Genomic DNA, 72,089 nt, shown 5'->3' on the forward strand with positions numbered 1-72,089 from the left:
ACAATCTCGGAGAGAAACTCTCTTGAAAGTGCACGCTCGTGGCTTTGACCTCTCAGCTGATATTGAAAAGGCAAAAACTTTGGAGGACGAGGCTGCCACTTTACTCTCTGATGATGAAGATTCTGCTAGTGGTTTCGAGAGCAGAGGAGATGAGGATGAAGTCCCTGAGGAGGAGGTTCCCGAAGATGCGGATGCGGCTCCCAAAGTAGATTAGGCTCTTAGGATTTTGTTCTTTTTTTTTTGTAAGGCCCCTTGTGGGCGATGTAAATACCCTTTATGAATATAAGAAATTCCTTTTCTTTCCGCCCCATCTCTGATTTGTTTCGAATTCTGCTTCGTCTCCGTTTTGTGAAAAATTTTGATGTTATAACTTCAATGATGGAGTGAGTCGTGGCTCGGACTCAGAGTAGAACAAACCCTTAGGTTTTTTAGTAATCAATGGGCGATCTTTGAACTAATAATGGACTACCTTTTAAGTTTTTTTGATGAATCCTTGAGCTGCGCTTAAGCCGATTTGATGCGAGCTCAAGATGATGGGACCCTTAGATCCGAGTTGAGTGAGAATAAGGTCTCGAACCCTAAGTGTATCGGCCCTTAGGCTCTTTAGGTCGGGCCATTATGGCCTCTAAGAGATGGCTCTTATTTCCCATTTTCGTCTTAGAAGACTTAGTAATAAATTTATTTATGCCTTGGCATGCATTTTTTACCCATCGATCAGAACCCTTTTATTTTTAGTGCCTTAGCAAAAGTTTGTATTTGAATAATTAGTTACCTCGTGAGGCTTTTTGAGGGCTGACTTTATCGAAGCCCTTTGATTATTTTGCCGAGGGTAGCCTTTATTTAATCGGTTTTCTGAGAATTCGAAGGCCTATTTTTATTGCGGAATTCGGACGTCTCCGAGCCGCGTTATTTTGGTCGTAGCCTTTAATATGGCCGTAGCCTTTGGGTGTGTCTCTTGGACTTGTTTCCCGATAACCTTTTGAACTTGTCCGAAAGGTTAGTCCCCGAGTATGATAGCCTTGGCCTTTGCGTCGGGGGATGCCTCTTTGAGGTCTTATAAATTTGAGTTCAGATACTCGAATGTGTTAACTATCGATGGTAGTCCCCGAGTATTCGAGGTGTATTTTCGTTTTGGCCCTTGAGCCGTTTTTTTCCGAATCATAAGTATGGAGCTCGTATAGTAGCAAATTTCTTTGGGACACAAAGTGTTTGATATAGAAAGAATGCTTCTTTGAATAATTCATACATGCGTACATGTTTTGCCATAGAGAAGAGAGATTTTAAGGTCGGCGTTGCAATTTTATCAAACCCCCATTGTAAGGCCCCGTGGAAATTTTTGCTCAAAAACCCGAACCCTCTTAGTGCCAAGTTAGGAATATGTGTTAGAAATCTATAAAAAATTTCGCGGCGCCTTTTTGATGATCTGTGCATTAAAAGTTAAGGAATAATATTTTTCCAGAAAAGCGCATTTCTGCGGTCCATTATGCGGTCGCATAATAGCTATGTGGACCACATAGTCGCCGCAGAGTGAATCAGTATGCTGGTTAGTTTTGAAGTCAATTATGCGATCGCATAATCAATATGCGGGCCGCATAGTTATCGCATAATCTCCTAGGAATTTCGCGAGGGGCAGTTCTGCGGTGCATTATGCGACCGCAGAACAAGTATGTGGACCGCATTCTTGTCGCATACTCAGGCGGTGTGCTCCAGTTTTGGGGGCCATTCTGCGGTCCCTTTTGCGGGCTACATGTCAACTATATGCGATCGCAGATTGTGTCGGGCTCCTATTTTCTAACTTTTAAAACCCGACCCCATCCCATTAAAAATACCCCATTAGACCCTTTTATGCTATTTTCTACTGCATTTAGAGTGAGAGCAAGAGTTCTAGAGGGAGAAAGTGATCCCCACCAAGCTTCTACTCAATCCTTGCCCCAAATTCTTGAAGATTATTAAGTGAAATTACTAGGTTTTCATCCTAATAGGTGCCCTAATCTATGATTTCAAAATTTCTATTAAAATAAGTGATTAATAAGTGGGTTCGTGGGTATAAGGATTGATAATCTTGCATGCATGAGTGACAATAGTGTATGGGGAGGTTGTAAGTTAAAAAGATAGCAATTGGGGTGTAAAATGATAAAAATCTCTCACAAAAGGGTCCTAAAATCACAATACACACTTAGTGCTTGGTAATATATTCAAATGAGCTAGATTCTTAATCATGTCCCTAATTCTGGGTTCAATTTGTAATCCTCATGAAATAGATCGAAGTGCTAGAAAATTCCGAAATTATTGTAAGGATTTAAGGAAAGCTCTGTTGAGGTATGTATGGCTAAAACCCCCCTCTTTTTAGAAATTAAGCTCCGTTGGTGTTTGTGTAAATGCAGTAAGATTAAAGTTGGATTGATGTATTGATTGTTATTTCACATGAATTGGTGTTGCAACTTTATATACGTGAAAGGTGTGTCTCAATATGATCAATGTGCTATTCTTGATAATTTAAAGATGTGCAAAGAATATGAATCATGTATTGAAATGCCTAGACCTCAAATCAAGATTGAAACTGCGATTGTTGTGCAATCTATGTGAAATATTATCTATGCTTACAACTTAGATTGCTCTTGTGTGTACCTATTATCCTAAAATTGCAAAGTTAACATTGAAATTGGAAATGATGTGAAATGTGGCCTAGTGCCAAGTATGATGTAAAAATTGTGGCCCCAAGTTCCTTCGAATTGTTATATGTGGACTAAAGATTGAAATGAGATGATTAATGAAAAAGGGACAACGTCTTGGTATGACGGCCTAGCCGATCGGGCCGTGATCGGACGCCATTCCGCACACATGGTGGTATTGTGCTGAAATTAAATCTGGAAAGTGAGTATGGGATTGTGATGGAGGTATATGTCTCAAATGAGGCAACCTAGCCGATCGGGTCGTGATCGGACTCCGCACAAGAAAGCGGTGGTATTATGAATGGTGATGAATAGTACTAAATGTCCCAACCTAAAGCTATGGAAATTATGTGACAGTTATATGATTCTGTTATTTGATGTTGTGGTGATTGTTTAAGCTTTTGATTTTGTGATTCTCTTGTACTTGTATGATAGTTCTTTCTAACAAGATGGTGTTTAGTTATACATACTAGTACTATTCCATGGTACTAACGTCCCTTTTGCCGGGGCGCTACATTTTTGAATGAATGTAGGTGGTTCTATAGCGGGCAATGCTGACCACAGCTAGCGGAGTATCCTCTTCTCAGAAGTCTTGGTGAGCCCCTTTCCTTCAGGGGTTATGTTGTACACCTTTTGTTATAAAATTTCCACTTTTGAGGTATAGCCGGGGCCTTGTTGCCGGCATTATCATAACTGGCTTTTGTATCCTTAGAGGCTCCGTAGACGTTTTTGTGGGTTATGTCCAGGTATTGGATGGGTCACTAGATTATGTTGTAATTCTAAACTTTTGTTTCCCCTAAACTGTAACTGCATGATGTTTTGGGAATATAACTATGGTTTAAGGATGGTAACATAAAATGAACTTGTAATGTTTCATGTACGATCTTTCCTATGATCTAACTAAACGAAAGCATGGTTTTCTTAGTCGTATTGAGTTGGGTAGAAAGTGTTCAAAAGGCTTGCTCAGTTGGGTTCACTTGATTGAGCGCCGGTCGCGCCTCCAGAGGTTGGGGCGTGACACCCACGATAAAGTCGGGGACTGTACAGTCTGATCAGATGATCGAGGGTAAAAGACATCCCCTCAACTTGGCTCGGAAAGAACCTGATTAAGTAAACGATTTGCCAGAAGGAGGGGTAGATCTGGCCAAGCGTCACTCGGTATCGTTGGCAAAAGTCAAGAATAACTGGATCTATGGGACCATGAGCCGGAATTGCAGGACCCAAGGTAAATGGGTAGGTATATACGCTCAAGTACCCCGCTTTGTATGTAGTGATTTCCTCCTCGGAGGAAGGAGTCACTATTTCTTTATTATCCCACTTGCAATCCTCATTTACTTGCCCGAGCTCGACCTTGGTCACCAAACAAACATATCGAGACATGGGCTCGCATCGGCCTGGTGTCGATGTAGGTTTCTCGATTTTGAAATCGGATGTTATTTCACATGGCGGGGGGATGCACTCCTCAATACGAGGGGGCACTGCCGGTTTACTCTTGGTCGATCGAGAAGATGAAGAAGCTTTTTCTTTTTGGGAAACCGGTTTAGAGGTTTTAGCCATCGCAATGCGGAGGATCTAGGAAAATGAAGAGTGTTGATAACGAAGAGAAGAGAGAGTTCAAGGAAGTTGAAAAATGCTAATGAGACTTTGAGAACAATATGAGAATAAAGTTTTTAAGGTTGTGAAATTTGTCTATTTATAGAGGTCACATAAGCGTGCTGGGGAAGCCAAAGGCCGACCTTCAGCCACCTCCAATTAATGATTTTGGGAATCGCACAAAAAGCAACTTTTCAGTCGCTTCAACCGCTGATGTCACGATATTGGCATCAGGACCAAGGCATCAAGGATTAATTCGTCAAAAATCATAAAGTGCAGCCTATAAGTCGAGTTCGAGCAGAGTATCCATTTGATTACTAAGCCCAAGGGCTATCCGAGTTTGAGGAGTTTTTTGCTCGAGAACTGTGAGAAGGCCTGACGGCTATCCTTATTACAAGTTCGAGCAAATGCCCGCTCGACTGCAAAGCCCAAGGGCTACCCGAGTTGGAGAAATCTCTCACTTAGGGACTACAAAAAGATCTAAGTATTAACTTCATTTCGAGATCTCGCTCTCACCTAACTCGGGCTCGGGATTCACGATGTTCCGAGTTCACATTTAAGCTCAGCTCGGGGATTAACGAGAACCTCGAGGGGTATTATATTGATCAATTAAAAACCTAATGGTTTATTATGTCCTGGGCTCGATATTTGGGCTAGCCATTGAAACCATATAATCGAGTCTTTTACGAATAAAGGTAGAATAAAATTCAGCATGGACCGAAAGTTATACAAGGATCCTTTTATACTTCCAAGAAATATTTACAAAGTATAGCTACGGCACCCACGAAGGATACTTACACAGGAACAAAGAAGCAAAAAACAAAAGCCAAAGAATCCAATCCACTTCTAAGACCACGTCCTCGAGAGCATCGTCTTCAGAAATCCTCTTCTCAGAGGCACCATTTCAGATCTTTAGGAACGTCTATATAGGGCAGAAGGCCCTCGATAGATTTAATTATATCTCCAGCAGCCGAGATTGAGCATTCTATTGAAGTTTTGGGCCACAATACATTAAAAAAGAACAAGCAAAAGGAAAAAACCAAAAGGGGTTGCAAGATGCACGAGCAACAATCCGAGAGTGTTCATCCTTGGAACTCTGTTTCGGTGTGGGATGCAAAAGTTAGTAGATAATAGTTCCACCTCATTCCATAGAAAGCAAAAGGAATGAAGCACCACACCAGGTTGAAGTTAAAAGAGATGAGCAGCAGTGTAAAGTTCGCATATCTTCTGATACGGGAGGGATTCGGTGCCTTTCTCTCGTTGTCTCGAGCCGAAGCTTTGAAAAAGGAAGCCTTGGCGTAACTGATAAAGTCGCTGCCATGTGACCTTATTGCCACAGATTTGAACCACAGAAATAGGTGATTAGAGGAAGAGGTAGAGAAGGGAAAGGACTAAAAGTAGATGAAGAAGGAATAAGTATAATTTTTGTTCAGCCAAGTAACCTCTTATTTATAGAAAGCCGACGACGGGACCGGCGGCGCAAGTGGCCGACAAAGGCTGAAACGCATTTGAAGATTTGGGGAAGCACACTGACATGACATTTCCGATCACTTCAAGCGCCTACGTCATGGGCATGACATCATCACGAGTGGTTCGGGAAAATCGAGGTTCAAATCATTTCTTATCATCTTATTCTAAGAAACGCGAGGACTATCTATATACGGTCAAAATTGGAGAGCTCGATTTTGAAGACTTAATCATGCTCCAAGTCCGAGTTCTGGAAGCTCGAAGCCAGGCCCGTATGAGCGCACCTCAAGAAGCAAATCGGGGACCCATCATGATCTGCCTCGAGGGTAGTACAATTTCGAGGGCACTCAAGAAAGAGCGGGAATTTCTCAAGGACACGTGGGTCAGGGCATAAATTATAGGATAAGATTTGTACAAAATAGTACGAGCCTGCACTAGGTTATTGTACAGCTGTACCAATAGAATTCTTTATCATAATTGGAAATGTACCATATTAGAGTTTCCCCTCCTATATAAAGGGGACCCCAATCATTTGCAAGGATTATCTCATTCACTACAATAAAACATTCTATTCTGCTTTTCTTGTTTACCGTGCTCAACGATTATTCTTCAGCTTTATTGTCTTTACTTTATTGTTCATGCTTTATTGCTCTTAGCTCACCTCGAGGCCCTTAAGATAATCGAGCTCGAGGTCCTTATTGCTCTAACAATGCTGATTTGGTACATCAATTCTTCTTACTTAAACCTAATATTACTTGTATATCCACTAGTATTAGAATATATCACATATCTTTGAAACCATAAATTATATTTAATTGTTACTCACATCTTTCGAGGTAAACAAATATAAAACAAGTAGATAAGTAGAATAAGAGAAGAAAAGATAACTTTCTTATTACATCAAGTGTTCAAGTGTGTTCCATCTCACATTTCATGCCTCTATTTATACTATTACATATGAAGGTTATAAAATGATTGTCTTAAACATGACATTAACAATTGAGATCACGGGGGAAGATCATGGGGAGAGGTTATGGAGGTGTGGGAGTTACAATCATAATAGTGATGAGTAGTGGGTGGTTATTTACATCATGGGTGAAAATAGTGGGAGTAGTGGACATCCATATTAACTATAAGTTTTACAACACTCTCTCTTGGATGTCCAAAAATAGATAATATGCCTCGTTAAAACCTTACTAAGAAAAATAACCCTGTGGAAAAAAATCTTAGCGAAGGAAAAAAGAGTACACATATCTGTATACGCTTTATTTGCTGCCTCGTTAAAAACCTTACCAGGAAACCCATGGGACAAAACCTAGGCTAAGGGAACAAGAGTACAACGCGTATCTTACTCCCCCTCATGAAAATATCACTTTATTTCTCGAAGACGCCGCATTACAATCTTCTGTCTCAACTTCTCAAATGTTGATGTTGGTAATGCCTTAGTGAACAGATCAGCCAAATTTTCACATGAACGAATGTTTTTAACATTAATTTCACCATTTTGTTGAAGATCATGCGTGAAAAAGAACTTTGGTGAAATGAGCTTTGTTCTGTCTCCTTTGATGTATCCTCCTTTCAGTTGAGCGATGCAAGCAGCATTGTCTTCATATAGTGTAGTTGGATTATCTTTTTTCATAAGAAAACCATACATTTCCTGAATATGTTGAGTCATTGATCTCAACCAAATACATTCCCGACTAGTTTCATGAATGGCTATTATCTTAGCATGATTTGAAGATGTGGCAGCTATTGTTTGTTTCATTGAACGCCATGATATAGCTGTACCTCCATATGTAAACAAATAGCCTGTTTGAGATCGGACGTTATGTGGATCAGACAAATAACCTGCATCGGCATAGCCAATCAATTCTGACTTGAATTCATTAGAATAAAACAATCCCATATCTATATTTCCCCGAAGATATCTAAATATATGCTTAACACTATTCCAATGTCTTCTTGTTGGGGAGGAGCTGAATCTTGCTAATAAGATTACTGCAAAAGCAATATCTGGTCGGGTATTGTTGGCAAGATACATCATTGCCCCAATTGCACTAAGATATGGAGTTTCATCACCAACGAGCACTTCATCATTTTCTTGAGGCCGAAATGGATATTTATTTATATCAAGCGATCTCACAACAATTGGGGTACTCAATGGATGTGCATTATCCATGTAAAATCGCTTTAAAACCTTTTCATTGTATGTTGATTGATAGACAAAAATTCCATTTGGTACATGATCAATTTGTAGGCCAAGATAAAATTTTGTCTTACCAAGATCTTTCATTTCAAATTCTTTCTTCAAACACTCTACAGCCTTTGGAAGCTCTTTAGAAGTGCCAATGATATTCAAGTCATCAACATACAGAGCTATGATGACAAATTCAGATCCAGACCTCTTAATAAAGACACAATGGCAAATAGGGTCATTTTTGTACCCTTCCTTTAGCAAATACTCGCTAAGACAATTGTACCACATCCTCCCTGATTGCTTCAATCCATATAAGGATTTCTGAAGCTTTATTGAACAAGTTTCTCTTGAACTTTTATGTGCTTTAGAAACTTTAAATCCTTCAGGGATTTTCATAAAATTTTATTGTCCAGTGAGCCATATAAGTAGGATGTGACAACATCCATCAATCGCATATCAAGCTTTTCATGGACTGCCAGATTTATTAAATACCTGAAGGTAATTGCATCTACCACAGGAGAATATGTCTCCATATAATCAATGCCCGACCTTTGCGAAAACCCTTGTGCCACAAGTCGTGCTTTATATCTTACGACTTCACCTTTTTTATTTCGTTTTCGCACAAAAATCCATTTGTACCCCACTGGCTTGACACCTTCAGGCATTCGGACTATTGGACCGAAAACTTCACATTTTTTGAGTGAAGACATTTCCGCTTGAATTGCCTTTTTCCATTTTGGCCGATCATTTCTCTGTCTACATTCATCGACAGATTTTGGCTCAAGATCCTCATCTTGTTGCATTAACTGCAGCATTATATGCAAAATTATTGTTAACAACAACGTTATTTCGGTTCCACCTTTTTCCCGTAGAGACATAACTTATTGAGATCTCTTCATTTTCATCATTTCCAGGTACTAGAACCTAATGTGAGGTCTTATCAATTAATATGTATTTATGCTCCTCTTGAGCAATTGCCTCCATGTTATGATCAACTTGATCATTTGCTCCTTTCCTTTTTTGGGGATTCTTATCCTTGGAACCAATTGGTCTACCACGTTTAAGGTGTGGCCTAGACTCATTTGCATTATCATACCGTCCAACTGGGACATCAACTCGAATTGGAGCATTTACAGCTGAAATATGCGATTTAGTAACCCGTGGAAGATTAGTAAATGCATCTGGCAATTGATTTGCAACATTTTGCATATAAATGATCTTTTGAACTTCTTGTTCACATTGATTTGTACGAGGATCCAAATGAGATAGAGATAATATGTTCCAATCTATCTCTTTTTCCAGCTGTTTATTTTCTCCCCCGAATGTTGGAAAAATTGATTCATCAAAATGACAATCAGCAAATCTAGCTGTAAACAAATCTCCTATCATAGGCTCTAGATATTTAATAATAGAAGGAGATTCATAACCAACATATACTCTCAACCTTCTTTGGGGACCCATCTTTGTGTGTTGTGGTGCAGCAATTGGAGCATATACCGCACATCCAAAAATTCTTAGATGGGAAATATTTGGCTCCTGACCAAAAGCCAACTGTAATGGGGAGACTTCATGATAACCGGTTGGCCGTATGCGCACAAGTGTTGTTGCATGCAAAATAGCATGTCCCCACACTGAAAGGGAAAGATTTGTCCTCATTAGCAATGGTCTAGCTATTAATTGGAGGAGTTTAATCGATGATTCTGCTAGACCATTTTGAGTATGAACATGAGCAACCGGATGCTCAACTTTTATTTCAGTGGCCATACAATAATCAATAAAGGCTTGAGATGTAAATTCACCGGCATTATCAAGACGAATTATCTTAATTGCATAATCTGGAAATTGTGCTCTTAACCTTATTACGCAAATGCCATATTACGAGTTGACAATAAGCACACATGTGACCATCTTGTAGATGCGTCTATCAAGACCATAAAATACTTGAATGGTCCACATGGAGGGTATATAGGCCCACATATATCACCCTGTATACGTTCCAGAAATGCAGGGGATTCAATCCCAACTTTAGCTATTGATGGTTTAATAATCAATTTTCCTTGAGACGAAGCAGCACAAGAGAATTCCTTAAATTGAAGAATCTTCTTGTTCTTCAATGTGTGCCCATTTAAATTCTCTATTATTATGTGCATCATGTTAGAACCGGGATGGCCCAACCGGTAACGCCAAATGATAAAATCATTAGGAGTAGTAACTGTTTACTATGGCATGTGATTCAACCACACCAATGTTTGTGTGGTACAACCCAGAAGAAAATACGGGTAATTTTTCGTGCACATATTTTTTCCCCACTTTTATTGTAGTAATATAAAGGTATTCAACCTTTCCTTCGTTTGATGTCTCAACATGGTCTCCATTTTGGCGAATAGCTTTGAAACTCAAAAAGTTTCTTTGAGACTTACTACAATACAATGCATTATCAATAGTTAATATCGTTCCTTCGGGTAGTAATAAGGCCGCTCTTCCAGATCCCTCAATCAACTTTGTACTACCAGATAATGTATTAACATAGGCCTTTTTCATAACCAAATAAGAAAAAAAATTCTTTTCTCTTAATATTGTGTGAGTTGTAGCACTATCCAAAAGACATAAATCTTCATTACTCATCTTGGATCCAATTGAAGACTAGGGAATTTTAATTTCTTCATAAAAAAAAGTACATCATGAGAAATACGGAAAAACTAACATAACTGACGACAACATAAGACAACTTAAGTACTACTTGAAAATAAAAACAACTTTAGACGAGACAAAAACACTGAAAATAAAAATAACAACATAATTGCATTCCTCAGTAAAATGATCAAACTTTAGTTTTGATCTCCAAAGAAATCTTCAACTTCCAAATGAGTAAGATCATCGAGGCCTTGAAAATCATCATCATTCAAAGCAAGATTTGCATCGGCATTGTCATCATTTTTGTTTGAGGCCCTGCCTCAAAATCATTTTTAAAGGTCGAGTGAGACTCCACTGGGGCATCAGCAGAAGATGCTCCAACATTATTTGTCTTTCTTTTGATGGATTTTAGATAAAGCTTGACAAAATGTTCAGGTGCATGGCATTCAATTTTCCAATGACCTTTCATGCCACAGCGGTGGCAGTTACCGCTTTTGCCTCTTGAAGGATTATTTTGAGAACCCATATTGTTCTCTCGTTTGCCATGACCACCACGATAACGACTATTATATCGTCTCTTACCATTGCCATGCCCACGTACATTCAGATGGCCATGATTATTATTCTACCTTTTTTCAAACTTATCACGTCTAGCAGCCATATTCGCTTCAGGAAGCGGAGCTGACCCTGTGCGACGGGCTTCATGATTTTTCAGCAAAAGGGTATTATGTTGCTCAGCCACCAGAAGGCATGAGATCAGTTCAGAATACTTTTTAAAACCCCTTTCACGGTATCGCTGCTGTAATACCATATTTGAGGCATGAAAAGTCGAAAGAGTCTTTTCCAACAAATCCTCATCATTCATAACATCCCCACATAATTTCAATTGGGAAGTTATTCGAAATACAGCAGAGTTATACTCACTTACGGTCTTAAAATCTTGCAACCATAGGTGCATCCACTCATATCGAGCCCTTGGCAATATGGTAGCCTTAAGGTTATCATACCTTTCCTTCAGGCCAGTCCACAATTCAAGTGGATTCTTTCACTGTCAAATATTCAACCTTCAAACCTTCATCCAAATGATGACGAAGGAAAATCATGGCCTTCGCTTTGTCTTGGCTTGATGCCTCATTACCCTGAGTAATGGTTTTACCAAGGCCTTTAGCGGCTAAGTGAATCTCAGCATCGAGAACCCATGATAGGTAATTCTTTCCAGAAATGTCAAGTGCCACAAACTCAAGCTTTGACAAAATCGACATAAAACTATCAAAGATGATAAATAATTAGAAATCATTAGGATAATAGCGTAAAGAATCTTAAAAATTGACATAATATCAAATTTGTGATCTATATACACTAAAGTAATAATTACATAGAAAAGAATACTATTTGTTTCTTCAAATTATTAGTATATCTATGACGTTAACTAGAACCAAAATGTCTTCTAACTTTAACATAATTTCAAATATTGAACAACATAAATAAGTATTCTTCTCTCAATTAATTCTATTAACATGAAAATTAGCAACTTTCACATGACAATCATACAAATAACTTTAAATAAGGTAACATAGAATTCTTTATTTTTACACATATCTAGAGATGTAAGAAATTATAAAACTGCATATTAAAGATACTAATCATGAAATCAAAATATACAACGAAGAAAACAAAATGAACAAATATACCTGGACAACGAAAAGAGCTCAACTACGTGTTGATAACGTGTTAATGAAATGTAGCTCAAAGTAACAATATAAAACAAGTAGATAAGTAGAATAAGAGAAGAAGAGATAACTTTCTTATTACATCAAGTGTTCAAGTGTGTTCCATCTCACATTTCATGCCTCTATTTATACTATTACATATGAAGGTTACAAAATGATTGTCTTAAACATGACATTAACAATTGAGATCATGGGGGAAGATCATGGGAGAGGTTATGGAGGTGTGGGAGTTACAATCATAATAGTGATGAGTAGTGGTAGGTTATTTACATCATAGGTGAAAATAATGGAAGTAGTGGACATCCATATTAACTATAGGTTTTACAACAATACTAGCTAAAAAGACTGCAACGCACGTGTAGCCGGAAAAGTCGATTGGGCCCCAACGTTGCAATTCTATTAATGACGGATTTTATGGATATTTTGTCCAAATAAAGAAGCGCACAATACACAAGGCAATCTAATACTAGAAGATTAAAGCACAGTTGTGCGCGAAATGCCAAAATTGCCCTTGATCGGCAAGCTGACATAACGACCTCTAGTTGTTTCTACCGCTCTTCTATATAGTAGAAAAGAAATACTATAATCACTCATTAAGTTGACATGCATCTTCGAAAAATTTTATTTTGTGCCTCGCAACTGACGCTAGTTGTGTGAGGCCTCTTTTTTGTTTCAGAACTGTGTAGTCCCAGAATTTTGTGGACCCAAATGTGTAAGATATGGGTCCACAAATGTATGAGATAAAAAGAGGTCTCACACAACTAATGTCAATTATGTGAGGCAGACCATAAAATCTCTTTGCATCTTCTATGTGAGTTTTCCTTCATTTACAGGCTGCTATACTACGTAAATATTTCGCTCAATTGACAATTGCCGATACATAAATTTGATATCTTTGCAATTTGCTTCCCTCTACGTAAAGCTATTGAGTAGGATTAGGATCTACAGTTAATGCGTTTTATTTGCCAAAATTTCACGGTATAGCCAGTTTTCGGACTGGTCAATCAAAAATAGCCAGCGTTTACCAAGTCAATGAAAAATAGCCACCGTTTTGCTGCAATAGAGACCGGTCCAGCATAATATACTGGAGTTTCGGTGCAATTGTGTATGAACTCCAGCATATTATGCTGGACCGGTATACTTTGCTGGCTCCAGTATAATATACTGGAGACTTGAGCACTGGTGCTCCAAACTCCAGTATATTATACTGGACCATTATACTTGCTGGAACTCCAGTATATTATGCTGGAGTTCTAGTGTATTTATGCTGGAACTCCATCATATTATGCTGGAGTTCCAGCATACTATCCTGGAACTTCAGTATAATATGCTGGAGTTCAAGTATACTTATGCTGGAACTCCAGCATAATATACTGGAGTATTTTCCGGGTTTTGAACAGCGTTTTTGCTCAGATTTATCTTTACATAAAAAGTGGCTAAATTTCGATTACTTTTGAATTTGGGCTATTTTTGAACGATCAGTTGTAAATCTGGCTATTTTTAAAAATCACCCGTTTTATTTTCATCAATATGTTCAGGCCTAGCATTTCTTCTTCTTATTTTTCTTTCATCCATTTTTATTGTAAAAGTCACTTTCTTCATAAAAACAAAAAGTCGCTTCTTATTATTATATAGTGCTGCTCCATATATTTCAATTTATTTTTGAAAAAGACACAAACAGAAAATCAGACTTCCATCCAATTTTAGTCTGATGGAATACATAATTTCCCACGCCGCGCTTGCATTTTTCTTAATAAACATTCAGAACAAATATGCTAGTAACTGAATTTCTATGCTTAGAGCCCGTTTGGATGGGCTTGTTTTAAGTGGCTTTTAAGCCAGAATAGCTTTTAAGCCATAAGTTAGGAATTCTAACTTTTGGCTTTTGGCTTGTTTTTGTCATTTTAGCTTAAAAACAAGTGCTTAAAAACACTTTTTTACTTTATCCAAACACTACAAAATGGCTTAAAAGCTATTTTAGCTTAAAAGCACTTAAAACAAGTCAATCCAAACGGGCCCGTTTGGATTGGCTTATTTTATGTGCTTTTAAGTCAAAATAACTTTTAAGCCATTTTGTAGTGTTTGGATAGAGTAAAAAAGTGCTTGTTAAGCACTTATTTTTAAGCTAAAAGTGACAAAAACAAGCCAAAAGCTAAAAGCTAGAATTCCTAACTTATGGCTTAAAAACTATTTTGGCTTAAAAGCAACTTAAATTAAGCCCATCCAAACGGGCTCACAGAATCCTCGTATGGTAGGAAATAAGATAATCAAACAAATAATTTAGAATGGAGTCGTCATTCATCTATTATATTTCATGCCGGGGCGGATCCACATGGAGGAGCATGAGGCACGTGAAGCCATGCTCCGCCCATTAAACTGCGTATTAGAGTATTTTTTTGTTGATAAATTACTTATAAACGATGTGGGAACCCATGCTCAGAAGAGCACTTGGTCTCGTGGTGGCTTTGTGAAATTTTGTCCCCTAGGTCTTGTGTTCGATTACTAATCCCTCTCTTCCATGCAGTATTTTTCTTTTCTGTTTCTTTTTTCCCGCATGTGTTCCTTCTGTTTTTTGGTATTACTCTTTGACATATCTTTTAATTAGTAAATTATCGTGGATTATTCTCTTTAAAAAAAATCTTCTTTTGTGTTTTCTTCATTTTCTTTTTTGGTTAATCATTGAGTTTCGAAAACTCTAAGAAATGAAATTTAAATTAATTTGAATCTTTCCAATGTCAGATTCCCTCTTTTTTCATTTACCACTCTCTTTTTGAATAGTTATATAATTTTAATATATCGAACTCAGTATTTGTAACTTTAAATAATAATGCCCGTCATTGAGGTAGAAAAACCATTCATAGACATTTGTCTATGGAATGATAAGGTTTTGTAATAACAATATTGATTCTAGTTTACTTGTCAAGTTGTTGTCATGGCAAAATTTTAGAGGACCAAATCAAACGTTGATTGGATAGTGGTGCAACCCTCCTCCTAAAATCCTAAATCCGTCTCTGTTTTCATGCAAAAACGGGGCGAGAAGGCTTTGTAGAAAGATGGCACTTTAATTCGATGTTGTTTAAGAAAAAGTTCAAACGCAAATGTGAACTAAATAAATAAATGAACAGTCTTGGTCTTATTAAAATGTTCTAAACGAATTCAATCTTATCTAAAATACATTTTAGTTTTCTGTTATGATCTCCATAAGAGTAGAACAATTTTTCAGACAATACAAGGAGTTATTATATCAACAGAAATAGATAAAATCAAGGACTGGATGATGCACCAAGTAAGCAGAAATATAACTCGCCATACAGCAAAATCAGAAGTTTTAAAAGACAACTCTCCCATAATGTACAGGATATAATGGACAACATTTAGGCCACTAACAACTTGGACAATTATCATAATCCATTCTTACAAATTCCGCAACATATTTGAGATATCGAAAACGGAAATAGATGTAAAAGGGAAATAGGGTAGAGCAGAATATGGTAGGGATTCAAAATCATCCGGAGAATAGAGTTACACGGTTACCTTCATATAAATAGTGGCGCTTTCACCAATTGAAGTTGTGGCAAAAATTTTTGGAGACATGAATAAGGAGATAGAACATAGGATCTAGCGGTGACAGCCTGAAATAAACTCGCTCCTGGATCAGAATGTCCAGCTTGTTCAACAGAACTAGCTAGATATGCTGCTTCAAAGCACAGAAGACATCTCAGGCATGGTTTTCCTGCATGTGCCTTTTGTGGTCCCTCTCAGAATAATCAAGCCTCCCAGCCCCGTTTCTATCATCTGGAAAATCTTGGTAAGTTTGATTGTGGGTCCCTGTTACATACTCATCCCGCTTTCCCTCCACCAGTTTTTCTGAGGGGCTACTTGCCTTTCTCTTCCTACTGTTCAACTTTGGAGACCGATATACCTTGTCAGCATCATCATATGGTTCCAGTTCCCCTTCTTCAACATAGTCGTAATCCTCCCCACGTGAAGACTGCCGTTTTGACCCTTGGTGATGCCCATCCCCAGCTTCATCTTGATGCTTTTCGTGATATGTGTTCTCATGCTCCGGCCTGTTTGAAGGCTTGGTCCAGCTTTCTTTTCTTTCCCGTTTGATTTTCTCATACCCAGCTGCCAGTTCTATTCCATCCTCCAATTCCCTCTCAATGAGATCATCGTCATCCATAACATCAGTTTTCCTGGTTACATCCCCTTGGGATTTTCGGCGTTTCTCCAATGCTGCCTTGACCTTGTTCTCAACAGCTGCTTTGACCTTGTCTTTATCTATCTTTTTAACTCCTTGCGGTGACTGGCCAAGTCTGCCATCCTTGTTCTCCAGGGCTCGACCATGGTACTTCTCCTTTGGTTCCCCTTTACGCCTTGTTTCAGCTTTCCCAGTGTTCTCTTCCTGATCATCTTCATCATGGCTTTCAGAACCATACTTTGATCTACTTTGTACCTCTGCTGCATTACCCTGATAAGCCAACTGCTCACTTTCAAGCTTCTGCCTATCACTAATCTCATCATCTCCAATACGATCCGAAGCATTATTTTCAGCACTTCCACAGTTATTAGTGCTAGTTTGAGCAGCTTCGGAGGGCCCACTGTGATTATCAGCATATGGTTGATCAGGAATTGCCCTAGAAGATGCACGATTGGAGGTTCCTGCATTTGAATTTGCAGCTCCACCCAGAGAATTACTGTTGTTTGCAGCATGCTCTTCATTTGCAGCTGAAGCTTTTCCTGCAGGCCTTTGATTTCCACCAGCACTTCCTTCTGCTTCACTAGCCTGAGAAGGTTGTACTCTATTTTGTTCATACAATTCTAGCATTTGGTTGCTCACCTCTGCAAGGGTAAAGAATGCAAAGTAAGATAGCGAAGAGCTATTGCTTTGATTGTTTGCACGCTACACTAACCCACCCACCCCCCACCCCACCACCACCCACCCAACTCCCTTACAAAGCCAAATTGAAAATTAGTCCTTCATTAGAAAAAAACAGAAAGTTCATTTCAGAACGTTTCCATGTACTGATGTGGTCACAGAATCCGTGAAAGTAAGCCAGACTGGGTTCATCCAATACCACAAATTTCACATAGTATACATATCCAAGGCAAGACACCAACCCTCCAGTTGGCGTGGGGTGACATCAAACTCCTGCCACCAAACCTTCTCGCCATCAGATGGGAGCTTTACTCTGAGAAACTTGGCTGCAAGGAAAATGGCACCTGCTGCAATGTGATGGGGCTTAAATTGCAAGCATAAGGACGTCCGAAGCCTGCACGCGGCTCTCCCACGTCAACAAGAGATAGGAGTGACCATCAATTGGTACATACAAATATTATATAGAAGAGAAACATATCATACCCATCATTCACAAAGTTCCATGCAACTTGAGCTAGGGCATTCTGAGCAACCTTGAATTTCTTTATCGCCTCAACAAGGGGTTTATATGGATGATGTACATTAAGATCAAAACCAAGAGTTGCAAGAACAACCCTCTCTCCCTGCAGAAGTAGTTCTTTTTGGTGTTCGTATACTTCCTGCATGACAGCACAAAATTTTTAAATTACTTTAGTATGTAATAATAAGACACTAAAACTGATTAAAGGTACCAGAGAAACAGATTAACAGAAACTGAACGGCCAGTAACTATCCATACAAATTAGCGAAAGGCAAAATCTTCCACATATAAGCAGTAGGAAGCAAGTTTTAAGGTCAAATCTAGAAGAGGACCTAAAAGTAGAAAATGGAATTAATAGATACGTACAGAGCACAACCACCAGGCCAATTGGCAATACCTTTTGCTTAATCCTCTGCGCTGCTGCAGCATCCTTCTTATGAATGATCTCATAAGAAACAAGTATAACATCTTTCAGGGGACGAGGAGTTTCTTCTACCTTTCCTGCGAGGAACATGCATACCGTGGCAATGCTCTGCAGAAGGTATGGAAGTTGGGTAGAATAGTAGTTAGTTCTATCTACCACAAACTTTAGCCAATTAGTACAATTGCTCGTAAAGATGTTCACTTACCTTAGCAAAAAAAAAATGCTCGTAAAGGTGTCCTTTTTTCTTTTGATAAGTGGACGACCATTAGTATTTACCAGTAATACAAAATTCGTTCACTAGCTAGTACGAAAATTAGCTAACTGAATTGTTGCCCATCATTCTAGAATCTCCCCTCAATTAAGGTATGATTATTACTCCCTCCGTTCCAATTTATGTGAACCGGTTTGACTGGGCACGGAGTTTAAGAAAAAGTAAAGACTTTTGGAATTTGTGGTCCTAAACAAGTCAAAAAGGGCCCCAGAGTATTTGTGTGGTTATAAAAGCTTCTCATTAAGGGTAAAATTGTAAGTTTAAGCTAAATTGTTACCAAATTTAGAAATGGGTCATTCTTTTTGGAACGAACCAAAAAGAAAATAGGTTCACATAAACTGGAACAGAGAGAGTATAGCTTTTAGTACCATAAAGGAAGAAGATATCTAACTGAATTCCTCCTTAAACCTTTTCTTACATTCATTGTTCTTCACAAACTTCACAATTTGAAAAAGTAATGCATCATTTTGAACTGTTTCTCCAAATGATGTTAACCGGAAACCTGTGCATAATACTCATGAGAAAATGCTTACAGGTCTGATGATTTTGGGTCCACATACTTTTTTCGGAAAAGGGTCAAAAATACCCTTTTACTATTGAATATTGTTTATAGTTATCCTCCGTTATACTATTTGGTTAATTTAGCCCCTACCGTCTTACTATTGGTCATAAATATTACTATTGGTCATAAATACCCCTCGGTTAACGGAGGACACGTTGCAAGCTTATAAGCCATTTTAATGCCCAATCCATATTTTAACTTTAATCCGACCCTTTCCTCGTATCCAACCCCTTATCCCTCGAATCAAATGTGTTCACTTTGATTTTTTTGTTTTTATATTTTTATTCACTCTATATTTCCTTTTGCCCTTTCCTATGCTCCCTTTTTACGGATAAGTCTGTGTATCCAACAATTTAAGAAACGCAGCTTAAATTAGACTGCCATGGTATGTTTTGGACGGCTGCAGAATTGAGGCCATAGTATGCTCTGTTCAAGTGGGGTTCCGGCAAAATTGACGGAAAATCGAGATTTAAATCTTGCCTGATGATTCAATAGTTTTTGTCTCTGATTCAGGTATAAGGGCTTGGGTATGGGTGGGTTAAAGTTAAAACATGGGTTGGGCATTAAAATGGCTTATAAGCCTACCACGTGTTCTCTCAGTTAACTGAGGGATATATATGACCAATAGTTAGACGGTAGGGACTAAATTAACCAAATAGTATGACGGAGGACAACTATAAACAATATCCAATAGTAGAGGGATATTTTTGACCCTTTTCCGTACTTATTTTTAATAAGTAAATACTATTAAGGCAAGTACCAAGTACTGCAAAATACAAGATTACAGTAGTACAGAGGTCACCATATAACGATTAAGCACACTCATCTCAACGTATCTAAAAAGTTTAAAACATCTGATAACTCTTCTACCCGAATACAGTTTTAGTAGGTATTGGAGATTCAATCTAGTCACATAAAAGGAACCGGTCTTCGGTGTCAAAAGTTGGTGGCCCTCTATTGGACCACTACATGCTAAAAGCTTGATGGTTGCCCTATTGCTGGGTGATATAAAAATACATCTAATGCCCCCTTGTGTCTTTTTCTTTTTCTTTTCTTAATTGAACCTTTGTTTCTCTTGAATTTTATTAAAAATGCAAGGTAGCATAGCTGATAAGAACATATACCAACACTTGAATTACAAGGTATGAACTAAATGCAAGGTATGATAAAATATAAATTTCAATGTATGGGTTAGGCACGCTTCAGGGGTTCGAACCCTTCCGCGGACAAAAGCTTGGTATTTATGTGTAGAAGGGTAGAAGGGCGGGCCCATTAACCACTGAATTGCCACTGGCACTCGGCAATTTTCTCCGTTATCAGAAAATAGTAATAGAATACATAATCCTACTTACAAACCAATCAGAGGCTATGCAAGTTCCATTTTCCATGTAACTTAATCAACCAAGCTCAACTAATGGCACCAATGCCTTTTAGCCAATAGATGCCAAAACCAACTATATGGCATATCCTGTAACTTGGTAAGTTAGGCACCAAAAGATCTTCTGCTCATCCACACGCTTACACGATATTCAAGGAAATATGTTATGCAACCACTGGTTTCATTTAACAAATATATACAAAAGGTCAAGCAGCCATAGATGCAATAGATGGTAAAACGGAAACGGAAAGTAACTTACCCTCCTATCATTCCTGGTATGAGATTGCCGAAGAAAGAACCGATGACAAAATATTATTGCAGTGGCAATTGTTACCTGAGGCCTGCAAGCACCCAACAATTGAACCACGAATGATAATGGTGCATTTCATACAGTGAAATAAGGTGTGATGCTGCATTTATGACAAGCCTGAGAAAGCACATATGAGAGTTCTTAAAAGAAAAAACTGCTAATGCTGTAAGCCACTGTAACATCAAGAGAGCTCCAATCATCGTATCTAATATGATAATGCATATCAACAAAGGAACATGACGCAGACTAGTCCTCTAAATTATGTTTATATATTTACACATGCATAAATATGCATTGGCATTTATCAGCAAGAAATGACACTAGAAAATCTTAGTGCAGATATTCCTCCTTTTTTTTTTGAAATGGATATTCCTCCTTTTTATCTAGTTTGAACTTATATCCGCAGTCAAAAGAAGAAAGGGAAGAGGAGAAATACTTAAAAAATCATATCTCTCTAGAGTTTTTGAAACATTTAGGGGACACAAGAGGTCATTTACCTGTTTCGCCAAATTATTATTTTTTTGGGGAGTGGGGGTGGGGGGTGTTTGGAGAATAAGCAAGAAAACATTGTGTTATTAAGGGCACCACGGGATACAACTACTAAATATAGTGTTGAGTGTAAAAACTGAACCTACAACCCTTAAATCATCTTAACATGTGCTTATTAGTATGACGTCTTAGGCAAAACATACTTCAAGCTAGGTGATTGAAGGAAAGATTAGCTTTTGGAATGACTCTTGGTTGGGGTTGAAGTGGACAATGCCAAGAGACACTGGAATTTCTGCAAGGTTGGCAGAAAGGAGGCTTGAGGGGTAAGCATCAAAGAATTTGGAGCGCGATAACAGCGGCAATATGGTGGATTATATGGTAAGAGAGAAACTTGAGAAATTTTCAAGTCAAAAAAGAGAATGTTTCTAGTCTTAAGTTTAATTGTATTTCTTTAATTTCTTATTGGATCGACATGGTAGATATACATGAATGTTACAATGTAGAGGCCATGGTTGATTTTATTAGTTCTCTTCACAACCTGTGAGACACACTTTTGATGTGCTCAGATGTTCATACCAGCACACTCTTGTTGCTGATACAGTTATAAAATTTTACCTTACTTATAAAAAATATGTGCAATAGAAGTAACTCACAAGCATGAAAAAGGTGAGTGTTTCTTCTAAACCTCTAAAATATATCGTGGGCTGCATGGTGTGTAGCTTAGGATTCAAACAATCAAAGAAGACACCAAATGATAGATTGTGTCCAGCATTGTAATCTACCTCATGACCCTCTAGAATGTACTAAATCGTGTCACAATTCCCCTACAGTTAAAAGGGTAATAAAGATGCAGCAAAGCCTGGAACACCCAAGAATAAATGTTTAAGAGAACCCAGTTGCGTTTTGTTCTTTACAAAACACAAACTACAACTCAGGTTGAACCTATTTCTCAGTAGCACCTCTTTTGCCTAAGGGATTCCTGTATGAAGGGTTCGAGCATAATCCTCACGACTGAATTGTTAAAAGCTATATGAATAGTCACTTGAGATAGTACCCACTCTTTTGGCTACTTTGCTATACTTCAAATTTTTCTAACAAGAGATGGTTGGAGAGATCTCCACTATCGCACAGCAATATGTTTTATCTTTCTTTTATACAACAACAACAACAACAGCGACCCAGTAAAATCCCACAAGAGGGGTCTGGGGAGGGTAATATGTACGCATACCTTACCTCTACCCCGAGGGAGTAGGGAGGATGTTTCCGATAGACCCTCGGCTCAAAAAGACGAAAAGAGACAATATATCAGTACCATCAACAAAAATCATAGAAATTATAACATCAAAAGAACCTGTAAATAAGGCCCGACACTATGAAAATGGAAGAGTTGTGTGAACACAACACTAACCACTGGCAATCTAAGACAAAATCCTATCAGACTAGCCTCACATTGTACGAATTAGAAATATGCTCAGCTACCTCCTTACCTACAACCTTGCTCGACCTCCACAACTTCCTAATTTCAAGGGCTGTGTCCTCGGAGATCTGAAGCCTCGCCATATCCCGCCCGATCATCTCTCTCCAATACTTCTTAGGCCACCTCTACCTCTCCTCGTACCCACCAACGCCAACCGCTCGCACCTCCTTACCGGGGCATCTGGGCTCCTCCTTTGTACGTGCCCGAACCATGAGTCTCGCTTCCCGCATCTTATCATCCATGGGAGCCACGCCCACGCCCACCTTCTCCTGAATATCTTCATTCTTAGTCTTATCCATCCTAGTGTACCCGCACATCCACCTCAACATCCTTATTTCTACTACTTTCATCTTCTAGATGTGTGAGTTCTTAATTCCCAAATAAAAGAGTCTGGATTTGATTAAGACCACGAGCAGACTACTAAAGAATCCAAAACACCTTCTTTTCACGTCAAGATAAAGCATTAAGATCTGGCCTGGAACTAAGAACTGCATAGGAAAATCTAGGCATATGGACCTGTGGGAGACTTAGAACTTCCTCTACAAGTTGAAGCCAAATGTTCGACTGTTACTTCTAATACTATTCAATCAAGATCTCATAGAGTTTCTAACGTAACAAGGAATTCAAAACCAGTTATGCTCTGGACTAAGAGAAGGAAAAATTTGATCTCATCTTGAAATTCTCCATAAATTATAGCCAATATACCCAACTGGACTATAGATCTTCACAGCAAAAGAACTGAGGGATAAGATGCTGCTGTAGATTATAGCATTCGCAAACACCAAAATCATGGTATGTGCAACAAGCAGGCCCTGTAAGACCCCAACTAAAGTACTCTCAACAGGTAGGATGGAATGTTCTTCAGCAATCTGGAATCCAGCTGGTTCAAGAAAGCTTAAATGAAAAGAAGCAGTATGGAAGTGCAATAGCCTTATTGTTAGATGCCCTAGAGCCAAATAAATCATATATAAATGCTTGTGGTTTTTTATAGAGGATGACAGGAGAAGGTCTAGGTCTAGTTGGAAGCAAGATCAGCATCAATCTCTGGGATTGTGAGAGCAAGTAGATATAATGATGTAACAAGGTCAAATTGATGGTCAACTGTTAGACCCCCAAAGTCGGACATGACGGAAGAGGCAAAAGACCAAGGCAAGGGCATGTGCATGGGCCCTTGACTTGGGCAAAAATGTGGGCTAAGGCAAGGCTGGATCAGATGGTTGAGTTGGCAAGATGACTTGACAATTGTCAATGCCCGGCTGACAAGGCATGTTGGGCAAGGTTGCTGGCAGAAGCAATGGCATGAACCTGGCTGACAGGTAGGCATGATGGCGGGCTGACAGCAACAGAGGCATGCTCTGACGGAAATGATTTGTTGGGCAAGGTTGCTGGCAGAAGCAATGGCATGAACCTGGCTGACAGGTAGGCATGATGGCGGGCTGACAGCAACAGAGGCATGCTCTGATGGAAATGATTACCAGCACAAGCTGCTGCAACAGGCATGGCATTGGGGCAGTGTGCGTGGCACACCTGGCAGCTGGACTGGCTGCATGTGAGACAGCTGGCACATGCAGAAATACTCTTTGTAAATGTATTATACCTGCTGAGGCAGAACTTGTATAAATATAGGATGTTGTAAAGAGCTTTCCCAACTCGTGATTCTTTGTATTTATCTGAGAGATAAATAAAAGTTGGGCTTGTTGCTTGTAAACATTGTGTGCCTGTTTCCCTCGTTTAATTCTGTCTTTGCACCTAAGTATCAAAACAGGTGTTCTTGTGGGCTGAAGTTAGCTGCGAGCTGACTGCCATACAGTGGTGCCAACAAAAAAAATCACCCGTGTCAAACTTGCAGTGGTAAATATGTCTATTTTTCTGAATGGTAACATGTTATGACATTTCTATGGCTATAATAACATGTCATGACATTTCTATGGCAATAAGAGCATATCATTTAGGTAAAATGGGAAGTTTAAAGTTAAGAAGTTTCCAAATAGAGAAATATGTCATACTTTTTGAAAGAGACCAAAAAATAAAAGGTGCCATATAAAATGGAACAGAGAATTTCTTTTTTCTTTATTTTTTTGTCTCTCATGCTTGGTTAAAACTTCATAACATGTTTCTGGAGCGTCTCTACTTTATGATGCAACTTTTCTGTGGAAAAGCCTGATATGGAGCTTCTTAAGCTGTAACTGCATTTATTTTCACCCCTCAGCAAGCATCTGTGTACACTTCCTATTTGGATTTTTTTCTATCTGCAAATGTCGGCTACATTTCATCCTTATCAAATCCTGTTTTGTCTTTGTTTTATGTCTATTCAGCAAATCTGTTTGAAATAGTATCCATTACAAAGTTTATCTCCTAGTTTCTGCAATTTGACGAAAGGAATGTGCTTTATTGGTGTTTAAGAAGGAGAAAGGAATTATTCTGGATCACCACTGTTGCTTCTTGTGTAGGAAGCGTCTATTCAGCATGATCAATGAACTACCAACGGTGTTTGAAGTTGTGACGGAAATAAAACACGTAAAAGAGAAGCCCACTGCCGATAGTGGAAGCAAATCTCGTGGTAGCACAAAGGTAGGGGGCTACAATATAACCTTCTCTCTGTTGGTCCTGAATTAGTGGTGCCACTGTATTAATATGCTTAACTCAAAATTTTCAGACTTTTTATGTTCGAGATTAAGACCATTGAACTCTATATGTAGTTCCTTATAGTTCCTCTTTCAGTATGTCCTGATCTGCCCTTACATTCTGTAGAAATCTACTGATGGACAGGCTAAAAGCACTCCAAAGCTGGCAGATGAAATTGACAAGGAGGAAGAAGAAGAACATGGTGAGACACTATGCGGCAGCTGTGGTGGGAATTATAGTGCTGATGAATTTTGGATTGGCTGTGACATCTGTGAGAGGTGGTACCATGGGAAATGTGTTAAGATAACTCCCGCTAAAGCTGAGAGTATAAAGCAATATAAATGCCCATCGTGCAGCTTGAAGCGGGCAAGACAGTAGTTGTTTCATGAACCATGAGGGGACCATAAGTGTTACTGATCTGACCATTAACAGAATAGTATAACAATGTTGCATTTGTAATGGTTTATCTTATAGTGATGTTTCTTTACGCTACGCTTGGAAAAGAAATGTAATTTTTATCCTTTAATTCATGTCCGGCTGTTCGGCCAATATATACAAAAACTTTTTAGTTATTGTAAAGGTTCTGTAATGTTAATGGATTTGTAGTAGTTGATAAACTGATTGTTGCATTTGGATTCTTGTTGACTATATCTGAACATGCGTTTACCAGGTCTAGATTCTGGAAAAATACTTGACTATGTCCCATAGTAGTTAGATTTCAGAAATGGGGTTGCTAATTGGAAGTAGACAGCAATATGAATCCATATATGAAAACAGATTGAACACAAAGATTCATAGGCTAAGGGTGTGTTATTTTCTTCGAAAATAAGTGGTCGTCTTACTTATTTTCTGGTGTTTGGTTAGGTAGCAGAAAATATTTTTAAAAAAATATATAATTTAGACAAACACTATGGGAGACGAAATGGGCAAGGGCGGGGGAGGGTGGTAGGTTGGGGTCTTGGGGCCGGGGTGGCGGGTGGCGAGGATAGGTTCATCAAAAGAGAGGCTAAAATGGAGGCAAGAACTACAAATCTTTACTAGAGGCTAAAAGATTAGTCAGTTTTAGTTTTTCTTTGAGGGTTGTGATAAGTACTAGAATCTCAATCCCTTACTAAGTCGTTATTATTATTAATTATTAATTTTCTTTTTTCAAACCAAATTGATCTCAACTTGAAAAGGAAATTTTGGAGATAAAAGGCATTCGTGGACTGACAATCTTTCAAGATATAGCCACCTTCAGGTTTCTTTCTATACTTACGTAGAAATATATTAGAACTTTAAATTAAATTACACAAAATCTCCATATTGGTAAATATATTTTTATACAACAATATCTTATTAACTTGAATTAATCCATCTTTTCTCCCAACTTGAACTAATTAACACGAGTTTTCAAGTCTAGAGGTGCAAACAGTTAAAGATAATTTTACACGATTTGCTTTGAAATCAATCCATGTCTGAAATTATTTGTTGCATTGCAGAAACTGCATTAGTCAATTAACTGGAGAATTGGTTCCACAATAAGTAACTCGAGCTCAATTAATGTCTAACTCTCCAGAGAAGCAAAACTATTTTTAAACGGCTAGGTTTTGGGACTAAGCATTAATATTAAGACGCATGCAGATCATAATGGAGCGTTGAATTGACTGATAAATACAAAATACAAACAATTAAATACAAAAATTCAACATGTGTTAAATTGTTGGAATTTGTTATAAATAGAATTCTATTTATGGTGAATGTCCATATTTAGAGAGATTTTAGGGTTTATTACTTGGTGGCTAAGTCAACCTCTCCCTATAAATAGAGGGTTCTATTCCATTGTAATTCATCCCAAATTCAATAAGAATTTCCTCTCTCTCTTTCTCTGCAATATTGCTCTTGTTCTTTTATTATTTTATAACACGTTATCAGCACGAGACTCTATCGTCTCAAGAAGCTCTTTGAGAAGATTAAGGTAATTTTTCTCCTCTTTTTAATTATGACTGACATTATGAAAAGAAAGTTCGTTGCCCTTGAAATTTCGGGCAAGAACTATATGACATGGGTGTTGGATGCTGAAATCCATTTAGATGCAATGGGTCTTGGAGACGCCATTAAAGACAGAAATAAAGCATCCACCCAAGACTGTGCTAAGGCCTTGATTTTCTTGCGCCATCACCTTGATGAAGGGTTGAAAATTGAATATCTCACAGTCAAAGATCCACTTATTTTGTGGAATGACTTAAAAGAAAGATATGACAACTTAAAGTTGGTCACTCTTCCACAAGCACGATATGATTGGGCTCATCTGAGGCTCCAAGACTTTAAGTCTGTTTCTGAATATAATTCTGCGATGTTCAGAATTACTTCTAAATTGAAACTCTGTGGAGACACTATCACTGATTATGATATGCTTGAAAAAATGTTCACAACGTTTCATGCCTCCAATATGGTCTTGCAACAGCAGTACAGAGAGAAAGGTTTCAAGAAGTACTCTGAGCTGATTTCTCTTCTCCTTGTGGCTGAGCGAAACAATGACTTGCTCATGAGAAATCACGAAAAGCGACCCACTGGGTCTACACCATTGCCTGAAATGGATGAGGTGTATTCCCATTATGCTAAGCGTGGAAAAGGCCGTGACTCTATTCGTAGCGTTCGTGGTCATGGTCGTAGCCGTGGCCGTAGCCGTAGACAAGGAAGAAATTTTTCTGGTGTTAATCATCCCCCAAAGAGAAATAACCACCAAAAGTGGAAAGGGAAAGATGAGAAGCCAAAAGCAAATGGTTCAGAAACTGAATGCTATCGTTGCGGTGGAAAAGGGCATTGGGCAAATATTTGTCGTGTACCAAGACATTTGGTTGAGCTTTATCAAGCATCTCTAAAGAATAAAGGCCCTGAAGCCAATTTTGTCTCTGACAATGATTTTGACATCACCCACTTGGATGTGGAAACTTCTTTGAGCGCCCTGATGGAAAAATAGACCATTTGATCGGTATGGATCCGTGGTTAAATATGATTGAGTAGTTTGATTTTTATTTTTGCCTGTTCGTAGTAGTTAATAAACATCATGTAATTATAGTTCTTTACATGAGTAGTAACCATTAGTATCAGTTAGTATTATTTAATTTTTAAAATAGTGTTAGTTCGGTTTGATTAAATATAATTCTAATATTTGTTTTATACAATCAATTGAGTGTTATAAAGTATTTACTCTTATATGTAATCTCCCTTTAACAAAATCTCTTTATGGAAATTTGCTCCTGTTGCACATCTATCGATTTCTTAACGTGGAGTTAAAACAGAAAGTAAAATTTAGAGTTGAATTGGACAATGTATGTATATGATTGAAGACACGAGCGATCACGTCCATGTGGTCAGAATAATGGACAAACAAATATGGTTATCCTTGTTTCCACGTTGTTGTATAATGACAGTTAGCTTATCCAATTCTCTCTTTGTTTAATATTTGTTTTATACAATGTGTGCTCGGAAAACTAATTTTTAAATTAGTTTGTTTTCTTTTCTTCCACAATTGCAATTTCACACTGTGTTAATCGTATTATTTAGATGTATGGTATTTAATTCTACTAAATGTCCTTATCTTTCTCATTATTAGCTCCCTTGTTAAATGCTTGAACAAATTCATGAATATATTTAATCGACAAGAATATACTAATGTTTATTCGTATATTTCTTTTGTATGTCAAATCATGGGAAGCAAATATGGATATCTCACAAAGCAAACTTGGATCAATGTCCAATTGTAAAAATATTTGTTTAATTGATTCATGTACGACACATACAATATTCAAAGAGAAGAAATATTTCTCTCATTTAAGTATGTGTAAGGCAGATGTTACTACAATTTCTGGTAGTAGTAAATTAATTGAAGGCTATGGAAGAGCTACTATAACTCTGCCTAAGGGAACAATACTTGTTATAGAGAATGCAATGTTCTCCTCCAAGTCCAAGAGGAACTTGTTGAGTTTTAAAGATATCCGCCGAAATGGATATCATATTGAGACAATAGATGAGAATAATCTTGAATATCTCATCATTACCAAGAATGTCTCTGGCCAGAAAAGGGTTATTGAGAAGTTCCCATCTTTGTCTTGTGGCCTGTATTGGATAAGAATTAGTGCAATTGAGGCACATTCTATTGTAAACCAAAAGGTTACTGATTCCAATACTTTTGTACTTTGGCATGATTGATTGGGACACCCTGGATCAATTATGATGAGACGAATTATAGAAAACTCAAATGGGCATCCATTAAAGAATTTAAAGATTCTTTTAAATGATGAATTTTCTTGCACTTCTTGTTATCAAGGCAAGTTAATTATTAGACCATCACCAACAAAGGTTGGAATTGAGTCCCCTGCGTTTTTGGAACGTATACAAGGAGACATTTGTGGACCTATTCACCCACCTAGTGGGTCGTTTAGATATTTTATGGTCTTAATAGACGCATCTTCTAGATGGTCCCATGTGTGCCTATTGTCATCTCGCAACCTCGCGTTTGCAAAATTAATGGCACAAATAATTCGATTACGGGCACAATTTCCCGATAATCCAATTAAGTCTATTAGACTTGATAATGCTGCTGAGTTTTCATCCCAAGCATTTAATGATTATTGCTTATCAATTGGGATAAAAGCGGAAAATCCTGTAGCTCATGTTCACACTCAAAATGGTCTTGCAGAATCTTTAATTAAACGTCTGCAATTGATAGCAAGACCGTTACTCATGAAAACGAGGCTGCCCACTTCTGTTTGGGGTCACGCCATTTTGCATGCAGCAATGCTAGTTCGTCTCAGACCGACAAATTATCATAAATATTCCCCGTTGCAATTAGTTTTGGGTCATGAACCTAATATATCCCATTTAAGAATTTTTGGATGCGCGGTATATGTGCCTGTAGCACCACCACATCGCACCAAAATGGGTCCACAAAGGTGGTTAGGAATATATGTTGGTTTTGAATCTCCCTCCATTATTCGCTACCTCGAAACATTGACGGGGATTTGTTTACTGCACGATTTGCAGACTGTCGATTCGATGAGACACTCTTCCCAAAATTAGGGGGAGAAGTTGGTGAAACCAAACGAGAAATTTTGTGGAAAAATCCATCATTATCTCATCTTGATCCACGTGCCTCTATTTGTGAAAAAGAGGTGCAAAAGATTATTCATTTGCAGAGAATAGCAAATCAAATGCCAGATGCATTTACGGATATGAAAAGGATAACAAAATCACATATCCCTGCGGAGAATGTTCCAATCCGTATTGATGTCCCTATTGGACAATCTTCTAGTGTCATAGCTAATGAGTCAAAAGCACGCCTGAAACATGGCAGACCATTAGGTTCCAAAGATCGAAATCCTAGAAAAAGGAAAATAAATGATCAAAATCACACTACGAAAGAATCTCATGAAGAAATCCACGATTTAATAAATTCTGAGATTCATAAGGAATCCACTGAGCCCGAGACTCAAGAAAATAAGGAACTATCAATAAATCCAATCGATATTGAGACAAATTTGAATCGAGTGGATATAGTGGTGGATTATGTGTTTGCATATAATGTTGCATCTAGCATTATGCAAGAAAGTGAGGATCTTGAACCTCAATCTGTTGGAGAATGTCGACAAAGACTTGTGTATATGGTCAAATTTGACTCTCAGCATCTCTACTCCAGTGGGTACGCCCAATAAGTGTACGCCTGCCAACGTAGCGGGTACGACTCGGCCGTGGGGGCAAAAGCGACATCGTTTAGGACTCAATGTCTTCACTAGGGAGACGTTACCTATCTTTGTAACTTTTTGATTCTTTCGAAGAAGGTCTCCTATTATATAAAGGAGACCTTCACATTGTAAAGAGGGCATCTGATCTAATACAACTCTCTCATTTTTCTGGCTTTCTCTCTCTATCTCTACTTCAAACGAACGCATCTTATTGAGTTCATACTGTCCCTTTGCAATACTAGATCTACAACAATATTATCATCTTTGCATCTCTAGGATTATTATATTTGATTACGATTTACCCTTTTTCTACTTTTGATTGTTTTTTAGCTTACAAAGTACCAAACAATTTGGCGCCGTCTGTGGGGATTTCGAGAATCAAAACCATAGTATCCACCTAGAGATCAACCAACTACCACTCTCTACACTTCAAAAAAAAAAACAGAAAATGGCCGAAAATAACACAAGATCGAAAGCTATATTGGGTGTCACTACCAATCTCCTTGACCCTCTCAACGAGGCCAGTGACGATGACATCCTGAATACAACCCCTAGCATCACACCGGGTGCAGAGATCTCACCTTGCCCATCCGAAGGTCTGACGATCTTGCACGAAAAAGGAGCTTCCACATCTGCGGTTACGGAAGCACCCTCAGCGGTCAAAGAGCTACTGGAAAGATGGCTAACAAGCGCTCTAAATGGCTTGGTTGAGAAATCACCACAAAGTAACATCGGATGTACACCAACGGTAGGTACCACTGCTGCCGTGGGTGAACCGGAAGTTACACTAGCAAATAACAAACCCATCGAGACACAGACCAACGATGGCACGCTAACGGCCATCTTAAAGAAGATGGAAGAAATGGAAAATGAAAACAAGGCGCTCCGCGGTCAGATGAAGGAACATCAGGAGAGGGTCGACAAGATCCCCGGTGCTCCCAAGTTGCTACCAAAGCGCGACGTGGGAAGATTCGTTGAACAACCATACACTGAAGAAGCTGCCCCTCACTCCACCCCAAAAACCTTCAAGATGCCACCCTACTTGAGGGTATATGACGGAACCACAGATCCCGAGGATCATCTGATCCACTACGTCACCGCCGTGAAGGGCAACGACCTATCGAAAGAACAGGTACCGTCGGTACTGCTGAAGAAGTTTGTCGAGACGTTGACAGGAGGGGCCTTAACATGATACTCTCAGCTACCGGCTAAGGCAATTTGAACGTTCGAGGAAATGGCAGATAAGTTCGTCACAGCCCACGCAGGCGCGAATAAAGCGGAGGCCAGGGTCAACGACATCTTCGCCGTCAGGCAAAACACAGGAGAGGGACTCAGGGACTTCCTGGCAAGGTTTAACAGGGTAAGGATGAGTCTACCAAACGTATCGGAAGGTATGGCAGTCGCCGCTTTCCAGAACGGGCTAAGCAGAGATGGTTCGAGGGCAACCAAGAAGCTGCTGAGCCGTCTCATGAAATATCCCCCTACCACATGGGAGGAAATCCACAATGCCTATTGCGCCGAGGTACGAGCGAACGAGGATGATCTTAATGGGCCAACCCAACGGCTAACAGCGATACACTCGGAAACGAGGAGAGATCAACGGAACGAAGGACGACGAGAACAACTCCCCCGCTCCAACAGAAATCGACATCAGCCATACACCAGATCCTCCCATCCGACCACCAAAGGCATACAGACGCGCTACAGCGACACGTCGCCCCGACTCCGAAACCGNNNNAAGAGGAACTTGTTGAGTTTTAAAGATATCCGTCGAAATGGATATCATATTGAGACAATAGATGAGAATAATCTTGAATATCTCATCATTACCAAAAATGTCTCTGGCCAGAAAAGGGCTATTGAGAAGTTCCCATCTTTGTCTTGTGGCCTGTATTGGACAAGAATTAGTGCAATTGAGGCACATTCTATTGTAAACCAAAAGGTTACTAATTCCAATACTTTTGTACTTTGGTATGATCGATTGGGACACCCTGGATCATTTATGATGAGACGAATTATAGAAAACTCAAATGGGCATCCATTAAAGAATTTAAAGATTCTTTTAAATGATGAATTTTCTTGCACTTCTTGTTATCAAGGCAAGTTAATTATTAGACCATCACCAACAAAGGTTGGAATTGAGTCCCCTGCGATTTTGGAACGTATACAAGGGGACATTTGTGGACCTATTCACCCACCTAGTGGGTCGTTTAGATATTTTATGGTCTTAATAGACACATCTTCTAGATGGTCCCATGTGTGCCTATTGTCATCTCGCAACCTCGCGTTTGCAAAATTAATGGCACAAATAATTCGATTACGGGCGCAATTCCCCGATAATCCAATTAAGTCTATTAGACTTGATAATGCTGCTGAGTTTTCATCCCAAGCATTTAATGATTATTGCTTGTCAATTGGGATAAAAGTGGAACATCCTGTAGCTCATGTTCACACTCAAAATGGCCTTGCAGAGTCTTTAATTAAACGTCTGCAATTGATAGCAAGACCGTTACTCATGAAAACGAGGCTGCCCACTTCTGTTTGGGGTCACGCCATTTTGCATGCAGCAATGCTAGTTCGTCTCAGACCGACAAATTATCATAAATATTCCCCGTTGCAATTAGTTTTGGGTCATGAACCTAATATATCCCATTTAAGAATTTTTGGATGCGCAGTATATGTGCCTGTAGCACCGCCATATTGCACCAAAATGGCTCCGCAAAGAAGGTTAGGAATATATGTTGGGTTTGAATCGCCCTCCATAATTCGCTACCTCGAAACATTGACGGGGGATTTGTTTACTGCACGATTTGCAGACTGTCGATTCGATGAGACACTTTTCCCAAAATTAGGGGGAGAAGTTGGTGAAACCAAACGGGAAATTTTGTGGAAAAATCCATCATTATCTCATCTTGATCCAAGTGCCTTTATTTGTGAAAAAGAGGTGCAAAAGATTATTCATTTGCAGAGAATAGCAAATCAAATGCCAGATGCATTTACGGATTTGAAAAGGATAACAAAATCGCATATCCCTGCAGAGAATGTTCCAATCCATATTGATATCCCTATTGGACAATCTTCTAGTGTCATAGCTAATGAGTCGAAAGCACGCCTAAAACGTGGCAGACCATTGGGTTCCAATGATCGAAATCCTAGAAAAAGAAAAACAAATGGCAAGAAGCAATCCAATCAGAGTTGAATTCACTTGCAAAACGTGAAGTTTTTGGGCCTGTAGTCCAAACACCTAATGGTGTTAAGCCTGTTGGCTATAAATGGGTCTTTGTACGCAAGAGAAATGAGAAAAACGAGGTACAAAGATATAAGGCACGCCTTGTTGCACAAGGATTTTCACAAAGGCCTGGTGTCAATTATGAAGAGACATATTCACCCGTTATGGATGCTATAACGTTCCGTTATCTCATTAGTTTTGCTGTCTATGAAAAACTTGACATGCATTTAATGGATGTGGTTACCGCCTACCTTTATGGCTCACTTGATAATGAGATATAGATGAAAATTCCCGATGGATTTAAAATGCCAAACGCACATAATTCAAAGTCCCGGAAAATATTTTCAATCAAATTGCAAAGATCTTTGTATGGTCTAAAGCAATCAGGACGAATGTGGTATAATCGTCTTAGTGAGTATTTATTAAAGGAAGGCTATATAAATGATGCCATTTGCCCATGTGTTTTTATAAAGAAAACAACATCGGAATTTGTTGTACTTGCCGTATATGTTGATGACATAAACCTTATTGGAACTCCTATAGAACTCCAAAAGGCAATTGATTATTTAAAGAAGGAATTCGAGATGAAAGATCTCGGAAAGACAAAATTATGTCTTGGTTTGCAAATTGAACATTTGGCAAACGGAATTTTTGTTCATCAATTTACCTACATAGAAAAGGAACTGAAACGGTTTTACATGGATGGAGCACATCCATTAAGTACTCCGATGGTTGTTCGATCACTTGATGTGAATAAGGATCCATTCCGACCTCAAGAAAAGAATGAAGAGCTACTTGGTCCTGAAGTACCATATCTTAGTGCAATTGGTGCACTAATGTATCTTGCCAATACTACAAGGCCTGGCATAACTTTTTCAGTTAATGTCTTAGCAAGATATAGCTCNCTTGCCTTAGTTGTCAGCTGGACAGACTGAGCGCAAGAAGGAGGCGGGCTTGCTGCAGCCTCTTCCTATTCCGGAAAGACCATGGATTTCAGTTTCTATGGACTTCATCGGCGGGTTTCCAAAGGTCAATGGAATGGCGTCAATCATGGTTGTGGTGGACAGGTTCTCAAAATATGCTGTTTTTATTGCTGCCCCAGTCGCTTGTTCGTCAGATCTTGTTGCGGAATTATTTTACAAAAACGTGGTTAAGTTCTTTGGTGTGCCAGCTGATATTGTCAGCGATCGGGATACACGGTTCACAGGCCGGTTTTGGACAGCGTTGTTCAACATGATGGGGACTGATCTGAAGTTCTCAACGGCGAACCATCCTCAAACCGATGGGCAAACGGAAAGAATTAATCACCTTTTGGAAGAATATCTAAGGCACTTCGTGACAGCAAGTCAGCGGAATTGGGTGGACTTATTGGATTCGGCGCAGTTTTGCTATAATCTGCACAAGTCATCAGCAACAGAAATGAGCCCTTTTGAGTTGGTCTTAGGCCGACAGCCTATGACGCCACTTGATGTTGCTAGACAGAAGGCTCAAGGAAAGTGTCCTGCTGCCTACCGTTATGCAAGAGACAAGCAAGAGTTGCTTGCAGAAGCGCAAGACAGTTTGCGCAAAGCACAGCGGCGTATGATAAAGTATGCTGACCAGCATCGGAGGAAGCTGGAATTTCAGGTTGGTGACAAGGTGTTGCTGAAACTGACTCCCCAAATCTGGAAGCAGATCACAAGGAAGTTTAGACACCGCGGTTTAATTCCTAAATATGATGGCCCATTTGAGGTAGTTCAGAAAGTGGGCGAGGTGGCCTACAGGTTGAAGCTGCCTGAAAGGTTGAAACTGCACCCGACCTTCCACGTGAGTTTTCTGAAGCCGTATTATGCGGATGCTGATGATCCGGACAGGAACCAGTCAAAGAGGGCACCAGCTGTGGCACATACACAGTTCGATGCTGAAATTGAGAAAATACTGGATCACCGGGTACTTGGCGCCAAGAAAAATAGGCGGACAGAATTCTTGATTCAATGGAAGGGAAGGCAGGAGGCCGATGCTACGTGGGAAAAAACAAAGTCACTATGGCAGTTCGACAAGCAGTTGGAGGACTACCTTAAAACAGCCTCGACGAGGGCGTCGAGTTCAACTGGTGGGGGTGGTTTGTTAGACCCCCAAAGTCGGACATGACGGAAGAGGCAAAAGACCAAGGCAAGGGCATGTGCATGGGCCCTTGACTTGGGCAAAAATGTGGGCTAAGGCAAGGCTGGATCAGATGGTTGAGTTGGCAAGATGACTTGACAATTGTCAATGCCTGGCTGACAAGGCATGTTGGGCAAGGTTGCTGGCAGAAGCAATGGCATGAACCTGGCTGACAGGTAGGCATGATGGCGGGCTGACAGCAACAGAGGCATGCTCTGACGGAAATGATTTGTTGGGCAAGGTTGCTGGCAGAAGCAATGGCATGAACCTGGCTGACAGGTAGGCATGATGGCGGGCTGACAGCAACAGAGGCATGCTCTGATGGAAATGATTACCAGCACAAGCTGCTGCAACAGGCATGGCATTGGGGCAGTGTGCGTGGCACACCTGGCAGCTGGACTGGCTGCATGTGAGACAGCTGGCACATGCAGAAATACTCTTTGTAAATGTATTATACCTGCTGAGGCAGAACTTGTATAAATATAGGATGTTGTAAAGAGCCTTCCTAACTCGTGATTCTTTGTATTTATCTGAGAGATAAATAAAAGTTGGGCTTGTTGCCTGTAAACATTGTGTGCATGTTTCCCTCGTTTAATTCTGTCTTTGCACCTAAGTATCAAAACAGGTGTTCTTGTGGGCTGAAGTTAGCTGCGAGCTGACTGCCATACAGTGGTGCCAACGAAAAAAAATCACCCGTGTCATCAACTATGGTAATAGGCTCACTCAAGGTGCCTTTAAACCCTAAAGCTAACTCAGGCTAAGCTCTTTGCTTTGCTTACACGGCGTTTTTGCGAATACACTCAAAGCATTATGGTGTGCACCTCATCACCCAAGTGCTTTTCATGACTCTATTTTGAAGAGGAGAATACTAGAAAATAAATATAGTTGGCGAAGTGATATACTAATCTTATCGAGACTTTATGAATGTTATTATCTTAGTGATTTGGAATAGGGACACAAATTTAGCAGTAAAATAAAAGCTACTAAGATCTCTTTTTCTTCTGATAGTTACTAACATCATTTATTATCTTCATATTGCATCTTTCCATCTAAACGAAGATTACTGAACCTTATTGACATGATTTTTACTTCATAAGTGTAGTTTTTCCAATTCATTTTGTACAGAAATTACTTTTTGTGTTCACAGTTATTTTTTCTTGTGTTACATATTTATTTCTAATTCTTTTATTTGCGCCTTCTTTCACTAAAGTCCATGATGCCCAGCAAGCGTTAGCACTTTCTAACTGCATTTGACAATAATGACTATGGTCAATCAAGAAAACAATGACGCTGGTCAAGCACATATTTAAGAAGAGGATATCACAGAAAGGATTACAATCGCTGCTCATACTAAAGAGACATCTAAAGAAGATTCAGATGTTGCTACATGAAGGACCTTAGTACCTCGTTGCTCAAAACGAAGGATCTTATTACCTCTCATTTTTTCAAGTTGGAACTTGGAAGGCAGCTTTCTCTAATGGTTTCCTCAATTTGGAGTTCTACAAGACAAACGCAAATCTAAAAAGAAGAGGAAACCAACTACCTAAGCCAATTTCACCACAACCTAGAGTAACCTCAGATTGACAAGTGTAATGATAAGGCAGAACTGCAGTATAGATTACACGAAGTCATCTTTATCAAAAAAGTATATATACACCACGTCAAGCATTAGCAATTCTAGCAGTGTGTAAAAAAATGCAAACATTGCACCTGGTAAAAGAAAAGACTTAAAGAACAATCACCAAATAGCACAAAAAATGGAATCCAATTATAAGAAAGCCACAATGAGGACGACAATCAAAAAACAAGGACTTACACTTTAAGCCTCATGCCCAAATCTTGCAGGAATGTACAATATGACTTGCGTAGATAAGTCTCTTTCTTCAAATCTATACCATCTTGTCGCGATGGGGAGTTCTCTTCAATTTCCTTCCTGGAGAAATACCAACGACCACCACTGTCATCTGGCCTTTCTTGAGAAGCCCTAAAACTTCCACCTTCATAAGCTCCATGATGCGTCAAGGGATCACCAGACATCAGACCAGCCATCAGAACCTCTTCAATCCCCACGAAAGTTATCAATAAATTATGAAAATGGTCTCTATGGACAACAGCAGTTATTTACATGACCATCACCGAGCAACATCCTATAAATAAATCAGACAGGAAGACAGAGGATCTGAACAGGAAACATAACCGCATAGAGGCAGTCAAAACCCAAAATATAAAAGCATAAAACCCAACTTGAAAAAAAAGGGGGAGAATGCCGCATCATAACACTTAGCATCTGCTGAGAGCCGTAAAATGGTACGTAACACTTTTTTTTGTACAAACAATTGGCATATGGTACTATCAAATGGAATTAATAAGTTTGAACATTCAGCTTTCACTCTTTCAAATACATGATTCTAGTCAACAAGATTTTAACAAACACATAAACAAGCCAAGAATATGTTATCCATGAGACAAAGTATGTTGTTTCTTCCTCCGCAACTGATTTTAGGGAGGGGAAAACACAATCTTGAGATCATTTAAAACTTCATTTGGTAAAAGACATGGATTGAGCAAAGAGAAATTGATGCCGCCACCAATCAATTCCCAGAAGAAGGTTACAATAAAAACTACTACTACTATGCCTCAGTCCCAAACAAGTTGGCGTCACCTATATGAATTCTCATTGACCATGGGTAAAACAGATAAAACTTTACAAGCTGGAAAAATCCACATGAACAGTTTCTTATAGGTTAAGAAGAAAGAAAAAATGCAAACAAGAAAGCAGACACATGCTTTGAGCAAGTTGTAGAAGTTCTTTTTTAACTAAAATAACCTCAACTTACTTATCTTTTGGATTCTATATTTTTATATATTTCTTAAGAAATTCAAATAACTCTGATAAATTCACCAAAATAGTTAGTACAATTTACAAGCTCAAAAATAAAGAAACGAGGTGTCACCAAAAATCAGATTTTTACAAGGTAGGTAAGTCTGTTTTCTCAAATATATAAGAATGATACTTAAAATAAGCAAATCTCTCATGCTCAACAAAAAAAAAAAAAAAAAAAAAAAAAAGGTGAGAGCTTAAACTCCTCAACTATGAAAACAAAAAGAACCCTTTTTTAAATAATTTTTTTCATTTAACCACTGCAACGGAAAATCAAGAACAAAAAAGAAATTCTACAAGATAGGGTTAGAAGAAGAACAAACAGATACGAAACAAGAATTAGAGAAAAACCTGTCCGCTAAAAGGAACTGAGGGGATTCTACTTGACCGCCGGCGAGATTTAACGGCGAGAGACGGCGAGGATGACGGCAATTCAGAAAATTGAAGATTCGGAGGGTTTGGGTTTGGGAGAGGACGAGAGAGTGAAAGAAGCGTAGGGAGGAAAAATGTGGGGGCTTTCTGCAAATTGGGGAAAGACTATTCCTCACTAAATGAATTTATTCCAATTTGCGGTTCGCTTAAACCGTCCGGTTTCTCCACCCCTAAAGGTTTCTCTTTTTGATTTAATTATCCGGTTTGCTCAACTTTTAGAGTTTTGCTAAATCTTCTCTTTCTTTCTTTTTATTATATTTACGTTTAAGGGTCAAATATGTCCCTCTACTATTAACAATTGTTTAAATATATCCTTCGTTATACTATCGGGACATGAAACCCCTCACCGTTACACTATTAAACAAAAATGCCCCTAATTAGACGGCATAGACACGTGGCAGCATTTAAAAGCTGAAGAGAACCCGTTTCTCTTAAAAACCAAACCCGCTCCGACCCACTAAATTGACCTACCCTTCTAAACCTAAAAACACGGGTTAAGGGTCAAACCTACAAAACACATTTCTTTTTCTTCTCTTTCACTCTCTCTAGAAGCCTCCATCGACAGAAGAAAAATCGTGAGATATCCGCCGCAAATGAAGTAAAGGTAATATATTTCTCCATGGAAATGGTTCGCTTTTCTTGTTTTAACTCTTTTTTGCTCAGTATTTTATGTGTTTGCTGTTATTTTAGGGTTTTTCGCCTAGGGTTTTGATTTGTTGTGTTTTGTTGACATCCACACATTTATTTTTGTACTTTCAGTATTATATTCATATTTTTTGTCCGCTTCAAGTGTTTGCATGCTTTATTATTGATATGGTCCCGATGTGAAGTTAATTTTGGTCCCGACATGGTTTTGGTTTTGGTAGCTGGTTTAGGGTGTTTGTTTGTCCCAATATTCTGAGCTTTTTCTGTTGTTTAATAGGTAAATTTGTCCCTAATTTGTTACTTTCTGATTATAGCATTATGTGTGTAGGACCACGTTCAATGATTTCTTTAGTTAATTTATTATGGAGTGGGCCTGAATCTGGACCACCTTCAAGATATGGACTTCTTCTATATTTATTAGGTGATAAAATATACTGTGAGTAGGACCACCTTCAATGGTGGTATGACATAGCTAAATGGGGTTTGCCTTTTTTAATATAATTATTCCTTTTTTAGTTCTGCCTTTTTATTTGTTTATTTATTCTTTGCTAACTTGACCTGTTGGCTATATTTGTAGGTTATTGGAGATGGTGTTAATAGATATAATATTCAATTATGGTGGTGATTGGGTTACACAGCCTGAGGTCTTATACACAAAGAAACTGGTGCACACTTGGACAGGTTATGACTCAAACTTACTTTTATATATAGACATAGTGAATGAATATATAAATGAGCTAGGGTTTGTAGGGGTTCAGCAGCTTATTGTTGCTTGTCCTTCTGGCAAATTTTATGAGATTGACGGGGATGTTGGGATTAGAAAATTACTTAGCTTGATATGTGATGAATATAATGTTGTTAATATTTATGCTGTGGATGAATGTGAGCCCCCTATTCATGGTATCCCTGATATTGTACACCATAAAGAATCATACACCCGCGAGGATGAGGCTGGTACTGATTGTAGCTTAAGTGACTTAGAATCTGATTCTAGTGCTGAATCGGAAGGTTATGATTCTGAAGAATTGGAAACTTTGAAAGCACAAAAAAGAGGGAGATAACTGAAGAACTTAATGAGTACAAAGAGTTGTATAAGGGTATGAGCTTTAAGGACATACCAGAAGCTAGGAAGTGTATGTAGTTGTATGCTTTGGCAAACAAGAAAAAATTAGAGTTATTGAAGAGTGACAAAATAAGGCTTAGGTATAAATGTGATATATTTGGTTGTCCCTTTTTGTGTTTGATATCCAAAGAGAGGAATGGTGGGGTTAAGATCAAGACCTTAAATGCAGAACATAGTTGTGCTGTTGCTTTTGATAACAATACTGTTGATTTCAGTACTATTGCACAGTATTTCAAGCTTAAATTACAAGATAATCCTAAGTATAAGGTAAAGGAGATGATGGCAGATTTGAAGAGGGTTTTTGAACTAAATATTAGTCATGGAAAGTGTAAGAGAGCAAAGAGAATGGTCTTGGAAAGCTTAGATGGTAGTTTCAGTGATGAGTATAACAAACTTGAAGCTTATGCAACTGAATTGAGAGATAGTAATCCAGGCAGTGATGTGGTTATAAACCTTTCAAAGAATGCACTTGAAGAAGGGAGAAGAAGATTCTTAAGGATGTATATCTGCTTTCAAGCTTTAAAAATGGGTTTCAAGCTAGGGTTGAGACCTTTTATTGGTCTAGATGGAACTTTCTTAAAGGGGAAAGCTAAGGGCCAACTACTAGTGGCTGTTGGACCAGATTCACAGAACCATTTCTATCATTTGGCTTGGGCAGTTGTTGACAAAGAGACAAAGAATACATGGAATTGGTTCTTGCAGTTGCTTCAACATTCTCTAGACCTCAAAGATGGGGAAGGAATTACCTTCATGTCAGACATGCAAAAGTTATTAATTTTTCTATTTCTGTCTTCTTCTATTTCTATCTTCTTCATTTTCTGTCTTCTTCTATTTCTGTCCTAATTTTCTGTCTTTATCAATTTCTGTCCTTTTCTATTTATTTCTGTCATATATTTTTGTCCTTTTCTATTAAATTCTGTCATATATTTATGTGCTATAGTGATGTCCATGGTCTGCATTTAATTCTGCCTTTTTGTTGTATATGAAAAATCCTAAGTGACTGTATGTTTCTGGCTGTAAATCTACATTTAATTCTGCCTTTTTGTTGTTTATGAAATATTCTAAGTGGATGTATGTTTCTATAACTGTCATAGGGATTAATTGATGTTGTTAGAACTGTCCTTCCTCAATCACACCATAGATATTGTGTTAGACATATTGAGGCCAACTGGTGCAAGATATACAATACTGGTGAAAGCAAAAAATTACTTTGGTGGTGTGCATGGTCTACTTATGAGGAGGAATTCAAGGATCATTTGAAGAATTTAGGGGAGTTGAACAAGGATGCAGCAGCTGGTTTGTTGAAGTACCCTCCTCAGACTTGGTGCAGAGCTTACCTGGACACAGTGTACAAGAATCAGTCAGTTGATAACAACTTGACTGAATCCTTCAACAAGTGGATTTTGGAAGCAAGGCATAAGCCAATAATAAAGATGTGGGAGGACATTAGAATCAAAGTGATGAACATGTTAAGAGAACATGAAGATGAAGTGAGGGGTTGGAGACATGACTTTAGTCCAAAAAGCATGGAGTTGTACAGTGAGTACATGCAAATTGCTCAATCAGCTTGTAGAGTTAATGCAAATGGAGAAAATGGCTATGAAGTGTCAGAAGGTGGTGATAAGCATTGTGTGAATATGGCTGTGAAGAAGTGCACCTGTAGGCAGTGGGATCTTACAAGAATCCCATGTCCACATGTTATTAAAGCTGTACTTCACAACATGGGTGATCCTTTGACAAAAATGAACTGGTGGTATAGCAAGGAGGCATTTCTACTCACTTATAAACACAAGTTACAACCTGTAAGAGGAGAAAATTTTTGGAAGATTGAACCATCACAAGCAATGGAGCCACCTGAGTTGGTGAAGTTGGCCGGCAGGCCTAAAGTTAAGAGAGATAGGCAGAAGGATGAGGCCATTAAAAGGCAAGGATTGTGGTCACAATCAAGAAAAGGAAGAGTGATGACTTGCAGCAAATGTGGAGAGACAACCCACAATGCTAGGACTTGTGGACAGGCAAAATTTAATTTGAATATTTATTTACTGAAATTTGAACTTATTTTATTTTTCTAACTTGGATTTTCTTGCAGCAACCAAAGGGAAAGGGAAAGGGAAAACAACAGACAAAGAGGCCAAGAACTTTGATAGATGAAGAAACTGAAGAAGACATTAACTGTTCAGCCCCTCCAATCAGTCAACCAAGTCAAGACATTAACTGTTCAGCCCCTCCAACCAGTCAACCAAGTCAAGACATTAACTGTTCAGCCCCTCCAACCAGTCAACCAAATCAAGACAATGACATTAGGTTCATGCCTACTCCTGGAGTTAGGAAAGTTGGCCAATCAAGCAAGGATCTGGAGGTTGATCAAGATGTTGTACTGAGGCCAAGGGTGATATCAGAAGTCAATACAAGACTTAAGATGAGACAGCAGGTACCAATACCCACTGGCACAAGGTCAATCACCTTCACTGGTGATCACACTGGTGTGAGTGATCCAACAAACCTTCCATACACACCACCATCTTTAAGCTGGAAAGGAAAACCTGCTACAACTGCAAATCAGTTAGAAAAACAAAGGCAACTGAGGATTGGGAAGCTTAGGCCAAGGAAAGGAAATTGAAGACCAAACTGAACTTTTTTTGTGTTTTGATGGGATGTATTAACTGCAAACTTTGCTGCAAACTTGTTAATATTGGTATTGGATTCGGATGTCATATTATGACTTGGTTGTACAAGTTTTTGTTGTTATAATATGACATCCATTCATCCATTTGGTGATGTAACTACTGTGATAACAGTACTTAAATGCTTATTAACAGTACTTATTGAATTGTCCCTTTTGAGTTTGCACAGTGTTGTAGTTTTGAATGTGCTGTAGTTTTGAATGTGATCTTTTGGTCTAAACAGTGCTGTAGAAAAACTGTAATTGTTGAGTTTGCACAGTGCTGTAGTTTTGAATGTGATCTTTTGGTCTAAACAGTGCTGTAGAAAAACCGTGTTGAAATTATCTTAACAGTATTGTAGTTTCAAAATAATACAGGTTTATGTGTTCATTGATTAGAATTCACAATAAGTTATTCCAAATAGTGCAGTAAAACTATGTTGAAATGATACAATTTTTAAGTAACAATGCAACATGAAAAAGCATTACAAAACAGTAGGCCTTACACAAAGTAGAAATATTTTCATAACTTCGTCACAACAACATTAAACTTCACAAAAAATACATTAAAGTAGGCACTATATCAATAGGCATTAAAGTTGGCACTATACATATTACTAGGCAACATAAACAATACCAACTACACATTTCAGTAGGCACTACATAATATATTTTATCAACAATATTTAACTTCATCATACATGATAATTTGTTCACAATAACTTGTCCGAAATTGATCTAAACAAATGCATTACTTCATCATCATTGCAGCAACAAAGCCAACAAACAGTGCAAACAATATCAAAACAAACATCTTCATCTTCAACAATTTCTCTTCCATCTCCCTTGCTTTATTCACTTCAATATTTTTTAGAGCCTCTAATACATCAACCTTTTCCAGCAATTTGTCCCTTTCAACTTTGCACGTTTCCAACAACTGATTCAACATATTGATTGTCACATTAGCAGCATCTAATTTGCACTGCAACTTGTTGATTTCTATCAACGCTCTATCCGGGTAGGCTTCGTCTTGCCATTTCCAATATCCGCACGACTCATTCTAACAAAAACAAACAATTACGAAATTTGTATCATACCTTCAAATTATGAATCGAAAGCAAAATTAAAACTTACTTCAGGTTTAGCACACTTATAGAATCTCCTTCCAAGATTTTGAGCTGTGGTTGATTTGAAGTTCTTGGCAATCTCCCCACAATGGCACATCCTCTTTGATGTAGCAGTTGAATCAGACATGGAACCTACGTTTGAGACTGAATCTTGCATTTTGCAATTACCAATTTTGAGTAATACAGAGGAGAAGAACCTTTGAGACTGAATCTTCAGTTTGGGATTTACTAATTTTTGAGTAACAGAGAGAGGAAGCTTTTCTCTATTAGGGTGGGACGAAATTAGGGTTGTAACCCGTGTTTTTAGGTTTAGAAGGGTGGGTCAATTTAGTGGGTCGGAGCGGGTTTGGTTTTTAAGAGAAACAGGTTCTCTTCAGCTTTTAAATGTTGCCACATGTCTATGCCGTCTAATTAGGGGCATTTTTGTTTAATAGTGTAACGGTGAGGGGTTTTATGTCCCTATAGTATAACGAAGGATATTTTTAAACAATTGTTAATAGTAAAGGGACATATTTGACCCTTTTCCGTTATATTTATAATCAAGACATCCAAATGACACCTGGTAACCGGTTTTAAGGATATCATTTAAAATACGAAAAAGGTCCTGATATATCCTTCTACTATTAGAAATTGTTTAAAATTATACTCCGTTATACTATTGGATCAAAAGAACCCTTACCGTCTAACTATTCAAACAAATATATCCCTAACTTGACGGACTGGACACTTGGCACGCATCTAAGGTTGTTGATCCACTTGGTCATAAATTAGACCCAACCCACTCTATTACTTGGTACCCAAAAGAGATTGAGTTCAGATAAGCATTATAATATGTTGTTCTTTCTCTATTTCTCATTCATTAGAAAAGAAATCTAATGAATTTTGTGTTGAAATCGATTGAAGCTAATGGAATAGAGCTTAAACCTTTTTGAAATGGTACATCAGTGTCTTGATGCGAAGAATTGGAAAGTTGCACCTCCATTGAAAGGTTTCGAAGCTCATTTCCAAGTATGAGTTCGAATGGGTCCTTTGGTTCAATGACTGACTTGGGGTTTATATTATTGAAATCTGATTTTGTATTGTTTATTGTGCTTAGATCTAAATTATATTGTTGTTTGTTGGAAGAAGTTGATGGTAAAAGTCGAAACTCACCATTTATGACATGTTGAACCTTTGGTTTTGAATCTAGATCTAAAAAAAGAAGTTGAAAATATATTGGTAAATTCATTTATTGTTACTGTTTTTGAGTCTATAATTGTGATTACAATATTGAAATATTGATTTGCTAAAGAAACTAGAAAACACCATTATAAGAATTTTGAGAACTTTGAAGAAGACAAAATGAGTCTCTTTGATTTCTTCAATGAAAAGAGTAATCTGTATTTGGCGGGTCAAATTTAATGGATTGGGTACTGGGTAATGGGGTAACTCGGGTCTAATTTAAGACCAAATGAACTAACAGCCTTGGATGCGTGCCAAGTGTCCAGTCCGTCAAGTTAGGGGTATATTTGTTTGAATAGTTAGACGGTAAGGGTTCTTTTGATCCAATAGTATAACGGAGGATAATTTTAAACAATTTCTAATAGTAGAGGGATATATCAGGACCTTTTCCGTTTAAAATATATTTAATTTTTAAAGATTATTTGACATTTAATTTGATTTACTGAATTTAGATAGATCCCTCATCATCCATCATCAGTTCTAACTTCAAACTATTGGGTCAGAGCTTGAAGTTTGAATTGTCTTAATTACTTTCGCTCTCCAAGGTTAGAAGTTTGAAATATCATGTATAAAATTAGATTTTGACAGCTTAAGTTTCTTATCCGACATTATAATTTGAATCTCTTAAACCCATAATTGAAACCTTAGAATCTTGAAGTTTGGTTTGAAGGCACATAAAATTTAAATACTTTATAAATTTCTACTATTCATTAAGGAGATCAAAGCATGAAAATTATAAAATAGATCCAAGCATGAACTAAATACTAAGGACCAGTTTGGCCAAAGATTTTGTCTGGCAAATATATGTTTGTTCATAAATTTTATTTATATTTTGGCAAACTAGTCTATGGATACGCACTTTGCGCGTATACTCATATTTTTAAGAATCGTGTAAATATAATTAGACTCCGTGTTTGAGTTATATCAAATAATAAAATAAATTTAAAGAAAAATGCCTAAAAATAATGGATATTGTTCCCATTAGTTAGCTTAATAAATGAAAAAAAATTATGTCTCACAAAAGTTTTCAGATGCCTAATTGTAAGTTAAGTGGATTTATGTCGGAATATTTTTATGAGTATTGTTGTTGTTCATATGACCTGAAAACAAAAACAAAAATGCTTTTAGTGCGATTTATAAAATGTTTATCAAGCAAAACAAGTTAAAAATTAAATATTTTGTTCTTTTAGAGATTGGGAATGAAAAGATTGGCCATACACCTCCCAAAAAAATTAATAGTGACAATGTAAAGTCTAAAAATCAATTTTAATGTTAAGTTAATATTTTTCTACTATTTTATCCTAATTTCTTCAAATTTACCAATTTGACTCTTAATATACTACACTATAATCGATTTTGCTCAATGTTCTTCTTACCCTAAGAGTTTTATCAACTTGATCAATAGTTTTATTTATATGATAAAATTGGAAAAGAATTAAATTAGATTTATTTGCTAATAGTTAATTCAAATACATAATTATTTATTTCACAATTAAGATAATATAATAGTTTATTTTGTTGATTCAAATTCTTAATGTTAGCTCATCCCAAGTTTTAAGTCTTAATAAAATTCAATTCTATCTTCAACAGGTAACACGTGTCAAATGTAAAATGGTGATCGACGGGAATATCCTCAAAATGATTACCGACTTTAATACCTTCTAAAGATGAATTATTCTTTTAAAGTTTGATAAAACTATATTTAAAAACTTAGCCTAATTTTAATTTGCAAATAATAATAAATACGTCACAAATCGATTTAAAATTACCTCAGCTGCATGTTGTGGCAAAGCTTGAAGTTTGTAGCTTATCATGACACTATAATCTGTACCTTGAGATCGAAAAATATTCACTTTAAATAGTTCAACTTTTCGTAAATAAAAAAAAAAAATAGTTCAATTAAATAATAATAATAACAATAATAATCATTTTTATTAGTATTGTTATAGACCCTAGTGTGAATTATTTTTGTCTTAACCCAACTTCCTGGTGCCTTACACATAGACTGATTAGAATTAGGTGGCAACATTGTTATATACAATCAAGAAGCTTAACTATTAGCCTTGCGCACACATTAAAACTTCGACATGGATAGCTAGGACTACTAAAATGGAGATCGTGTACAACAACAATCCTACATTTGATATTAATTCATCCACACTTCCATCCCTTGTAGAGGAAGGCTAACTGCTTGTAATCGTTGACGGTTCTTATTTAATTTTAAATCAAAATATTAAGAAAAATAAAAATACTGTAGTTATGCTACAAATCAAATAAGGAAAGAATTTTCATAAGGTAAAATCTATTGATTTTAAAGTCCTAAATATTAGGATTTTTATATATGTATTATTTTAAATAAGGAAACTTTCAGTATATAATATTTTAGTTGATTTTAAAATGCCAAAATATTAGGAAAAAAAATGACTATTTTGTCCAGTTTGAACTTTATTTTAAAAGGGTAGAAAAGACGATATTTCGCTAAGAGCATTCGTCCTTTTAATATAGTATAGATATCAATATAGGACTGCAACCATTGACCTTTGGGAGTTTTCTTCCACAGAAATTTCAGCCTATCCTGGAGGAAAAGGAGAATGAAGAGACAGTCAACAAAGGGACTGAAATGCATGAACAACAAGCAAATCTGAGAGTGGAGGAATCAATGATTCATCGAAAATTGCAGTTCTCAGCAGCAGCTACCTCAACTCAGCAAGCACCAAATGCTAAGAAAAAGGCAGCTGATGATGGACAGGAACAACTGAAGGAGAAGACTGTGAAGGAAAATAGAAGCTCACAAATGGGTAAGCCTTTAACCTATATTCCACCTTCTATCAGAGATGGTACTTTTGTGGTTCAAATAGAGGAGGAGGACACCAGGGCTCAGGAGGAATCGCTAAAGAATGCCCTAATTGGGTATGTTCTTGGGGATAATCCATATGAGAAGTCTATGGAAAATTATGTCACCAATGTATGGAATTTTGTAACTCAACCAAAAATTCTGTACCATGATGAAGGATACTACATTTTCCAATTTCAAAGTATAGAAGATAGAGACCTCGTTCTTCATGCTGGACCTTACACCTATCATAACAAACCGTTTATCCTGCAGCATTGGAAGATAGATTTCAGTTTTAACCCAGAGTGCTTAAGTATCATTCCTTTGTGGGTGAAATTTCCAGGGCTTCCGCTAGGATATTGGTCCATTGAAGTATTGAGCAAACTGGCTAGTGTAGTAGGGAAACCTATATACACTGATAGGGTAACAACTGAAATGGAGAAGGCCTCTTATGCTAGAGTACTGGTGGAAACTGATGTATCACGCCCACTCCCTGAGAGTTTTGAAATGCAAACACCATAAGGAGTGATAGAACAAAAAATTGCTTATGATTGGAGACCCAAATTTTGCTGCGATTGTATTAGGTTTGGTCATGATACCATAGAATGTTGGGCAAAGACAAAGCAAGCAGAGGAAGAGGAATTTAAAGAGCAACCAAGAAGAAGAAGAAAGAACAAGAAAAAGAAGCAAATCACTCAACAATGGGTGCAGAAGATAAATGTTTCTTCAACTTCAAATGTGGCAGAATCATTTGGGACTCAGAAAGAAGAGCCGGTGAATATGGCCACAGCAGAAGCAGTACGGGCCATTACAAATCAAGTTCCTACAAAAGTGTCTTTCAGTAAAACAGGAACAAGGCAAGGAAAACAGAATACCATTGTTAGAGGCAGTAATGATGTAACTACCTCTAACAATAGGTTTGCAATACTACAAGAACAACTCTCAGTCAAGGAGCCTAGGGATGCTGGTCCAACCAGCTCTTCCCACCAATGATCATCTGTACTTGGAATATAAGAGGATTGAACAAGCCCTTCAAACAGAAAGAGCTAAGAATCTTTCTGAATAAGTACAAAATAGATGTAATTGGATGTGTAGAAACAAGAGTCAAGGAGAGAAAAGCTGGGAAAATCATACAGAAGGTGGCCAGGGATTGGAATGTTTGCTGTAATTATAAAGACCACCCAAATGGTAGAATCTGGCTAATGTGGAGAAACAATGTAAATATAAAGATCTTGGAAACAGATCAATATATACATTGTGAGATGCAGGAAAATAGTTTCAAAGCACTGCTAACAGTAGTGTATGCAAGAAATGATGCAACTCTCAGAGATCAGCTATGGAATCAACTTGCACAAATAGGAACAAATGTATAGGATGTTTGGTTATTAAGTGGAGACTTTAACAATGTACTAACTTCAGAAGACAGAATAGGAGCACCAATCACTCAATCTGAGACACAAGGATTTCAAAATTTAGTTGATGTGCTGCAATTGACTCCACTAAAAAGTGTTGGCTGGTTCTTTACATGGTGCAACAAACAACAGGAAGATAAAAGGGTGTACAACAAGATAGACTGGGCAATGGGCAACTATGAGTGGCTGCAGAAATACAGCCACATAGAAGCTGAGTACATGGATCCAGGAGTGTCTGATCACTCACCAATCCTTATAAACATCAGTCAACATAGAAAGGGATTGCACCCTAAACCATTCAAGCTCTACAGAAATGTCATGGAACATCCAGAGTTCGGGAATATTGTGCAAGAAGTATGGTAGCAAAGAACTCAAGATGAACCAATGAACAAAATCCGGAAGAAAATGAAGGCACTCAAAGGTGGACTTAAGGACCTGAACAAATTTATGGCTTCCTACCAGCTGAGAATTGATCAGGCTAGACAGAAATTAGAGGTAGTACAGGGGGAACTTAAAAATTCTCCCCTAAATCAGAGCTTGTTCAATCAGGAAAAAGAAATCTTAATAGAACTGGAAAAATGGAGTCATATAGAAGAACAGGTAATACAACAGAAGTCAAGGGCTACTTGGATTAAATGTGGAGATTCAAATACCAAATATTTCCATGCTCAATGAAAAATGAGGACAAGCAGAAACCACATTGCATCCATCTACAGTGCAAATGGTATTAAGCTAACAGATCCAGTCCAAATAGAAGATGAGTTTATCTCTTTCTTCAAAAATCTTATGGGAGAAAGTGGAGGAACTCATAGATGTCCAGATGCTGCAATGATTAAACAAGGGAGATGCCTGGATCAACAACAAAAGGAAGCACTAGTCAGAATAGTAACAAATGAGGAAATCCTAGATGCTATTAAAGATATGCCACATGATAAAGCACCAGGGGTAGATGGATTTCCAATTGAATTCTTCACAACACAATGGGAGATAGATGGGTCTGAAGTATGTGTTGCAGTTAAGGAATTCTTTGAAACAGGCAAAATGCATAGAGGCATGAATTGTACAGCAGTCACTGTTATTCCAAAAGTGCCTAACCCCAGCCAAGTGAAAGAATTCAGACCTATAGCTTGTTGCACCACCATATACAAGGTCATAACCAAAGTTCTCACCAACATAATAAAAAGTGTAATAGGAGACCTCATTGGGGAGTCACAATCAGCTTTCATTGAAGGAAGGAGCATTGCAGACAACATTTTGTTTGCCCATGAGCTTTTCAAAGGATACAACAGGAAAGGGATCTCCCCAAGGTGTGTTATAAAAGTTGACCTCAGGAAAGTATATGATACCTTAGATTGGAACTTCCTTGAAAGAATGCTACTGGAGCTTGGTTTTCCTTATAAATTTGTCAGTTGGATAATGGAATGCATCACCACAGTGACCTACTCCCTCAACATGAATGGAGGACTGACAAAACCATTTCAAGGAAGAAGAGGCATTCGACAAGGTGACCCAATGTCCCCTTATTTATTTGTCATAGCCATGGAATATCTGCAGAGATAACTTGCATAGCTGGCAAAGAACAGGAATTTCGAATTTCATCCCAGATGTAAGAAACTGGGAGCAATGCACATCTGTTTTGCTGATGACTTACTGATGTTTTGCAAAGCTGATATTACATCTATCAGACTATTGCAACAGACTTTTCTCAAGTTCTAAAAATCATCTAGTCTACAGGCAAATGCAGAAAAAAGCTCCATATACCTAGTGGGTATTTCAGACACCACAAAACAGGACATAATACAAGAATTGGGGTACATTGAAGGTACCATGCCTTTTAGATACCTAGGTGTACCACTAGCATCCAAAAAGCTGTCTATCATACAATGTTGGCCATTAGTGGAGAAGATTACACAAAAGATCAACTGTTGGACAGCAAAATTGCTTTCATATGCTGGCAGGCTTCAGTTAATTAAAGCAGTCTTGTTTGGAATTCAATCTTACTGGGCTCAAATCTTTCTGTTGCCTAAGAAGATATTGAAGATGATAGAGGCCATATGCAGATCATTCTTATGGTCTGGCACAGCTAATATCACAAAGAAAGCACTAGTTGCTTGGGACATAGTATGCTGGCCACAAGCTGCAGGAGGCCTAAATGTAATAAACATGTACTACTGGAACAAAGTAGCAATTGTTAAACACCTGTGGGCAATTACAATGAAGAAGGACAGTCTATGGATCCGATGGGTCCATACTTTCTACATTAGAAACAGGACAGTGGAGAGCAGTCCAATACCCAAGAATGCTGCTTGGGTGGTCAGGAAGATAATGGAGACAACAAATCTTGTGCTTGAAGTACAAGGAATTCAAGGGGACCTGATCAACAGACTTGGCCAAATGCAAAAGGGAGGGAAGTTCAGTATAAGCAAGTTATACCACATGCAGTTCCCTCAACAACAAAAGGTACCTTGGAAGAGTATCACTATGCACCCTCATCTACATCCAAGGTACAAGTTCATACTTTGGCTGGCATTACAGAGAAGATTGGCAACAATGGACAGACTCATCAAATTTGGAGTGCAAGTGTCCCAGAATTGTGTTTTCTGCAAGCAATCTGATGAACTATTTGAACACCTGTTTTTTGACTGTCCAACAGTAAGAGAAATATGGACCAGGCTACTCAAATGGCTAGGCCACTCTAGACCTATTCAGGCTTGGCAGGAGGAGGTCCAATGGATCAATAGGGCTGCAAAGAAGAAATCTGGTCACTGGGCAATTGTCACATGTGTGTTTGGTATGCTGATTTACACAATCTGGAGAGAAAGGAATGTGATTAGATTTCAAGGAGGAGTACTCAAAAAGAACAACATCTGCAAAGAGATTGTAATGCACATACATACCAGAGGGAGGACAATCAAGAGCTGGCAAGGAGCATTGCAAGAATTGGACTATTTTCCATTAGGCTCTTAGGCTGTAATGTTTCAAAATGCAACTGTTTGTTTCCTTCCCTAGGTTAGGATGAGTTTAAGCTGATGTAAATAGCAACATAGTAGAGACATCAAATAGAGCATCAGACTTAGTGTAAATAGAAGATAGAGACATAGATGGTCAGCATCTAAACTGATTTGTGAAGCTGTTTTTTTTAATGAATAGAAACTCACTATTTACCACAAAAAAAAAGATATCAATATAGATTCCCAAATCCCAAAATCCCAAAATATTACTATTATATTTTTTTAAATTAAAAAATTATCCCAAACTTTTGTATTTTATAAAAGAGCCCACCATTTATTATTTTGTAACAATGCTGCTTGTTTTCTCGGTCATCTGATAGTGTATTATGTAGTTCATTATAAAAATAATAATTTTGTACTAAATTTATTTGTGTCATGACTATGGTTTGTGATAATGATAATTAATGTTATTGATGAAGGTATTGTTGTGTATTTGTGATAGTTTTTAGAACTTGTGGGTATAAGTCATGTTTCATGTTTTTTTTAGGAAAAGTGAAGTATGTTTTAAAAACTAATGTCCAAACACATTTTCATCTTCAAACCAAACTTCATCCAAATCAGATTTTTCAAAACAAATTTAAAAATTTATTGCCAAACGCTAGCTAAGAGTGCTAATGATGTATATAGACTCCATATCAAATCTTTATTAAACTTGAATATTTTGCAAATAGTCTAGATAATTAAGATAAAGCGATGATCGATGAACTCGAAAAACGCTCTTGCTTGAACATTTTGTTAAAATTATAAATGAAACACGAATAACCTCAAAGTTGGAAGTTAAAAAAATCTAAAAAAATTCTAGCTTGTTACGATATCTATTCTTACATGAAAAATAAAAATTACTATTCAACATTTACAAAATATACACAAGATTTTTACTTAAGTTGTTTTCCTCACCCTCAACATATATATGAGCACAAAGCTTTATTAACACACTCAGGCCAAACTATGAACTTCCTAAAGTTAAAAATATTCTTCCCCAAAAATTGTAACACTACTGACAAAAACTACATTCTCTCTTGCTTTAACATGAATGAGGGCACGACCTTTGAGAAATACTTAGGCTTCCCCATGTTTCAGACAAAGATTACTAAAGCACATTTTCAATTCCTTTTAGATAATTTTAAAGCTAGACTTACTGGCTGGAAAACTAGTTTCCTGTCCCTAGCAGGGAGAACAACTCTTATCAATTCTATACTTAGTACCCTTCCCAATCATATTATGCAGTACATCTCTATTCCCCGTTCTATCATTAACAAAATGGAACAGAACATGTGCAACTTCCTATGGGGTACGACTGACCTAAAAAGAAAAATTCATTTGGTCAAGTGGCAAAAAATAACTACTGCCAAAGCCTTCGAAGGGCTTGGAATACAAGAGTTGGCTATCAAAAATAATGCCATACTAGCTAGCCTCTCTTGGAGACTTTTTCACTCATCCTCTCAACTTTGGGAACAACCCTAATACATAAATATAACAAGACTCCCCTTCCCAGATGGGGTCTTTCTAATACATGGAAAAATATACTTTTGGGTTGGACGCATTGTCAGCTAGGTGTGCAATGGAAAATTGGTAGCACTTCTAATATTAAATACTGGTCAGATGCCTGGCTCGCTCCATCTACTATGATGCGATCTATAATTTCAGGCCCTTTGCCTTTAAACCATATAAATAACACCATTGTCAATTACCGGACTAACAATGATTGGGATTGGGGGAAATGTCCCTTTGAAGTCCTTAATAATATAAAGAACTTAATTAATAAAATTCATGTGCCTATCTACACCAACTCTTTGGATACGATCTACTGGGGTTTAACTCCAAATGGATAATTTACAGTAAAATCAATATATACGGTCCTTTTGCACCAATGCCTACCCAACCCAACAACTACACCCATATTTAATTGAATTTGACCCATCCGAACAAGTAGGGTCAATAGTTCAGCATTTAGGCCGTAACATTTAGCAACAAATAATTCCTGTAACTCCAAAAATAAAATCTTTTTTGTGGCTACTCAGGCACAATCGTCTCCTTACACGTCGCTACTTGCATCGTATTGGTATAATTCCTGATGATCTTTGTAAAATTTGTAACAACGACTCTGAATCACTAAATCACATCTTCCTACATTGCCCAAACGTACAAATCGCATAACTAGGCTTACTCAATGTTATTAACCTTATCAATAGGATTTCACCACCATCCCAATGGTTATTCCATCTATTACACAATACAAGAAATACCATGCCTCACAAAATTAATCAACAAACTTTCCTATCCTTTACCTTATGGAATATTTGGCTTACAAGAAATGATAGTAACTTTAATCAACTTCAACGCCATATCTATACAAAACAAATCACTAACCAAGCTATTGAATTTACCTATCTAGCTAGCAAACACAAAATAAATTGCAACCACTTACTACAACCTATAAAATGAATTCCTCCCAAACCAAACTATTTTAAATTGAATACTGACGAAGCAGCGTCGGCAGCTACCGGAAAAGCAAGTGTGGAAGGGCTCATTCGTGATTCCAATGGGAGTTGGGTCATTGGATTTTCGGGAAATATCTCACCCACAAGTAGTATTCATGCGGAATTGCAAGCGCTCTTTCTTGGATTGCAATTAGCTAATTATCACCAATTGGTTCCACTGGAAACGTGGATGCTTTGGAGGTATTAACAATTATTAAGAACGACAACATGCAATACGCTAACCTTATTTCTGATTGCAGGCACCTCCTGGACCAGTTGCATAATGCTTCCATCACACATGTCTACAGAGAAGAGAATGAGGTGGCGGATAGATTAGCCAAGGAAGGTTGTTCGATGGAACCAACTATGCCACCTACTGTTTTTGCTTCGCCCCTAGTTTTTGTTAGCACCATCTTACAACATGATCAAACAGGAGGAGTACAATATAGGAACTAGGAAGATCAAGCCAATGCGAGATGAGCAGGATCTACACATGGAAACTACAACATCACTTTTTGTTGCACACAACCATGGCATTGCCACACACTACTAGAAATTCGGCAAAAACCGACCAAGAAAAACCGACCAACTTTGGTCAGTAAAAAAACCGGCCAAAAACCGACCAAAGTTGGTCAGTTTTTCAAAATATTTTAATTTTTAATTTTTTTTACGAAACCGACCAACTTTGGTCGGTAAATTCGGCCGGTCATTTTAAAAAAACCGACCAACTTTGGTCAGTAATTTTACTTTTTAATAAAACCGACCAACTTTGGTCAGTTATTTTCGTGCCAAAATACAATTAAAGAGTATAAATAAAAAAAATAAGACAATCTTAAAACAAAATGCACCAATGGTCTAGTGGTAGAATAGTATCCTGCCACAATACACACCCCGGTTCGATTCTTAGACGGTGAATCTTTTGATTACATAATTAAAATACCGACCAACTTTGGTTGGTTTTTTTTTTTTGAATTTAATTTACCGGCCAACATTGGTCGGTAATTTCCGACCAACTTTGGTCGGTATACTAAAGCGACCACCAAAATACCGTCCAAGCGTATTTGGTCGGTAATTGGCCATAACAGACCAAAGTTGGTCGGTTTTTTTGATCGCTAATTACCGGATTTCTAGTAGTGACAGCTGCCGATGGAGTTACTAAAATAGGAAATTGTGTATTAATTAGTGATCAACCTATTGTTTGTACAAACTTACCTCCTAATCCTACTTGTAATAGTCGCCAAACTAGCTCTCCTGATATGATGCATCACATGCATCGCCTTCTCTGTGGAACATCTTTTAACAGTTAATGCAATTTTATCTTTCGTTTCAAAAAAAAAAAAAAAACAGTATTATTTGTGTCACGATGCAATAAGTAATGAAAGAAGAAGAAACTGTAGCATTAGTTTTCGTGATTTATTTCCGTTTGCTATGAACCATTTCCCATGGAAATAGTGTCAATTATTTTTCTTTATTCGTATAGCAAACATGTGATGGCTCGAAAATGTTGTTGTGACTTTGGCAGAGATTACTTTTCGATCTATGTTTTGAACTTATGTTGTTTTAAAGAACAATTACCTTCAAATTTTGGTTTAGCAAAGTAAAATAACAAATGAAGGGTGGGAAAAATTGAATACATACTATTTTGATTAAAGTTTTCCTCCTATCTTAAAGTGAGCTTTTTTCTCTAATTTCTCTTGTTTGGTCGTCCTCCAATCTTTTTAATATGTATGCAAACCTTCGTTATGATGTTATTATATTTTTTAGTATCATCAAATGCTTAATTTATGCATAACTCGAATAGTCTAAATAGATAATTCATCAAATTTAGAAGTTACTTAGTAAGAAATTCAAGAAACAATATACTTTCGAGTTTTTCAGAGACTTCTCATTTTCACTAATCAAATACTAGGCGGGAAATTCACACAATAAAATGAAAAAAATATATTATTTGTATTTGATAAGTGGAGATTATAACCTATTATTTGCTCTCTTTTACTTGCGTTTTGGGCCTAAAATGCGTGAAGGAATTCCCGAAAACTAATGTAATATGCTTGCTTGCAGGAATTGATCAAAATGAGCCAACGGAGGCATAATCAACTCATAAAGGAGTCAAATTTGGAACAAAACCCAAGACTGGGCCAAGAGACCTGAAACGCGGACCGCACAAATATTGTGCGGCCGCGGAAGCCACAACACGGCTGCGATCACAAATATGCGGTCTACGAAGTGAAGAATCAGAGAATGCATTTTAAGGCCAACTGTTGAGCGAGGTCCGCGCCAAAAATGTGCGGCCGCAAAAGTCTCACCGCGGCTGCGATTGAAATTATGCGGACCGCGGTGGTTGAGATTCAGAGAGTTCACATTTCAAGCAAAAATAAGGAGTGCGGTCCGGGGTAGAATTACGCGGCCAAATACACTACACGGCCACGATAGAAATTATGCGGCCCGTGAAAACAAATCTCAGCCAGATACAGAAGTTAAAAACGCGGACCGCGATCAGTATTACGCGTCCGCGAAAGCAAGAGTGCGGTCGCGGTCGCGGTAAGAATTACGCGGCCGCGAAACCTTCGCAAGGTTATTTTTGTCGGAAATTTCAGCTTAGTATAGATAGATCTTTTTGACATTTTTAGGTTAAGTTATGTTTTTGCTGAGCACGTGAGACGACTGGAAATTCCATTTTGGGCAATTTTATACTAGAATTATCTTTCTACATTAGATTTTCATCTTTTAATCTAGTATTATGAATTTTATCTTTATTTCATCTTTGATTTCTACCATTTCCATGAGTAGCTAAACCCATAGCTAGGGCTGTGACCCAAGCCTAGTGCGGGTATTTGATGGGTCTTGAATTTTAGGGCTTGAATGTGTATGAGTTAGTAGTATTTAGCCTAATTCTTGCTAGAACTATTGAATTAGTGGTTGCAAACACTGATTTATGCCTTATGACTTAGACTCTACTTGAGAAAGAGGAACTAAGTCTAGGAAAACTAGGCTAACAAGGAATTGGGGTGAACTCAAGAAATTGATAGCCCCAAATAAAAGGGTTAAACCTAGACATAGTAATACCCGACTTGAGCTAAAATCACTTGAATTGCATGAATACCCATTTGGACTTGAGAAAGCCAAATTGGGCAAAATCAGTCAAACTACCGAGAGGTATAGAGTTAGTACCCGTGTGTGATAGATATATTACGACCCCATTTAATCACATGATTGCCCTAGATTCTTGCTACCCGTTAGATATCCACCTAGGTGGAAGTCACTACCCTAGTCCCTTTAACCCTTGAAAATCAACAACAAAAATATTGTACTTAGTTTCAAATATTGCATGCTATAGAATAGAAGTAGAAGTAGAAAACAAACCAAACAATTGCGGAAGTGTATCGACCATCCTCGCTATTCAGTAGTAGTGCAGGCTTGGACCCGATTAATTTTTGGCGTCGTTGCCGGAGAGTTAGACGGTTTTAGCTATATATCTGAGTATTTGTGTGTTTTGCTTTTCTTTCCTTCCGTTTTTCTAATTTGTGTGTGAATTTCTCTTAGGTACCAAATGGCTCTTAACAATGAAGCCCTTGGAAATTTGCAATTGGGGGAGGAGGTAGATGATGATCACGTGGTGAGATTCAACCCGAACCTCAAGCACAAAGGAGAGGCCGACCGCCTCATGATATTATTCCAAACCCTCCCCCACCTCCTCCAAGGGCAGCACACCGGGTGTTGCCCAACGAAGGCTATGCAAGTGCAATAGTCCTGCCCCGGATTAGGACGGGCAACATTCAAATAACCAATGTCATGCTTACACTCTTAGAACATAGGGGTTTCTTCACCGGAGCTCCACACCAAAACGCCTAAAAGCATCTCAAAGGTTTTGTTGACACGTGCTGGGGGAGCAAGCAAACTAATGTCTCCGAGGACGCATTGAGCTTAAGGCTTTTCTCATTTTCTCTAAAGGGAAAGGCTTTGGATTGGCTAGAAAGATTACTCAACCATTCCATCACCACTTGGGATGAGTTGGCCGAGAAACTCATAGCAAAGTTCTTCTCTCCGGGACATATGGCGACGCTAAGAGATGAGATACTTGCTTTTAAACAAGAGCCAAATGAACCATTACATGAGATTTGGGAGAGGTACCGGACAATGGTAAAGGAGTGCCCTAACAACGATATGACTGAGGCCATGATCCAGCAGACCTTCTACAGGGGGATCAACACTACGAACCAGTGTGTAGTTAACCGACTCGCCGGGGGGAACTTCATGAATACGCCATATGCCGAAGCGTGTGAAATACTTGATGAGATGGCGGATACTTCTTCGGCGTGGCAGAGTCGAGCTAATGTTCCACAAGGTGATCCTAATGTTATTCACCTACATAAGGAGCTCCATGACCACGACAAGCAATAACCGAGTTGACTACTACCATGAACCAATTGGCCAAAGCTCAGTTGCAACAAGTTCAACGACCAAAACAAGTGAATGCCATGGAAGGAGTGAATATGATGATCAACAAGAGAAGGCAACGAGGTCAACAAGTTCAAAACAATCCGGACCAATTTGAGCAAAGTGGTAGTGGGTACAATCAAGATGATTCATATGATGATCAAAGTGAAGAGGTTCAATATGTGAACAACTACCTAGGTCAACGGGGCAATGCTCCGAATCAACAACGGTGGAGATCCCAAGGAAATTGGGGAAATCAAAGTCAACAAGAAAATTGGAATAGTGGCAACAACAACAACAACTAAAGCAATTGGGGGAACAACAACAATCAAAATTGGGGTAACCAAGGAAACCAAGGCAATTGGGGTGGCATCAATAATAGTAATTGGGGAGGAAATAACAATCAAGGGGGTTGGAACAACAATAATCAAGGGAATCGGGGGTCGGGCTTTCAAAGACCTCCGATGTATCAACAACCAAACAACCCGACTCCATATCCATCACAAGGTCCTAGCTCTTCCAATAATGAGATGGGATGGATTGAGACAATGTTTGAGCAAATGATGAAGAAAAATGCCGACTCCGGTGCCCAATTAGCTTCCCATAACATATCTATTCGCAACTTAGAAGTCCAACTTGGCCAAATTTCTCAAGCTTTGAATACTCGCCTAAGGGGGCACTACCAAGTGATACGGTAGTAAACCCGAAGGGTGGGAATAATACGGGCCATGCTATGGCGGTGATTACAAGAAGTGGTAGAGGTGGAGTTGCTAGTAACTCTAATCCAAGAAAGGTTGTGAGTGATTATGTGTTGGTGCAAGATGATGATGAGCATAGCAATGATGTGCAAGTGAGTGATGAGAATGTGAATGATGAAGTGAGGATAGACATTGATGACAACGTGGAGGAGACACAAAATAATGTGAACCCGTCTAGGGAACACGTGATAGACATACCGAAAATGGTAGTGCCCAAAGCCAAGGCCAATTTGCCAAGGCCTCCTCCACCATATCCTCAAAGGCTTGTAAAACAAAACAATGAGAATCAGTTCAAGAAATTTATCGATATGATGAAAAGTTTATCCATAAATGTGCCTTTGGTTGAAGCTGTAGAACAAATGCCGGGATATGCCAAGTTCATGAAGGACTTGGTAACAAAGAAGAGATCAATGAACTGTGAAATGATCAAAATGACACATCAAGTGAGTGCTATTGTGCACTCCATGGCTCTAAAGTTAGAAGACCCTGGTGCCTTTATGATCCCATGCACTATTGGTAGTGCCGATTTTGCCAAAGCTTTGTGTGACTTGGGGGAAAACATTAACTTGATGCCATATTCTGTGTTCAAGACATTGGGGATTGGGAAACTAAGGCCCACATCCATGAAGTTGCAAATGGCGGACAGGACAATGAAGAGACATTAGAGATAATTGATGATGTGCTAGTTCGGGTCGACAAGTTCATACTTCCCGCGGATTTTGTGATACTTGACTGTGAGGTTGACTATAAGGTGCCAATCATATTGGGGAGACCTTTCCTAACTACAGGGAAGGCCTTAGTTGATGTGGAAGCAGGAAAGCTCACCTTTCGGGTGGGCGATGAAAAAGTTGTGTTCCATGTTTGCAAATAAATGAGGCAGCCTAATAGCAACGAAGTGTGTTCGTTTGTGGATCTTGTGATCAAAGTGATTGTTGAAGATACAAGTGATGTGATTAATGTGGAAGACCCTTTGGAAGCTGTGTTGTTGAATCAGGATGTGGATGAGAAGGAAGGCTTGGTAGAATATGTCAATGCTTTGCAAGGAATGGGTTCATATGCATATGAGCCCCGGAAACTTACCTTGGATCTTGAGAACTGGAAGACTCCACCAACAAAGCCCTCAATCGAGGAGCCTCCCATGTTGGAGTTGAAGCCTTTGCCTTCACACCTCAGGTATGAGTTATTAGGCCCTTGTTCCACTTTACCTATTATTCTTTCCTCGTGCTTAACTAACGTGCAGGTAGATGCCACCCTTGCGGTGCTCCAAAGGAGGAAGAAAGCAATAGGTTGGACATTGGCAGATATTCGGGGTATAAGCCCAGCCTTTTGCATGCACAAAATCATATTGGAGGAAGATGCCAAACTCTATGTGGAACATCAGAGAAGGTTGAATGAGGTCATTCAAGAGGTTGTCAAGAAAGAGGTTACCAAGTGGTTGGATGTTGGGGTTGTCTACCCCATTTCTGATAGTTCATTGGCTTCACCGGTACAATGTGTCCCAAAGAAGGGGGGCATGACTGTGATTACAAATGACAACAATGAGTTGGTCCCCATAAGAACTGTCACCGGTTGGAGGGTATGCATGGATTATAGGAAGCTCAACAAAGTGACTCGGAAAGACCATTTTCCGCTTCTATTTCTTGATCAATGTTGTATAGGTTAGCCGGACGTGCTTTTTGTTGCTTCTTGGATGGGTATTCCAGGTATAACCAGATTCTTATTGCACCTGAAGACAAAGAGAAGACCACTTTTACTTGTCCGTATGGCACATTTGAATTCTCAAGGATGCCGTTTGGTCTATGTAATGCACCGACTACTTTTCAGTGGTGTATGATGGCAATATTCACGGATATGGTGGAGGACTTCCTCGAGGTTTTCATGGATGATTTCTCGGTTGTGGGGGATTCTTTTGATGAGTGTTTGGGTAATCTTGATAAAGTCTTGGCACATTGTGAAGAGACCAACTTGGTGCTTAATTGGGAGAAGTGACACTTTATGGTTGAGGAGGGCATTGTCCTCGGCCATAAAATCTCCAAGAATGGTATTGAAGTGGATAAAGCAAAAATTAAAGTGATATCAAAACTCCCTCCTCATACTTCCGTCAAAGGAGTGAGGAGCTTTCTAGTTCATGCGGGGTTTCTACCGTCGGTTCATCAAGGATTTCTCAAAGATGGTGAACCCCTTGTGCAAGTTGTTGGAAAAAGATGCAAAATTTGTGTTCTATGATGATTGTATGAAAGCATTTTAGCTACTCAAGTAGTTGACTACCACTCCCATCATTATCACACCAAATTGGAGCTTACCATTTGAGCTCATGTGTGATGCTAGCGAAGTGGCAGTAGGAGCGGTATTGGGGCAAAGAATCAACAAGATATTCCATCCGGTCTACTATGCTAGTAAGACCATGAACGACGCCCAAGTCAACTATACGCTGACCGAGAAAGAACTCTTAGCCATTGTATTTGCTATCGAAAAGTTCCGCACGTACCTCATGGGTACCAAAGTGATTGTTCACACCGATCACACGGTGCTTTGTTATTTGATGAGTAAGAAGGACTCAAAGGCTAGCTTGATGAGGTGGGTACTTCTTCTACAAGAGTTTGATCTTGAAATCATAGGCCGAAAAGGGAGTGAGAATCGTGTGGCGGACCACTTATCCCGTTTGGAAGAGGAGGGGAGGCCCCATGATGGCCTCGAGATCAATGATTCGTTTTCGGATGAACAACTCCTTTCCATGTCTTTGACCGGGATGCCTTGGTTTGCCGATGTGGCTAACTATCTTGTGAGCGGAATTGTCCCGAATGAGTTCTCTTCAAACCAAAGGAAGAAGCTCAAACGAGACTACTTGGAATATTATTGGGACGAGCCGTATCTTTTCAAAATTTGCACCGATGGTGTTATCCGGAGATGTGTTCCAAAGAAGAGCAATTGGGTATTCTTGAGGCTTGTCTTTCCTCACCTTATGGTGGTCACCTTGGTGGGGCGAGAACTGATACAAAGGTCCTAAGTTGTGGATTCTATTGGCCTACCTTTTACAAAGATGCTAGCGAGCTTGTTAAGCGATGTGATGATTGCCAAAGAGCCGGTAGGATTTCCAAGAAGAATGAGATGCCTCTCACCACCATCCTTGAGATTGATATTTTTGATGTATGGGGCATCGACTTTATGGGTCCATTTTTGAGTTCATGTGGGAACACCTATATTCTTGTTGCTGTGCATTACGTTTTCAAATGGGTTGAAGCTGTGGCTTTGCCAACAATAAAGCACGGAATGTGGTAGCTTTCTTGAAGAAAAACATATTCACAAGGTTCGTCACCCCAAGGGACATTATCAGTGATGGGGGTTCTCACTTTTGTAACAAAGCCTTTGACACTTTACTCTCCAAGTATGCTGTCACTCACAAGGTGACAACTCCCTATCACCCCCAGGCAAGTGGATAGGTTGAGGTCTCTAACAGGGAGATCAAGAATATTCTATCCAAGACTGTTAATGTAAACCGGACTGATTGGTCAAGGAAACTTGACGATGCTTTATGGGCCTATAGAACATCTTACAAGACTCAAATTGGTATGTCTCCATATCGGTTGGTATTTGGGAAAACATGTCACCTCCCGGTAGAATTAGAGCATAAGGCCATGTGGGCGTTGAAGAAGTTGAACCTAGAGTGGGATGTAGCAGCCAATCTTCCGGTGGAGCAATTGAATGAACTTGATGAGATTCGGTTCCATGCTTACTCCAGTTCGTCCTTGTGTAAGGACAAGATGAAGTACCTACATGATAAGTATATCCAGAACAAAGAATTCAAAGAAGGTGACCTTGTTCTCTTATTCAACTCTCGGTTACGGATGTTTCCGGGAAAGCTAAAGTCAAAATGGAGCGGTCCCTTTGAAGTGGTGCATGTAACTCTTTTTGGTGCTCTAGATTTGAAAAATAAGAATGGTGAGATCTTTAGAGTCAATAGGCACCGAGTGAAGCACCACCTTGGTAAGGTTGATGATGGCCACGTTGTGGAATTGATCCATTTCAAGTGAATAATGGTAACATGCATCGTGTCGCGATATTAAATCAGGCGCTTCTTGGGAGGCAACCCATGTGTTTTTCTTTCTTTTGATTTTCTTCTTAGATTAGGCATTGTGTTGGACTAACTGGTTGTGAAGTGTGTCTAGGAATTGGTTGTGCAGTGCAGGAAATTGACAAGGGAGAAAGTTGGCTAAGTGACAAAAGTTCGCGGCGCGCGCCCAGAATTTCGCGGACCGCGTGAGCACTTCGCAGACGCATAATTCTGACTGCGGTCGCATAGTTGAATTGAGCAAAATGCCAACTCTCTGAAGTTGGCCTGTCGAAATCCCTTCATTTTTTGCGTCCGCGTTCAAATTTGCGCGGACCGCAGAAATTTGGCGGCCGCGGTCAATATTTCGCGGACCGCGGCATTGTGTTTGAAGCAGCTCTACAAAAAGGTAACGAGTGCGGACCGCGATAAAATTTTGCGGCCGTACTCAGGTAAGGCAGTGGGTACCCTAGGCCTAAGTATAAATAGGAGTTCTTACCTCATTTTACACTTTACAAACTCCGACTGTTCAAACTCACCTAAAAACTACCGTTCATCTCTCCTTACTCTCATTCTCATCAAGTGTAGATTTCCTAACACATTATACAACTGATATGCTCATTTCAATGTTTTGATTTCATCTTTTTTTTTCTTTTCTCTTTGTTTTAATTTTTCTTTTTAGTTAGGGTTAAATGCATGCCATAATGTCTAATTAATGCCTCATTGTGGCTTAAATACATGTTGGTAGTGTTTGTGTGCCTAATGGGGGATGAGGTTAGTAACGTTACATGTTTAATTGCTCTAATCACAATTAGTGAAACCCTAGTTATCAATGTTCTTCAGTGCCGATCTCTCTTGAAATTCGCGGCCGCGATAGGGTATGCGGCCGCGCCCAAAACTTTACGGTCTGCGATACCCTCAATTCAAAGCATTGAGGGCCGTTTAGTTTTCGCAGCCGCGGTTGGTCCTTCGCGGCCACGTCCATGTTTTCGCGGTCCGCGCTTCCAAACTTCAGAGAGCTTATAATTTGCCTTCACGGCCGCGTTTACTTTTACGCGGTCCGCGATAGGTATCGCGGCGTCCGCGTTCCATTTTTTTGCTATCCGCGGTTGATCAAGTACAGAGAGTCAGTAGTTTGAGCCTGACCTCTTCGTGGCCGCATTCACTTTTACGCAGTCCGCGATGGGCATTTCGCAGTCGTGTTCACTTTTACGCGGTCTGCGGTGCCCTGCTCTGAGAAACAATGTTTGCATTTCATCTGTACTGTTTTAACACATGTTTGAAGCCTTATTCTAACTATATTTCACTGCTTGTATGTTGCAGACAACGGTCCGTTCCCGAGGTAGAGGTGATACGTCCAAAGAGAGGGCAGAACCTTCCCGAGGCGGGGGTAAAGGAAAGACTAAGTTACCCCTAGCAGTGCAAAAGTCGATCGGCAAGTTAAGAGCCTCCATCAAAACTGCGGATAGAGCCGCGGACCATTCTGACACCAGTGAATGTGTCCCTTCTCGGGAATCTTCAGAAGGAGACTCCGTGCCAACACATGTCTCCACACAATTCCCGGAGAGACTTCATTTAGTTGATGAACCTACCTCCTCTTCTGAGTCGTCTGATGGCTCAGAGGGAGGTAGTGAGGCTTCGACACCATCTTCCCCACCTGCTACAACATCGGCCTCACCAGCTGCCCCTATTAATATTTATAAGGATGACGAGGTCCCGGATGACGGGAGAGGGGGTGATACCAATGTGGGAGGGTTGGCCAGGTCTAGAAAGCCCGAGGTGTGGGCTGATAGATTCGTGAGCGAGCAAGCATATCTGAAGTTCCGGGAATGGTGGCCCCAAAGGTCACTCACCCTTGAGAGACAGTTCATAGAGAGATACCTCCTTCCCTAAAATCCAAATGTTAAGAGGCAATTTGAGGAGAGAAAAGGGTGGAAGTTCTTCACCAGTAAAGTGACGGATGCAAATGAATACCTTGTCAATGAGTTCTACGCCAATGTTGCCCACATCAAAAAAGGGCACCACTGTGACAAAGGTCCGGAACTTGAAGATCCGGTTTGATGGCCACACTTTGAACGAATATGCCAATTTTGAGGATATGGAAGTCATGCAGTACTTGGAGAAGCTAGCCCTAGATGAAGCAGCCCGTCCATAGCTAGCAGAGATATTAGCCATTCCAGGGATGACACCGGCATGGCTCATAGCTGGAGTCCCAATAGCCAGAAACACCCTCAGCTTTGAAGCCAAAGGGTGGTCCACATTTGTGTGCAGCCGGCTGGACCCGTGTCAGCACGATAATGTCCTCCCACTCACCCGGGCGATCTTGGTAGTTTCCATCATGGCGGGGGTATCCAATCAATGTGGGGAACCTCATGTACTATCACATCTCCAAGGCAGTTGGAAAAGAGGTAAGATCATATCCCTACCCCAACTTCCTCACTATGTATTTCGAGGACCAAGGGGTCGAGAAGAAGCACTATGACACAAAGGTGAAGCCAAAAAAGCCTTTCTCCTAGTATAGCCTCCAAGGACCGGGCAACCCTAAAGCAAAGGGTAAAACCGCTATCTCCACTGGCCAGTCTGAAGAGCCAAGGGTAGTTGCCACCGGTCAGAGCCTTCCATAGCAGCGGGATCTTCAGCTGCCATGTCTCCTCCTTCATCCAGGCCATCCATCATAGTGCCATTATCTGTGCCCTCATCTTCCACTTACCCTCAGACTGCACTCCGGGTTTCTCAAACATTATCTAGCATCAATAACTGGATGCAGGCAGCTACATCAAAGCTGTCTGTCTTATCCAGTGCAGTAGCATCATAGTCAGCCCCAACACAGCTTCAACTACCTCCATCAGTGGAGGATTCATTGAAGGAGCTTCTGGACAACCAGAAGAAGCTCCTAGACAACCTGAAGAAGATCCCGGAGACTTTAGATATACATGGAAAGGTTATCAAGGATCTGGACAAGCAAGTGAAGAAGATGAATAAGACTTAGGCCTCAAAAGAGTCAGTGGAGCTGCTGATAGAGGAGGTAAAGAAGTTTACATCTACTGGAGACCTCCCACTGGACTTGGTCATGGAGGGGCAAGCCCCGGCAGCACAGGCAGCACAGGAAGCAGAGCATGTGGCACCAGCAGCTGGCCAGTCTGAGGAGCCAGCTGCCACTACACATAGTGCTGAGGAGATGATCCATATGCTCTGCAACCCTGTGGTCCCCCAGTCAGAGGATTTGGAGATCCAGTTAGAGGACCCGGAGGGAGCTGATGATATTATGCAGTTCGAGGACCCCACTCATGTGCCTGACCCGATGTAGATAGAGACCACATAGGGAGTTTTCTTTACTCTCTAATCCTTTCCCTGATCTTATTTTGCTATTAGCATTGAGGACAATGCTATTTTTTATTTGGGGGGGGGGGGGGCGTCCATTTTGATTTGGTGATGATTTGATGACATTGATATGTAATAACTATGATACTGTTTTTCTTTACTTCTCTTTATTTTTACTTTTGGTATGTATATATTAGTTACTTTCACACTTTGGTATGTATATATTTTTACCATTTGATGTCCCTATTCATTTTCATATATGTATATATTCGCTTTACTTTAAGTTTGTATATATTCAGTTTGATTTCCGTAGTTTACTTCATAACTTCTTTCATAATTTTACTCCATAGCTTCTTATTTCCTTTAGTAGTTTCTTTTTAAGTTGTTGGCTTCTTTTTAAGTTTATGTTGACAATAATCCTTTATTTTTCTTAACACCACGGTTCTTTCCAAAGGTGGATGTTGTGTGAACCGGGTGGCTCTTCCTGATGATGGATGGCATGACAACCTTTTTAAGGGATTGAGTCCGTTTTCTTTATGCTTTGGTATAAATAGTAGTAATGAATAAAAGTGTCTCAAGCAGGCTTCACTTGGGCCTAGCACATTTACCTTCGACCTTATGGTTAGAAACAAGTTGATTGGCAAAGAATAGTTCTAGTTGTGACCTTTAGACTCTTGTGTTGAGTAAACAATCATCGAGTGGCTGCTTGGAGCCATTTGTGATGCTCAATCTTAGCTAGGGTTGTTGTGGGCCCTCGACTCTGTTCTCTTTAACAATCCAACAGCTTGTGAGCTGAGGTATTGAATTACAAGTCCAAGTCCTGTGCAGTAAGTCTAGAACTTGCCCTGAATGTTTGTCTAGACGAAATTCTAAGTATAGCTCAACTTGAGAAATGATTGTAGGCTCTTGTTGATCCAATTTGAAACTTGAAAGCTTCCGTAGCCTACCAATATGATATCCCTAGTCAACCTCTTTGAGCCAAAGCCCCTTTTTCTTTCAATAACCACGTTACAAGCCTTTATCCGTTCTATAATGACCTTCTCTTGGCACCCGATCTTTCCTTGGCATTCTTGATAGAAAAGTAGCAAAAGCATAAGTTTGGGGGAGAGACGAGGAATGTGAAAGTGATAAAAGGTACAAAGAACAAAAAGAAATGAAGAAAAGGGAAAGCAAAAGAAAAGAAAGAAAAGCTAAAAAGAAATATATCAAAAAGAAAGTTTAAGATAAGAAAGTGAAGGGATTCAAAGAAAGCAATGATGAAAGGCATGGAATGATTAGAAAAGGAGAAAAATGATCGTCATGAGCAAGAAAGAGTGACAGTTGGCTCTCTAGTTCCCTTAAGGAAGAAGAAAATGACTCAAAGAGTCAAGAAAGTATGAGCCGAAATGAGAAAATGGAGTGCTTAAGGAAAGATGAAACCATCATATCCCAATAAGTCCTACCTTGATCCAAAAGCCTTCATTACACTCCCACAAAAGCAATATATGATTTCGAGTTGAGTGAGCTTACATTAGTGGTGATTTACATAAGGGGCAAGCTTATGGTACTTAGAGCCGGACTTGTAACATTCCCTTGAGAGAGATGAGCGTATTTCTCCACAATCCTTGTTTTGAGTGCTACAATCTAAAGTGAGATTTGCTTATGGAGAGTAGAGGAGGAAGAGTTTGGGTTCCACAATGACCTACGTAATAGAGCAATCTTCCTTGGTGAATTAAGTCTACTCTTGATGCTCTAGTGTCGCATTAGAACTATGGTACTCAAAAGGTTTTGTGTTGTTGATAGTTCATTTGTGCTGAGGGTAATTGTTAGTCCCAATTGATGCATGATTGATTCACATTAGGGCAGCTAAAATATCTTGCTATTTTGTTCTAGTGGAGGTGGGAATTACCTTATTTGCTTGAGGACAAGCAAACGCTTAAGTTTGGGGGAGTTGATAAGTGGGGATTATAACCTATTATTTGCTCATTTTTATTTGCGTTTTGGGCCTAAAATGCGTGAAGGTATTCCCGAAAACTAATGTAATATGCTTGCTTGCAGGAATTGATCAAAATGAGCCAAAGGAGGCATAATCAACTCATAAAGGAGTCAAATCTGGAACAAAAACCAAGACTAGGCCAGGAGACCTAAAACGCGGACCGCACAAATATTGTGCGGCCGCGAAAGCCACAACGCGGCCGCGATCACAAATACGCGGGTCCACGAAGTGAAGAATTAGAGAATGCATTTTAAGGCCAACTGTTGAGCGAGGTCCGTGCCAGAAATGTGCGGCCCGCGAAAGTCTCACCGCGGCCGCGATTGGAATTATGCGACCGCGGTGGCTGAGATTCAGAGAGTTCACATTTCGAGCAAAAATAAGGAGTGCGGTCCGTGGTAGAATTACGCGACCGCGATGGAAATTATGCGGCCCACCTAAACAAACCTCAGCCCAGATCCAGAAGTTAAAAGTGCGGACCGCGGTCAGTATTACTCGTCCGCAAAAGCAAGAGTGCGGCCGCGAAACTTCCGCAGGAGTATTTTTGTCCGAAAATTTCAGCTTAGTATAAATAGATCTTTTTGACATTTTTAGGTTAAGTTATGTTTTTGCTGAGCACGTGAGACGGTTGGAAATGCATTTTGGGCAATTTTGTACTAGAATTATCTTTCAACATTAGATTTTCATCTTTTAATCTAGTATTATGAATTTTATCTTTATTTCATCTTTGATTTCTACCATTTCTATGAGTAGCTAAACTCATAGCTAGGGCTGTGACCCAACCCTAGTGTGGGTATTTGATGGGTCTTGAATTTAGGGCTTGAATGTGTATGGGTTAGTAGTATTTAGCCTAGTTCTTGCTAGAACTATTAAATTAGTGGTTGCAAACACTGATTTATGCCTTGTGACTTAGACTCTACTTGAGAAAGAGGAACTAAGTCTAGGAAAACTAGGCTAACAAGGAATTGGGGTGAACTCAAGAAATTGATAGCCCCAAATAAAAGGGTTAAACCTAGACATAGTAATACCCGACTTGAGCTAAAATCACTTGAATTACATGAATACCCATTTGGACTTGAGAAAGCCAAATTGGGCAAAATCAGTCAAACTACCAAGAGGTATAGAGTTAGTACCCGTGTGTGATAGATATATTACGACCCCATTTAATCACATGATTGCCCTATATTCTTGCTATCCGTTGGATATCCACCTAGGTGGAAGTCACTACCCTAGTCCCTTTAACCCTTGAAAATCAATAACAAAAATATTGTACTTAGTTTCAAATATTGCATGCTATAGAATAGAAGTAGAAGTAGAAGTAGAAAACAAACCAAACAATTGTGGAAGTGTAATTAAGAGCAAAACCTGCTTCTAGACTTGGATTTAAATCTAGTTCCAAAC

General features: G+C 38.9%; 2 protein-coding genes across 5 annotated transcripts; one reads left to right on the forward strand and one right to left on the reverse strand.

Annotated features, from left to right (window-relative positions):
* Positions 1–15,571: 15,571 nt before the first annotated feature.
* Positions 15,572–39,739, reverse strand: LOC109242749 (cyclin-T1-3-like). 4 transcript variants are annotated; one of them, XM_019409596.1, is made up of 7 exons: positions 39,558–39,739; positions 38,142–38,382; positions 20,587–20,668; positions 18,090–18,224; positions 17,656–17,831; positions 17,415–17,566; positions 15,572–17,135 (listed from the first exon to the last, which is right to left on the reverse strand). In XM_019409596.1, the coding sequence occupies exons 2-7, from the start codon at positions 38,372–38,374 to the stop codon at positions 16,012–16,014; spliced, it is 1,902 nt and encodes a 633-aa protein (XP_019265141.1). In that variant the 5' UTR covers positions 38,375–38,382; positions 39,558–39,739; the 3' UTR covers positions 15,572–16,011. The 4 variants fall into 4 exon arrangements, with proteins under 4 accessions (XP_019265141.1, XP_019265142.1, XP_019265144.1 ...); XM_019409597.1 differs by having other exon boundaries at positions 38,142–38,472; XM_019409599.1 differs by having other exon boundaries at positions 38,142–38,504.
* LOC109242743 (PHD finger protein ALFIN-LIKE 1-like) lies at positions 24,102–25,873 on the forward strand. Its single transcript, XM_019409592.1, has 3 exons — positions 24,102–24,191; positions 24,977–25,174; positions 25,355–25,873. The coding sequence occupies exons 1-3, from the start codon at positions 24,102–24,104 to the stop codon at positions 25,604–25,606; spliced, it is 540 nt and encodes a 179-aa protein (XP_019265137.1). The 3' UTR covers positions 25,607–25,873.
* Positions 39,740–72,089: the final 32,350 nt, after the last annotated feature.

The sequence above is a fragment of the Nicotiana attenuata genome, unplaced genomic scaffold, assembly GCF_001879085.1.
Source record: "Nicotiana attenuata strain UT unplaced genomic scaffold, NIATTr2, whole genome shotgun sequence".
In the NCBI taxonomy this organism is placed as follows: Eukaryota; Viridiplantae; Streptophyta; class Magnoliopsida; order Solanales; family Solanaceae; genus Nicotiana; species Nicotiana attenuata.

Bases quoted from the DNA above. Each gene is read 5' to 3' on its own strand.
- LOC109242743 (XM_019409592.1), top strand. From the start codon at position 24,102: ATGGCATTGGGGCAGTGTGCGTGGCACACCTGGCAGCTGGACTGGCTG. The intron at 24,192-24,976 runs GTATTATACCTG...TCTGCAATTTGA, and splicing joins CAGAAATACTCTTTGTAAAT to CGAAAGGAATGTGCTTTATT. The intron at 25,175-25,354 runs GTAGGGGGCTAC...TACATTCTGTAG, and splicing joins AATCTCGTGGTAGCACAAAG to AAATCTACTGATGGACAGGC.
- LOC109242749 (XM_019409596.1), bottom strand. From the start codon at position 38,374: ATGGCTGGTCTGATGTCTGGTGATCCCTTGACGCATCATGGAGCTTAT. The intron at 20,669-38,141 runs GTAAGTCCTTGT...GGGTGCTTGCAG, and splicing joins TTGGGCATGAGGCTTAAAGT to GCCTCAGGTAACAATTGCCA. The intron at 17,832-18,089 runs GTATTGCCAATT...GCTGTCATGCAG, and splicing joins CGCAGAGGATTAAGCAAAAG to GAAGTATACGAACACCAAAA.